The sequence below is a fragment of the Parus major genome, linkage group LGE22 (assembly GCF_001522545.3).
Source record: "Parus major isolate Abel linkage group LGE22, Parus_major1.1, whole genome shotgun sequence".
NCBI classification, from domain to species: Eukaryota; Metazoa; Chordata; class Aves; order Passeriformes; family Paridae; genus Parus; species Parus major.
The window spans coordinates 507,216-575,943 of record NC_031798.1 but is presented as its reverse complement, the minus strand read 5'-3'; the positions used below and the strand labels follow the sequence as shown (position 1 = coordinate 575,943).

General features: G+C 48.7%; 5 protein-coding genes and 1 pseudogene across 5 annotated transcripts; all 6 read left to right on the top strand.

The window, feature by feature from the left end:
- Positions 1 to 5,892: 5,892 nt before the first annotated feature.
- Positions 5,893 to 13,082, top strand: LOC107215695 (keratin, type II cytoskeletal 7-like). The gene is made up of 9 exons (XM_015652071.2): positions 5,893 to 6,438; positions 7,534 to 7,748; positions 8,790 to 8,850; positions 9,125 to 9,220; positions 10,007 to 10,171; positions 10,585 to 10,710; positions 11,287 to 11,507; positions 11,865 to 11,893; positions 12,007 to 13,082. Exons 1-9 carry the CDS (start codon positions 5,893 to 5,895, stop codon positions 12,417 to 12,419), a joined length of 1,872 nt encoding a protein of 623 aa, XP_015507557.1. The 3' UTR covers positions 12,420 to 13,082.
- A 4,190-nt stretch (positions 13,083 to 17,272) lies between these two features.
- LOC107215655 (keratin, type II cytoskeletal 5-like) lies at positions 17,273 to 21,613 on the top strand. Its single transcript, XM_019009156.1, has 9 exons — positions 17,273 to 17,522; positions 17,619 to 17,696; positions 17,739 to 18,049; positions 18,873 to 19,093; positions 19,920 to 19,980; positions 20,512 to 20,607; positions 20,713 to 20,877; positions 20,994 to 21,119; positions 21,389 to 21,613. Exons 1-9 carry the CDS (start codon positions 17,273 to 17,275, stop codon positions 21,611 to 21,613), a joined length of 1,533 nt encoding a protein of 510 aa, XP_018864701.1.
- Positions 21,614 to 28,472: 6,859 nt separating this feature from the next.
- LOC107215696 (keratin, type II cytoskeletal 6A-like) lies at positions 28,473 to 35,342 on the top strand. The gene is made up of 9 exons (XM_015652072.2): positions 28,473 to 29,124; positions 29,690 to 29,904; positions 31,532 to 31,592; positions 32,197 to 32,292; positions 32,543 to 32,707; positions 33,378 to 33,503; positions 33,708 to 33,928; positions 34,231 to 34,265; positions 34,438 to 35,342. Exons 1-9 carry the CDS (start codon positions 28,555 to 28,557, stop codon positions 34,746 to 34,748), a joined length of 1,800 nt encoding a protein of 599 aa, XP_015507558.1. The 5' UTR covers positions 28,473 to 28,554; the 3' UTR covers positions 34,749 to 35,342.
- A 6,923-nt stretch (positions 35,343 to 42,265) lies between these two features.
- On the top strand, positions 42,266 to 46,899 carry LOC107215660 (keratin, type II cytoskeletal 6A-like). Its single transcript, XM_015652010.3, has 9 exons — positions 42,266 to 42,826; positions 43,758 to 43,972; positions 44,481 to 44,541; positions 44,735 to 44,830; positions 45,074 to 45,238; positions 45,415 to 45,540; positions 45,771 to 45,991; positions 46,234 to 46,265; positions 46,372 to 46,899. The coding sequence occupies exons 1-9, from the start codon at positions 42,332 to 42,334 to the stop codon at positions 46,566 to 46,568; spliced, it is 1,608 nt and encodes a 535-aa protein (XP_015507496.1). The 5' UTR covers positions 42,266 to 42,331; the 3' UTR covers positions 46,569 to 46,899.
- A 4,237-nt stretch (positions 46,900 to 51,136) lies between these two features.
- LOC107215679 (keratin, type II cytoskeletal 6A-like) lies at positions 51,137 to 54,731 on the top strand. The gene is made up of 9 exons (XM_015652043.1): positions 51,137 to 51,616; positions 51,978 to 52,192; positions 52,478 to 52,538; positions 52,648 to 52,743; positions 52,991 to 53,155; positions 53,408 to 53,533; positions 53,912 to 54,132; positions 54,369 to 54,403; positions 54,523 to 54,731. Exons 1-9 carry the CDS (start codon positions 51,137 to 51,139, stop codon positions 54,729 to 54,731), a joined length of 1,608 nt encoding a protein of 535 aa, XP_015507529.1.
- A 2,096-nt stretch (positions 54,732 to 56,827) lies between these two features.
- LOC107215654 lies at positions 56,828 to 63,029 on the top strand (annotated as a pseudogene).
- The last annotated feature ends 5,699 nt before the right edge of the window (positions 63,030 to 68,728 follow it).

Sequence of the window (68,728 nt, the reverse complement as noted above, 5' to 3'; positions counted from 1 at the left end):
AGGTGCCACGACTGTCACTTTGCCCTATCTCCAGGAACATGTGGTTTTGTGGCAATCCAGGGTGCTAATCTCTGGAAATGAAGGTTCCAACCCTGCAGGCTTTGCTGAGCCAGGGAAATGGAGTGTGGAGCCCAGTGTTCCATCCGGCTGCTCCAAAGCACTGGGGCTTTAGGGAACATTGGAGCAGATGTTCCTGAGTATTAGACCTGAAATAGAGGTGGTTGTCAACTCCTCCAGGACAAATCCTGCCTTTATCTCCACTTCTTTCCGTGGAAAAACCATCACACACAGCACACACACTGAGCTGCCACTGCTGGGCTGACACACCAAGGTTTTCTTCGTGTTGGTGACAAAATGAATCACAAAAGTGACTCCAACTATTCATCAAGGTAATAGGTACATCCTCCAGAAGCTCAGCCTTCTGTCATCTCCTTAATCTGTGTGTCCATCTGGGAATTTTAATGAATAGGTGCTCACCACACCATTGTTATTTCTCCTGCTTCGAATTTGTCCCTTTATTTTGCTGAGGCAGCTGTGGACAGATAAGAACTTCTGCTCTAGGATCGCCCTTCCTAGGCCCTGCTGACTCCTGTCTTCAGGCTGTCCTGCAATGATTGATTTAGAAAACAATCTTTTCCTTGATGATCCCAAGCTCCTCATCGGCTCTTCATGGTCTCTCTCTTCAACTTGGTGCCTGGTTTTTAGGCAGCTGAATTTAGGTAAAGGACTCCCATGCTGGAACTGTTTTTATTTATTGGTGATCTCACCTGCTGTGTTGTTTCTAGATGGGCTGTGAGTGGCTTTGCTCTCTAAACAATGTCTCTTCTTGTCCTTCCTCACTTTTAAATTCAGCACAGAGATTGTTTTGCTGATAAAATCTCAGCATTCTCTGCTCTGCTGCCAGCAAACAGCATGAAATGTTTGTGCATCACCTCCACATCACTTTTGCTTTAAAGAAAACTCTAAAACAAAAGTTTGCTAAATTAACTTTGTTACATCAAGCACCTGCTCACTGAGCAGCTCCTCCCTGTGTTACTGCAGACACTGGTGTGACACACAGACAGATTTCCAGACATATCAATGGGAACTAGTTGAAATTCTGAGGCTGAATTTCCCTCCTCCCACACTCTCCCCTTTCACATGCCAGAAGGCATCTCTGGAGTCCCCAGTTGGCTCTGTGCATGAAGAAACAAGTTTTCTGATTAAAACCATCTGTACCATAGAAGAGATGAGACAACTATCCTGTGAAGCAGCACACCCTTATTTCCCACCTCCAGATTTGATGCACTCCCCATGGGAGATTTTTTGCCAACCTTTCCCCAAAAAACTCTTCCAGTGGACACCTTGTGCCCTTGGGGTGGGCTCTTTTTCCACAGGGTGACTCCCTCCGGTGCTCCTTCCTGGCTGCTCTGCTTTCATCTTGACACCACCACTCTGATCCCACCCCATTCCTTAGAGCCCCTGTGGTCCCTCAGCTGACACAAAGTTGTCTGGATGATGTCAAAATGCCTTACAAATTCCTGTGCAAAGGAGGAATGTTACAAAGAAAGGGGTGGACTTGTGATGGTTGGTACAAACCCTCTTTGTCCCTTGCATATGTTCCTCATATGAGACATCATCTTGAGGAAGAACATTTTATAGAACCATGGAATATCCTGAGTTGGAAAGGACACACCCAAATCATCAGTCCAGCTCGTGTCCCTGTACAAGACATGCCAAAAAATCTCAAAAGTCATGTACCTGACAGTGCTGTCCAAGGGCTCCTGGAGCTCTGGCAGCCTTGGGCCCATGACCATTCCCTAGGGAACTTGTTTAGTGTCTGACAACCCTCTGCAGACAGAACCTTTCCCCAGTATCCAACCTAGTCCTCCTGACACAGCTCCAGCTGTTCCCTGGGTCCTGTCCCTGCTCACAGAGAGCAGAGATTGGAGCTGCCTCCTGAGATGAAGATGCAGACCCTGTCCCTCAGTCTCCTCCAGGCTGACTTCATGTGGCCCCTCCAGACCCTTCTCCACCCCCATGTCCCTCCTTTAGACCCTCTCAAATCTTTAGGTCTTCCTCACATTGTGGCACCCAAACCTGCCCCCCAAATAGAGGTGAGGCTCCCTCAGCCCAGAGCAAGGACAATCCCCCTCCCTGGCCTGGCTGGGCTAGGCCTGGTGCCCTCAGGAGGTGTTGTCCCTCCTGGCTCCCAGGGCACACAGGTGGATCCTATTAGCTCATTTTTTTCTCCAAGCAGACTGTCACAACATCCCAACACTGGTGACGGGACCACACAGGTCACCCACAGTCCAGCAGAAGGAAGGGAGAAGTTTTGGGAAGGTCATACCTGAGAACACCTCAAATGCAAGCAGAACATATGGGCAGGAATCATGAAACAGCCTGGAGGGAACGTCAGGAATTATCTTTTCCATCTCCTTGCCCCAAAGCAGCATAAATGGATGGGGATAACTCAGGGTGAGGGTGAAGAGCAGCTGTGGAGAAATGTTACTGGTTCCCAGTTTCAGACCACAACCTATACCCCACTCCCCACTAATCCCTGTCTGCTTTGATGTGGGAGCCAAATCAAGCTGCATTTAAGAGATGGGTAACAGCCACCTTTGGAGAGCAGGACCAGCAAAACCAGTGGGAGGTGTCCCAGGGGCCTCATTAACCCTTTTAATGGTGACTTTGTGTCCCTTCCGCAGGGAGCCACAAAAACTGCCCAGCCTGCAGGGAGGGAGGGAGTGCACCACTACCACCAGGCCCTGACAGCCCCGCTTTTTGAGGAGAGAGTCTTAAAAAGTGCTTTTCTCACTGGGACAAAGCAGACTCGGGAGGCTGTTGGATGTTTTTTTCCTGTCAGAATCCCAACAAGAGGTTGGAAAAACCCCCAGGCTCTCCCTGTCTGCAGGGGTAGCTTTGCAGGTCCCAGTTTAGTAGGTGCTTAACCAGAATGAATTTATCTGGGCACATGTAAATCTCAAAGGTGTTAAAGTCTCATGAAAGCCACCACAGCTCAAGGAATGTTTATGGCCAAGCAGCTCAGGGGTTTCCCCTGTAAACCTGGATGGAAGCTGTAGGTTTAGATCAAAGATGAATCCCTGAGAGAAGCGGTTTCGTATCCTCCTTGGAAAGAGGAAGGTTGGTCCCTCTCTGCCAACACCATCTCACCCACAACCAGCCAGGACAAAATGTGGACATGTGAAAAGAAGTCAAGGAAGATGACCTGTGCATGAAAGCCATTGAAACCCTTCTCCCAGGAAGCCCAAATCCCATCGGAATCCTTCCTGCTTTGAAGTTGGTGGAACCTCCACCACGTGACTCCGAACCGGCTTTGTGAAAGCTCAGCAGCTGCAAACCACAGGCACTGCCCTGGACTAACTTCCTCTGATGTGCTAGGCTGGGCACCTGGAAAAGCCACTTCTTAGGGACAGCAGCAGGAGCAAGAGGTTGAAGATCAGGTTTGCTGTGGAGGAACAGCCCGACTACTCTTCATACACAAGAAGATCACAGGGCTTGCAGCTGGTGGAGGGTGATTGTCCCATGAGCAGCATTTTCCCAGTTTTCCAAAAAAAAACCCAGGGATCTGGAGTCTCTGCAGCCCTGAAATGTGTGCCACCCATGTGGCACAAGGCAGTCCATGGTGGCTGAGTAGAGATACAGGGGATAACTGGGACCTGACCCCAGCCAGATGCAGATTTCTCACAGCTGGAAAAGCTGGAAAGTTGTTGTCCTCTGGGGAAAAGGGCAGTGTGTTTCTTGGCATGAAGAGGAGATGCAGTCTCTCTGTGGTCCTGCTGGGCAGCAGAGCTCAGAGCAGTGGCTGCTCCTGATCCCGCAGCTATGCAGGGCTGGGCCACATAGAAAGCAGGACTGGAGCATAGCTTCTCCCTGTTTTTGGCTTGCCTGTGGTTGTACCAACCTAAGAAAGTTCATGAAGGTCATGTCTGGACCTCCCTAAGGGCTCAATGATGCTTTGTCCTATCTGTGAACGCCCTGTCCCCAGGCAGTGCTCCACATTTGGCTTCAGACCACACATCCAGAGTCTTCTTCAGGGATTGGCTCAAAATAAAACTAATTTCCAAAATATTTCTTCTCTTTTCACTTGCATGCAAGAGGTCCTGGTGCTTGGGTTACCTCAAAGTGACACAAAGGATGCGGTGCCAAAAAGCTCATTTGATTTCTCCAACTATCTGCGAATGAGAGCAATCTGGGATGGTGAAAGGTGTTTCTGGCCACAACATGGGGTTGGAATGAGTTTTATGGTGCCTTCCAACACAAACCAGTCCATGATTTCATGATTCTGTGGAAGTATACCTCACTGCAAGATGTGCATCCCAATGTACTCAGACCAACATAACTATACTGGAACTACTATGTGATTATAATTAAACATAGTATTTATTTTCATTTCAACCCATTATCAGACCTGTTTAAAAAAAGGAAAGACCCTTCGAGGAAATATTTTAAATATCCTGATTCCTTTTCCTGACATTTAATTCAGGACATTGCATTTCACATTGAAAATGGCACTGAGTCCACCTAGAACCCCAGTAAAGATGTAAAGATTTCTCAGGGCAAGCTCTTCAATCCTTTGTGTGTCTGTGATTAGACCCCCTTTCTAAGGCAAAAAGTAGCTTTATTTGTTTCCAAGCAAATTCAGAAATATTTTCAAGAATTTTAATTAAGAAGGTGTGATGTCTTCTCGTTACCAGATACTACTGGAGGGATTTAATGTCAAAAAGATGTGTCAAGGGATGACCAGGCAAAACCTTCACTCCAGCTGATATTTTTCAACTTGTTTGTAACACTTCCCTTCTTTGCTACTTCTCCTGTTCCCGTGAATCTGCTGTGTGCCTCAGTCCCATCACACCCATGTTTCAAATTTAGCGCCTTCCCAGGGCACACAACTCAGTAATAAATCACTGTCATTTCCCAGAAATGTCTTATCCTCAATTTCAGGTATTCTAAGGGGCAGTGGAAGTCCCCTTGGGCCCAGCACAGGTTACCCAGAGAAGCTGTGGTTGCTCCTTCCCTGGAAGTGACCAAGGCCAAGTTGGATGAAGCTTAGAACAACCTGGGATAGAGGAAGGTGTCCCTGCTCATGGCAGAGAGTGGAATAAGATGAGCTTTAAGGTCCCTTCCAAGCCAAATCATTCCATGACTCCACGATCCTGTGAACTCTCCGTTTCCCAGAGCATCCTCCCCATGACCAAACTCATCCTCAGCACCATCTGAAATGGTTCCTGTTCCATCAGTACGGAAACCACCAACCCCATCCTGCTGGTCAGCATCCGAATTCTCTCCAAGAGCCACAGCCATCCCCACAAGAAGAAGGAATAAATGCTTACAAGAATGCTCCCAACAACGTCAGTGCTGAGCCGGGATGGATCCGCCTTCCCTCTCCCTGTCACCAGCGGTCATTGCTCAAGAGCTCGCCTGGAGCTGGCCAAGGACCCTGAAAGGGGCGGCATCCCCACGACATTTTGCAGGAGGTCCTGAAACATAATTAAACGCTGTGGCGAAACCAAACCGTAAACAAGCCATGAATAAAAACCCCTTGAATTATTTTGCTAAACTATAATTACACAATAAGGAAGCAGATTAATTAAGTAAAATATAAGTCCTGAAACTGAAGCTTGCAAGCAAAGCAGTTTATTTTAATTTCCACATTATTTCATATGAGATAGAAGTGTTTGCTGTGGGTTTAAAATGTTGGAAGCCATTCCTTGCTGCCAGGCAGACCAAACCCAGTGGATAAATTAAATTTTTGCATCTGAGGCACCTCCTGAAAAGTATATAAGGAGAAGGGCTCTGCCTCAGAGGAGTTAAAGGAGATCTCCTTCTTCCAGTAGCTGCTCCTCTCTTGCTCCTCTGCATCGCTGTCACTGCCTGCCCAACCCAGCCACCATGAGCCGACAGTGCTACACCTCTGGCTCCATCCTGGGAAGACGAGGATTTTCCTCAGCGTCCGCCGTCTGCGGCCTGGGCAGGGCCAACAGCAGCTCAGCCTCCGTGTGCCAGCCCGTGGGACGGAGGTGTGGGATCGGTGGCTTCAGCAGCCGCAGTGTCTGTGATCTGGGCAGAGGGCAAAGAATTTCCTTCGGTGGGAGCTGCCGCAGTGGCGTCTACGGCGGTGCCAGCGTTGGGCGCTGCGGCGTTGCTTATGGCGGGGGCCGCTTTGGCACCGTTGTGGGCTTTGGGAACTGTGCGAGCTTTGGGGGTCTGGGCAGCTACAGAGGCCTCGGGGATGGTGTGGCCATGGGGGGCTACGGCAGTGGCATCAACATTGGCCTCGGCGGAGGGAGGTCCGAGGGGATTCGCGGCGTCAGCATCCACCCAGAGCTCCTCAAGCCCCTGTGCGTAGGCGTGGATCCTGAGGAGTGCCAAGTGCGGACCCACGAGAAGGAGCAGATCAAGAATCTCAACAACCAGTTTGCCTGTTTCATTGACAAGGTGAGACCCCACTTTCTCTGCCCCGTGTCCCTCAGCTCCAAAGGGTGCATGTCCCCAGAGACAACATGGGGAGCTATTTCTCTTGGTGCCTTGGTATTTTAACATTTCTGATGAACCATGGTGGTCCTGGCCTGGAGACCCTCTGGATTTAAGCCTTGAACCAAGGCAGTACTACCAATGTTGTACCTTTGGATGGTCAACAACCTGCTAAAGAGCTCCAGGGGATGTACTAAATCCAAACATGTGAGTGATGAGATGAAGACACAGAAGGACAGAAAATTTATTTCAAGTGTATAATCTGATATTGCTCTCACAAATCTATAAACTCCTGCATTCTTGAAATAGTATGTGTTTCATGAGGGTGATGTGGAAGGATAAATTTAACTAAAAATGGGAGGAACTATTTTAATTTCTCTGTCCCTTCACTCTGTGAACAAAATTATTTCGAGATTTCCTAAAAGGATGTAATTTATCATTATTTTCTTGCCTACATTTAAGGGTTTTCATGACTGTTTAGAGACCTGTTATGGGAAAGAATTTTTCAGACAGCAAAGAAAATCTGCTCTGTCTGATCTGAGCTGATCTCGATTTTCCTGGAGAGTTGCTCTCTGCAACTGGAAAAACTAAATCCACTCGGGAGCAGCAACTCCTGCTTCTTCCCATTTGTAAAATGACTTATTCATGACCCATCAAGCTCCTAGAGAGCCCTTTAATCTAGAAGTGGAAAGACATGATAAGTATCCACAACTGGAGTTTAAATCAGATACATCCAAATGAAGTCCTGGATGGAGCTTTTAGTGCTGAGCAAGACTTGTTACTACCCTGGGCCCATCAGAAGGCCGAGGATCTGGTTCTGGAGGAGGAGGGGAGGTGGCTTGGCTGCAACACAGAGTGAAGGCACCGATGTTGCTCAGCCTGAGATTCGAGTCCTGAGTAGGACCAGTTTAGCTCAGAGAAGATGCTGGTCCTACTCAAGCCCCTGAGACAGCAGCACCTGACCATTTGCAATTCTGATTTGATTTCCACTCTTCCGTTTGGGAAGTGCAGAAATCCTGGGACAGGAGAGTCTGACTCTCCCATCTCTTCCCTGCCCAGGTGCGGCTGCTGGAGCAGCAGAACAAAGTGCTGACCACCAAGTGGGAGCTGCTGCAGCAGTATGTGCTCCCAGCATCCCGGAGAAACTTGGAGCCTGTGTTTGAGAACTTCATCTGCAACCTGAGGAAGCAGTTGGAGTGTGTGATGGGGGAGCGTGAGCGGCTGGAGAACGAGGAGCGGTGCCTGCGGGATCTGGTTCAGGAGTTCAAGTGCAAGTAAGTTACACACAGGGAAGCTGCAGACTTAGATGTTGCTGGCCTGGGTGGTGTTCCTGAGTGTGAATCTAAGGAAATTGCATTGGTTGGATCAACAAACTGGGACACAGGGCAAGTCACCACTGCGCAAATTTCCTGCACTGGGCATCCAGTGCTGCACTGGAGATGCTGCTGATGGACTGGGAGATGTTTTCAAGCCCAGTTTCCTTAGGGAGCAGGATAGGAAACTACTTTGCCTCCTGCACACCCTGGTGGTTTGACATATCAAACCTCCCTTATCACCTGTGCCTGCATCTTCCCCAATGCCATCCATTCCCACAAAACAAACAAAACACTCAGCCAATTTTCTCCACCCCACTCTTTACCCACATCATGTTGGGATTCATTCTCTCTTTCCAGAGGGAATATGAGAATTGTTTACTTTTTTTTAATTTAAGGTGTAGATACTTCTTAATATCTCCCTGTGTGCCCTGCTAAGCCACAAACCAGGTCACTGGATCAACCTTCACCAGAGTTCATCATCTCAGGTGTTTTTTCTTGCTGAGCCACCGCCGAGCAGGTCCAACTCACAGAATCAGCATCTTGTGAAAGTTCTTGCAGGTCCCAATTACTGAGTCATTATGCCCTGACTCTGCTCCTCACTGCACCCCGGAGTTTCACAGGTTGCTCAAGCTCCTGACCTTCCCCTGAGGCATTTTGGCCACAGTCGCCCCATAAACACTCTGAGCAGAGTCCTAGATGCTCTGGAAAAACATGTCACAAAGCAGAAGGGCTGGAAGCAGCAATCCAACCCTCCAGCTTTGCATTTCTGGTGGTTTGGCTGGATTTTCTGTCCTCTGACTCCAGCCACCCAAACCACTGACATGGCTAAAACTGCTGAGTAAAGCCCAGTGAAGGGGTAAGAAACAGCAACAAAGCAAAAATAATGATAAAAAATGAGGTGCAAAGTGAAATCTCATTTCCCATGGTCTGCACTGGATGGTTGGGTGATGGAAATGTGGACCCCAGGGCTCAGCATTCCCCTACTCCACTTTCCTGCAGGTATGAAGATGAGATCAACAAGCGCACAGCAGCAGAGAATGAGTTTGTGGTACTCAAGAAGGTGAGTCAGGACCAGCTGAGGGTAGACAAACACCAGGTGTGAGGTCAGTGGGAAAAGTGGGGAGTCCTGACACCACGACACAGCCTGATGCCCCAAAAATCAGGCAACCCAAGGAATCTGAAGGGCCTCTCTGAGGTTTTCATCACATGCAGCCCAAACCCACATCCTGCTAAGGGGTGGAAATAGTAGGGTTTCCTCCAAATCCAAAGAAAACCTGGTATTTGTCACAGTCATTCCTTCACCTCTTTTCACCAAATTTCTGGTATCTCTCCAGGATGTGGATTGTCTCTACCTGACCAAGGAGGAGCTGGAGGTGAGGGTGGGTCTCCTGCGGCAGCAGCTAGAGTTCCTGAAGTGCATCTACGCTGAGGTAAGAGCTCCTGGCCCAATCTGCTCCCTGGGGTGAGGCATCACCTCCTGCTCTCCCCACCCAAGTCTTACACCTAGAGTACAGGAAAAGGTGTCTTTTCTGAAAATCCTGGAATTGCAGCCCAGAACTCTATGTCTTTTAGATGTATTTGATACCTCTAAATCTACATCTACCTACTTTGGGAAGGCAAAGGGGTTCTTGGTTGTCTCCTATATTGCTGCCCACAAGGGGAGAGATCTTTTGCATGAAAACCTCTCAAAGTCTAATCCAAACCACCCCTGGGTTGCCCAAATACTTCTAGCACTTGTTTTTTTTTACATTAGTCAAAATATTTTTATGCAAATAACACTTCTGTCTAAAATTCCAAAAGTTTTTAACAGGGTTTTTTTGACAGGTGTGTAAAAACAGAAGTTTTTACACAGGGGACACTTTGCATTGACACCTTTTTGAGCTAAACACCCTCAGTGGGGGTCAGTGGAGCCCAAAGAACTCACACCCAAAGGATTCCCAGTCCAGAAAAGCACTGGCACAGCCAGTAATGCAGGAGTGGGTTGCTCCACCAGGATTGCCTGCTCTTCCTTAGGGAACTGCACGCAGCCATCCCATGTTCTACCACAGAAACAGGTCCCACCTGCCAGGTCTTGCTGGACATGAGTTGCCCAACTGGAGAACCCCATGTTGGGAGTTTAGGGGAGAACCTCCTCCAACCAGACCCTCCTTGCTGGGGCTGCTGCTGGCCTGGCTGGGGCTGGTTGAGGGAATTGAACTAATGCTCTGGTCCTGCAGGAGAGGGCTCAGCTGGACTGTCAGCTGTGTGACACCTCTGTCATCGTGCAAATGGACAACAGCCGGGACCTGGACATGGAGGGCATCATCAAAAGTGTGGAGTGCTGCTACGAGGAGATTGCCCAGAAAAGCAAGGCTGAGGTGGAGGCTTTCTACCAAACCAGGGTGAGTTCTCCATGAATTTCCATGACAGACCATTTCTGAGACCATTCCTGTCCTCCATGATGCAACTTTAATGCACCTCACATTGTGTATTAGCTTCAGTTTGCTTAAGAAAGTTGTACCAAAAAAAACCCAAACCCAAACCAACCTTAAAAGTGTGGTTTGAGACATTTTGATATAGGCAGAGCAGATCAGTGTCCAGAGGTATCCCCTTCATGCACCCTGACCTCCAAGATCAGCAAGTCCAGGACTCACCTGAGACTCTCATCTTGTCCAGGTTGAGGCCATGTCTGGGTGGTGCCCTGGGGACACCAACCTTGGTGCAGCTCCAGAGATTTCCATCTTCCCAGGAAGGTAGGGGGCCCTGGGAAGGGGCGATTTGGGTGCACTGACATCATTCTCTTCCTGTGCAACAGCTGGAGGAACTCCACAGCAGCCGAGGCAAGTTCTGTGATGACCTGAGGAACAACCAGAGCGAGATTGCTGAGCTCAACAGGATGATCCAGAAGCTGCAGTGTGAGTCAGACAACGTGAAGAAACAGGTAGGACCAAGGGATGGATCCATATGGGAGGGCAGCTCCTCCATCAGAGGGCATTGTCCTACCAGCTCCTACTCTGTGGAGCTGAAAAGAACTCCCTACCCCAGATTAGATCTATCTTAACTTCTAATCTGATGTTCATGCACACAAAAAAGCAGATTTATTTTTCACTTGGCAAATAAGAAGTGTGTTGGTTTGCAGGTACCAGAATCAGTGTTTGCTCTGGGGTCCCACCAGGATACAGCCAACATCCCACCAGGTTGCAGCCAACAGATCCCATCCCATTCATCCCAAATAGCTTGGCCACCACAAATCCAACCTATATCTTGGCTCTCTGGCACTTCATGGCTGAGAAATAAGGGGTCATATGAGCAATGCTGTGGAGATACCCCTTAATATTACCCTTGGCTGCCCTCTTGCCCATAGAAATTATGCCTGGAAGTGTTCAAGGCCAGGTTGGATGTGGCTTGAAGCAGCTTGGGCTAGTGGAAGGTGTCCCTGCCCATGGCAGGAGATGGGACTGGGTGGGCTTCACTTTACTGAAGCTTTGTGGGAATGTCCTCTTGTGGCTGCCCCCAGATCTCAGCCCTGCAGACAGCCATCTGTGATGCCGAGCAACGGGGAGACTGCGCCCTCAAGGATGCCCGACAGAAGCTGATTGATCTGCAGACAGCTCTGCAGCAGGCCAAGGACAAGATGGCCTGTCTGCTCAGGGACTACCAGGAGCTGCTCAATGTCAAGCTGGCCCTGGACATTGAGATTGCCACTTACAGGACACTGCTGGAGGGAGAAGAGAGCAGGTAGGAGCAGCCCTGGAAGCACCTTGTAAGGATGTTAAGCAAAAGACAACAGGAGGAGAAAGAAATGCTGCACTCAGGGCTGCAGAGGGGAGCAGGGTCCCTTTTCCCTCCCACTGGATGCAGAGGGAATCACACTGTCATCCAAAAAGAGGATGGAATATTAGTATGACCGTGGAATTAGGGATCCAACCCTGCAATGCTTTGGTGGGCAATTTGAGCAAGCATCTCTCAGCAGGTGCACCTAAAGAGCCAAAGGACATGTCAGGTTTCTAAGGGGGCAGTGGCTGGGCTCCATTTGCTGTGAATTTGAGGAGTATGTCCCTAAATACATCTCTGAGACGTTTCTTTCCTTGACAGGATATGCACCGGCAACCCCGTGAGCGTAGGTGAGTTAATGAACCCCCGCTTAATTTCCTTACAACCTTTAAAGCTTGTTACGCTCCTTTTAAGCCGGGTTTTCGCTGCTCTGGGCGTGACCGAGCCTGTTTTTCTCCTGCAGCCGTGGTCAGCGGCGGGGGCACGGTCGGGGAGTGCAGATCCTTGTCTGGAATCGGAGGCAAATGCACCGTCAAGAGCGGAGGGGCCGGCGCGGGGCTGGGCATGGTCTCGTCCTTCGGCAACGCCGGGTTCAGCACACGGAGCGTGGATTGTGTCCCCAAGGTCGGGGCAGGATTCGGGGCCAGAAGCGCGGTTGGCTGCGTGGGGAGGGAAGTACTCACGGGGGTGGATGGGGTTCAGTGCGCCCCCGGGATGGGCAACCTGGGCAACCTGGGCAACCTGGGCAACCTGGGCAATGTGGTGTGCGCGGGGGTGGAGCAGTGCGGGGCCGGGCCCGTGCTCATCCCCGGGCCCCCGGGGGTCTGTGGGAACAGGTTCAGCACAGCCGTACGCGTGGTCAGGACGAGCCGGTAGAGACCAGTGAGGCCTGACACGGCAGATTTTATAATAATCAGCATTTCTGCAATAAAACAGTATTCCCCCTCCCTCTGGCAGCCACAGGGATCACACAACCATGCGCTAGGACATCGCTCTGCCTAAACCCTTTGCCAAACAAAACCCACCCTCTCCCTGATGTCTTTCTTGGGGGAAACCCTCCCCTGCCCCCCTCAGCCAGGTGAGATTTTCATTTCAGGGAGCATTCCTGTCTCCACACATCATCCTGGCTTTTCAGTCGCCCTGCCCTGCTTGACCCCTTTCCAGCAGGGACTTTCTTTCCCTAATGCAGCTATTGCAAAAGGATGAAAAATTTGGTCATCCCAACTTCAGAGAGAGAAGCCACAATTTAATCGTCCAAGACAAAGCTGCAGCTGTAATTTAACATCTTTAATGACAGCAGAAAATCCAATTTTTCCTGTTTACAAGAGTGTTGGGAATGCTTATGTAAATTGGCCCAGGTTGCTACACTGCGTTTGGTAGAGCAGATTTTAATTACACCCCAACGAGCACCTTATATTTCTGTAGTTAAATGCATGCGTTGTTTGTCCTGTGTGCAATAGACGGAGTTAAAGCTTTTAATGTAAGTGAACAGAGTTATTATCCTTCGCTTACTTCAGACTTTCAGCTGTACCTTCAATAAACTCCATGCATAATTCATACTGCACTGCCTGGGCTTTATTTCCCTACCTGCTATTGCAAATCATAGAAATTTCCTCAAACCTGAATCTCCCAATGGGTGGAGTTTGGAGCTTCAAGAAGTTTTTGTCTGCTCTCCTTCCTGAAGTACCTTTGCATACCTTTATTCCATCCACTGATTACTGTGGCCACAAGGAAGTCTGGAAAGCAGGCTACTTAAACCATCTGTGGGACATGCAGTTTGCTTGGGATCTCTCACAGCATCTGGGATCTCTGGAGACAGAACAAAAAGGCAGCCAGACCCTTGTTTAAAGAAATCAGTGAGAACCGGCTCAGGGAGTAACAGGAAAATAATCCCACACCACACCCATGAAGCCCTCTCACAAGAGGAGGTTGATTTTAGAAGAAAGAGGAAAATTCAGTTTCCCAAAATGTAGCACCTGGGGCTTCTTCCCAATCCTCACCTTCCTTAAAATATGTGAACTCACACAAAGAGGAGGGTCTGGAGATGTGGCTGGACATGTCCCTCCATCATCCCTTCCAGGGAGGAAAAACCCCCTCTCTCTCTCTCTCATGCACACACAATTTTAGGAAACTGGGATTTAGGAGGAATCACACAGTCCTCCCCTTTTTCTGTATGAGTGTCACAGAATCATGGAATATCCTGGGTGGGAAGGGACCCACAAGGATCAGTGAATCCCACTCCTGGCCCTGCACAGGACACCCCAAAAATCCCACCAGATGCTTGAGTGTTATCCCAATGCTTCTGGAGTTCTGCAGGGCTCCCAGTTCTCCTGGACGGTCACCCACTGGTCTCTACAACTTGGGAGGATATTGCCATGGTGACAACTCAACCCAGCTGGATGCACAGTGGCAATCACGGGAAAACCAACCAGCCCTGCTGCTCCTCCCTTCCCACAGCTCCCCATGGCACAGCCAACAGCCCCTGAGCCATCTCTGCATCACCGTTGGAGAAATCCCCATGTCTTTGTCCAGCCTGGAACAGCACAGGGTGTGGACAGTTTCATCTGCCCATGAAAGGCTCACCAAAAACCAGGGGCTGTAATTTATTCCCCCATGTCCCACTCCACTTCCAAGACTTCCCTGCTGACTCATGGCTTCTTTCCCTCAACCTCTTCAGGGCTGGAAAATGAGCTCAGCCCCCATCCAAGACTTGGTCTGTCCTCGCTGGCAGGGTGGGGATGAACCCACCACAGTATGAGTTCCAGCCTCTGCTGTTCTCCCAGCATCAGGCATTCCAGCTCCCCTCCTGGTATATTGGATGTGATCAACAGGAAGCAGAGCACTAATTCTATTTTAATAAATGCCACAGTGGCTGAGGGGTGGTGAAAGCCAAGTGGGTCAGCTTTTGGTGAGAAAGCAAAACTCACCCCACTAAAGATGTTTTTGGAAATGTTGTCTTCATCTTTTCTGCTCCATGAACAGAACTCGGGCTCCATCTCATTTCTATGTAAATACCAAGCAGGAACACCCCAAACAAGAAGCTTCCAGTGCCCCAACAGCTCATAATTTATGTTGATCATCTCCCTGCAAAGCAATACCTGAACACCAAACACCAGGCAAACACCCCAGGGGATAAAAGCAGTTTGGCAGCTCTTGTACTTCTGGGAGAAAACCTTTAATCATCCCTGTCCTCAACTTCCAACTATTGCAAAACCCACGTTTGCTGCTGCTTGCGTGAAGATGTTCATGTAGATCAGGGTATTTTGGAGAGAAAAAAGCCGGGAATGTGGGTTTGGGGTGGATGGAGGTCAAATCCTGCACAGTGTCAGTCTTGATAGACCCGTTTGTAAATTGATAGTCTAAAACTATGGATTCATGGAATGGTTGGGTTACAAGGGATCTTATAAACCATCTCATTCCACCCCCTGCCATGGCCAGGGACACCTCCCACTATCCCAGGCTGCTCCGAGCCCTGTCCAGCCTGGTCTTGGACACTTGGAGGGATGGGGCAGCCACAGCTTCTCTGGGAAATCCATTCTAGGGCCTCTGCACCCTCATAGAAGGAATTTCTTCCATATACTTAACTTCAACTTTCCCCTCTTTCAGCTTGAATCCAGAGCCTGGCAGAGTTGATCCAAACAGACAGATGAAAATGCCACATTTGCCTCTGTGTTTGGAGCCCAAACCCTAGGCTCCTCCACACCACCAGCCACCCCAAGAAAGAAAGGGAGTGTTTTTCAGGTGGCTTTTGCATCGCTCACATACCCGGTGGATAACAAGCCAAGGGGAGAACAGTATGGGAGCCTAAAGTGACAATTCCTTCTTTCTTCTTGGCAGCCCCACCTTTAATCCCATTACATTCACTCAGCTCTAATATCTGATCTGAACCCGTTTTTCAGCTTCAGGACAAGTTGCCTTTACTGGGGTCAAGGAACCATGAAGACAAAATCTAATTTTCCCATCACACCCTGGCTTTGAATTTTATGCAAATCATCAAGGCAATGGATGTTTATGAATTTCAAATGACATTCCAGATTCATACCCACATTTTCCAAAAAGAAACAAGCTGACCTGCACCATGTGGGAATAATTTCTCACTGCAAAGGGAAATTCTCTTTCAGTGCCCCAACTCTCCCATTTGAGCCTGCCTGACAGCATTTCTCCAGGGATAATAAGATATTTGGTCTTCTGTATTCGTAGCACCTGTTTAATTGTTCTTCCAGAGATGCCAGTGGAATTTTAGCTCCTTAATGGTTTTGTAGCACTGGGACACAGGGATGTGTTTTGAAGGGCAAGTAGAGTCCTGTTTAAGGTCCAGTCCTGCAGAGTGCAGGCCAAGCCACCAGGGCAGCCCCATGCCAAAAACCAGCTGAGCTCTGACATGCAAGGGATAAAATACTCTCAACACTGCAGTTCCACAAAGTCTGACATGCCAGAAAATGTCACCACACCCTGTTGAATTTGATAATTTTTTCCCAAGGACTCCAGGAAGTAAAATAAGGAGAATTTGTGGGAGTATTTTTCATCCTGGTTAAATCTGCTTTTGGAGTGTTTTGGATGGAAGGTTCAAAGGTCTTTAAAAGAAATCTGAGCTAGAGAGAGCCAGAAACTCAGGACTGACAACATCCTAAAGTGGGAAAATGGCGTCATTCCACAGAGCTGGCCAGAGAGTTTTTCAGAAAATCTGCCCCTTTTTTTAAAAAATGGTTTTTAGGTCAAGATGAAAATACATCAATCACATCATCAGCTAGCTGGAGATAACACAGCCTCTGCGTGGAATGGAGTTGTACTCTGGAAATGCAAACATCCAAAGGAAAAGCCTAGAACACTTGCCATAGGCTAAATAATGAATATAAATGGGAATAATTTGAGGTGATATTTACATATGGAAAGGGGAAAGAGGAAAACTTGATCAGGACCTCTTTGTCAAGTCATCCCAAAGAGATGTCCCTGCCCAGGGAGTAGGAACAGCAGACTGGATAAATTAGAAACTCAAAAGGGATGTCAGGTTTCATGAACATCAAGCTGCCTTCTTCCTTCAGGTGAAGAAACCCCACTAATTATTTTTGTTCAGATTCAAACGTTTTGTTTTCACCATCTTTCACTTTGGAGTTAGTCCAGAGGACTCTTCACTGATCTCTGTGTTGATGTGCTTCATCTTTTAAGTAGAATTGGGAATGCAAGACATTATTTCTGGCTTTATAATATTTTTAAATTATTTTCTTTCACAGTGAGGGAATTATAGAATATGGAATCCCAGAATGGTTTGGGTTGGAAGGAATCTCAAAGACCATCTCATTCCATCCCCCCACCTCCATGAGCAGGGACACCTTGCATTAACCCAGGTTGCTCCAAGTCCCTCCCAGCCTGGCCTTGGACACTTCCAGGGTTAGGCAAAATAATACAAAATAAAAGAACCCATCTCTGTGAGGAGACAGAAGTTTTGCATCAGGCTGAGCTCTCCCTGCCAGAGATCTGGGTGTTAGATAACTCTTCCGGCTGAGTGGATCCAGCCCCAGGAGGTGTGTTTGGGTGCAATCAGGATTTAACAAGTCTCAGTGAGACAGCTGCCTCCTGGCATGTCAAAACCATGAAGGCACTAAATTGATCACTGGACTTCCATGCAACCAAGCCCAGATCCCTAAGGTATAAAAAGGGTACCCATATTCCCTTTCCTCAGGGAGCTGTGGAGTCTCTCTGGCTGTGCAGGGCCCTTCTCTGCTGTTGTGATGAACCGAACGCTCAGCATGAGGGCAGGAGGTGGAGGCCGATCCTACAGTGCTGCCTCAGCCATAATTCCAAGCAGCAACAGGGCTGGCTTTAGCTCTGTGTCTGTGGCACGATCGGGAGGAGGAGGAGGTGGCTTTGGGAGGCTCATTGGAGGAGGTGGCAGCAGAAGTTCTGGCAGTGGTGGAGGTTTTGGCAGCAGGAGCCTTTACAACCTTGGTGGTAGCAAGAGGATTTCCATTGGGGTTGGAAGCAGCTTCCGAGCTGCTTTTGGAGGTGGAGCTACAGGTGGCTCTGCTCTGGGAGGTGGCAGTGGAGTGGGTGGCTGTGGGTTTGGCAGTGGTGGAGCTGGTGGTGGGCTTGGGCTGGGGCTTGGGCTGGGGCTTGGTGGTGGAGGAGGCGGATTTGGTGGTGGTGGAGCTGGTGGTGGGCTTGGGCTGGGGCTTGGACTGGGGCTTGGTGGTGCAGGTGGTGGATTTGGCTTTGGTGGTGGTGCTGGTGGGCTTGGCTATAGTGGTGGGCATGGGAGTGGCGGAGGGTTTGGCTTTGGTGGACTGGGGGGGCTGGGAGGATTCCCTGCAGGGCTGGGTGGTGGCAGGAACCCAGTGGGATTTTCTGGTGGCCCATCTGGAGTGGGTACAATTCAAGAAGTGACTGTGAACCAGAGTCTCCTGGCACCACTGAACCTGGAGATAGATCCAAACATCCAACAGGTGCGGAAAGATGAGAAGGAGCAAATCAAGACCCTCAACAACAAATTTGCTTCTTTCATTGACAAGGTGAGACTTTGTTGGGTGCTGTGCATCTGTGGTAGAGGGGGAGTGAGGATCTAGTAAGTACAAAAATATGATTTCAGAGATCTCCAGTCCTTCACTCATTTCTTCCCTGCATGTCTTCGTTAATTCCCTCAAACAATAACACCCTTGTGAATGTTTACAGGGGAGAAAACAAAACAAGAAAATTGTAGTAATGTGACTAGATCCAGGTTTTGTGCCTGAGAAATAACACAGATTAGTTGAAATGGAGTAAGTCAGTTTTGGGTCTAGGTCTACTGGCTCAACCCAGCTCTCTCTCTGGGCAATGTGCAACAGCAGATGTGTTGGTCTTTGTTGTTTATTGCCTGCAAGATAAAATCATTTTTGTACTGACTCAATTGACTCAACCACTCAAGTCCATCCTTGGCTTTTAATTGGATAAATATGTTGTATGAATGAGCAAAAGGAAAGGCAATTAAGTCTTTTAGCGTTAGTATTCAGACCATGGCTTTAATGAAGAAAGATAAATATCTTACAAAGAAAGAAATACCATAGGGTGTGAAAGAAGAACTTTACTGTCTGGTGAAGAAAGAGCTGAACTTCTTACTATCACTCTCTGGCTTCCTAAATTAAATTGCCTCTGAAGAGAACTGTCCACTGAGGGTGGATTTGCTCAGTTATAGGTTGGGCTAACACAGCCCTGGATAATCCAGTGGATATTCCCAGCTTGGAAACTCTTAGTTTGGGAATCCTTGGCTCCTGCCATGTATCACTCACAGTTATTGAATATTGGCTGTCATCTCACAGGTATCTTCTGTCTAAGTCTCTTCTGCTTCCCAATACTCAGGTTCGCTTCCTGGAGCAGCAGAACAAGGTGCTGGAGACCAAATGGACTCTTCTGCAGGAGCAGGGCCAAAAAAACAACTCTGGCAAGAACAACCTGGACCCACTTTTCGAGGCCTATATCAACAACCTGCGGCGGCAGTTGGCCAACCTGCTCAATGAGCGGGGACGAATGGATGGGGAGCTGAAGAACATGCAGGACCTCGTGGAGGACTTCAAGAACAAGTGAGTGTGAAAGAGGGTGTAAATTGTTCAGCTGAATATTGAGCAGCAAGAGTTTTCACCCTGAGGGTGACCAGATACTGAACAGTCTCCCCAGGGAATGGCCCTATGGCTACCAGAGCTCCAGGAGTGTTTGGACAATGCTCTCAGGCACAGGGTGGGATTGGTGGGGTGTCCTGTGCAGGGCCAGGAGTTGGATTCAATGATCCTCATGGGTCTCTTCCAACTCAGCTGAATTTATGATTCCATAATTTTATAATTCTAGGATTCTATGATTCTATAATTCTACTTATCTATGATTCTATAATTATATAGTTCTGAGATTCTATGATTCATCTCAAAAATTTTGATTTCTGAAAGTCAAACATCCAGTCAGAAGTATTAATGGAAATTTCTCCAGGAAAGGGGAAAAAGTGTCTCTGGTTTGTGGTCCGACCCATAACATAGAGCATCACTAATCACTTCCAAGACTTCTTGCTCAGAGGTATCTCTCCCTGCAGGACCCATTTTCCTCAACAGCACCAAAAAGGGTCCATCAACATTTTTCCCATCAAAAACTGGAGATTCTGCCAAGACACAGCACCTTGAAATGGCTCTTGAAAAGGAAAATCCTCTAAACCAGCTTTACCTTCCTTGTTCTATCTGCATTAAGTCAAAAATGTCCTTTCCACCTTTAGAGAAATGAGAACTCACACTTTCGAGCTGGACAGCTCCCAGGAGGCTGATCTGGAGATGCCACCCACAGTTCAGACCATCTTGCAGTCCTACCTGGGCACCTGTTCTGCTTCCTGAGGTCTGATCCAGCACCTCTTTCCCTTTATCCCTGCAGATACGAAGAGGAAATCAACCGGCGCACGGCAGCAGAGAATGAATTTGTGGTTCTCAAGAAGGTGGGTGAGACAGGAGGTGCTGCAGATACTGAGCCAACCCCAACCATATCATGGACTGGGAATATCCCGAGGGATGGGAGATCTCATGGACCTGCATCCTCATCCTTTAGAAGGGCTTTAAATCATCATTTGATCATGGTATTGTGGGAAAGGAATGGAGTGGCTTGTAGGAGGGAAGCAAAATCTCCTCCCACTCCTGTCCCACAACACACAGAGGTTCAAAACAAGCCATGTAGAGACAAAGGGGATCAGTCATGCTGGGAATCCCAGGTACCAAGGCCAAAGAGCCAGTACCTCCCTCCTAATCCACTTTCAAATTACACACAAATTACACAAATTTTCCAGGGCACGAGATGCCCTCTTGGTGCTCTTTCAGCCAGATGTGCCAAGCACAGCTTCTCTACCAGGCAGCAGGGAAAGGGACAGCCTCATCTCCAGGCTTGGCCATTCCTTAGCTGTGCCAAAGGACTTCTTCCTGGCTGAGAAGAGGATCCAGGTGCCACAGGTGTCCCCACAACTGCTCTTTTCCAGGATGTGGATGCTGCTTACATGAACAAGGTGGAGCTGGAGGCCAAGGTGGACGCCCTGAGTGATGAGCTCAACTTCCTTCGAGCCCTCTATGAGGCGGTACAGACAAATCCCTGATTCCTGTCCTGCTGTTGTCCTTGGCTGGGGCTGCTACCACTCTGAGGGTTGGGAGAGGTAAGTGCAGTTCCCATGTGCTACCCACAGGAGCTGGCTCAGCTCAGCGCCCAAGTGTCCGACACCGCCGTCATCCTGTCCATGGACAACAACCGGGACCTGGACCTGAGCAGCATCATTGCAGAGGTCAAAGCTCAGTACGAGGACATCGCCAACCGGAGCCGGGCCGAGGCCGAGGCCTGGTACCAAACCAAGGTGAGCTGACCCGTCATTTCCACAGGAAATCCCTGCTCTCCTTAAGAGGGGCTGTTTGAACCATGTCTTGTCCAGCCAGACACCTCAGACAGTTCACGTTACATCTTCCTCCTCAGTTTGAGGAGCTGCAGGCCACAGCTGGGAAACACGGTGATGACCTGCGCAACACAAAGGGTGAGATCTCAGAGCTCAACCGGCTCATCCAAAGGATCCGCTCCGAGATAGAGAATACAAGGAACCAGGTAGGAATGGCAAAAGGAGCTAACAGAGCCCCATTCTATTGTCCATCAACACTGCAGCTCAGCTTTGCTGATCAGGGGCTTTTCCAGCCTCACTGAAGATGTTGAAATCCCTCCTGGAAAGGACTTCACACTGTAAAATTTAACTATTAAGTCCTTGCCAGCCTGGCATTTCGACTCCAGCCATGTTAGCTCAGCTGGTACATTTTCCATGAACATCCCAGTTCACCCAAAGGGAAGAGCAGCTTTCCAAGCCCCCCCATCCCTTGCAGTGTGCCACCCTGCAGACGGCCATCGGAGACTCTGAGGAGCGTGGGGAGATGGCCCTCAAGGACGCCAAGGCAAAGATGATTGAGCTGGAGGATGCCCTGCAGAAAGCCAAGGCTGATATGGCTCGGCAGCTCCGGGAATACCAGGAGCTCATGAATGTCAAGCTGGCCCTGGACATTGAGATCGCGACCTACAGGAAGCTGCTGGAGGGCGAGGAGAGCAGGTAGGAGCAAAATCCTTGTGAGGATAATAGTGACTATCACTCTTCCCATCAGAGGTTGGTCCCTCTGCCTGTCTCCATAATTTTGTTCCAATCTCTTCTTAACCCGCAACAGGCTCAGCGGGGAGGGACTGAACCCCATCAGCTATTGTAAGTATCACAGTTCTGGACCCCAAAGTCTGGCTTTGGGAGAAAGGCCTGGGAGAAACCTTGGGAAAAGGGAAGTTTGGCCCCACATAAGACTTTTGGAGCCCTTCACTGTCATTAGGGGCTTGTGCAGGGGGTGGAAGTTGGGTTTAAGTCCTGTGGGTCAAGGTTCTGATAATGATGATGATGCTTCCTGGAACTGGGTGACTCCCCAGAGAAGCTGTGGCTGCCCCATCCCTGGAAGTGCCCAGGGCCAGGTTGGATGGGGCTTGGAGCAATCTGGGATAATGGAAGGAGTCCCTGCCCATGGCAGGGGCCGGGATGGGATGACTTTTATGGCCCCTTCCAGCCCAGCCCATCCCATGATTCCATGACTGCCATGCGGATGTTCAATCTTTTGGTTGTTTTTCCTTGCAGCAGTCATCAGCTCCAGCTCCAACATTGCTGGTGGAGCTGGCTTAGGAGGAGGATTTGGTGGACTGAGCCTGAGTGGAGGAGGAGGTGGAAGTGGTTTTGGCCTCGGAGGAGGTGGTGGGAACAGCTTTGGTCTTGGAGGAGGTGCTGAAAGTGGCTTTGGCCTTGGAGGAGTTGGTGGGAGCAGCTTCAGTCTTGGAGCTGGCAGTGGAGGAGGAGGAGGCTACAGCTTTGGAAGCGGAGGAGGACTTGGACTTGGGGCTGGAGGTGGTCATGGAGGTGGATTTGGAGGAGGGAGTGGTCTGGGCACTGGTGGCAGCTACAGCCATGCCGGAGGTGGCAGCAGCGCCCTGAGCACCAGCGGAGGGAATTTCAGCTCTGGAAGTGCAAAAGGCACCAACCCAGGTGTGAAAATCGTCTCCAAAACCTCCTCCAGCAAAAAGAGCATAAAAAGCCAAAGCCTGAAGAATGCCACAGAGTCTGAGTGAAGCCAAGCCCAGACCCTCCCATGGTTCCTCTGTTCCTCCTGCCCACCATTCTCCCCCAACCTCCACCCCTCCAGCTGCCCCTGCCCTGCTCCTGCTCCATAGTTCTCACACATTTGGATCTCAGGTCAACAAAAGCAGTGGAACACACAGTTACAAAAGCTCTCCAAGTCCCTGGAACAGGAGTTAAAGGAAAACATGGGCCTAAGTGATTGTTCTGAATGGGGAATTGGTTTGGTTTTCCATTTGTTTGTTTTTAATAAGACCAAGCAGTTTGTGATTGTGGCCACCCACAGCTATCAGCTAAAACAGAGCAAGTAGCAGGAAAAGTTTAACCTCAATTCTGGCCCCCAGAAGCCCAGGGATGGGCTGGAAATGTGTGTTCAACTCACTCTGCTTTGCCTTCATGGTTGGAATGAGCCCAACTCACTCCTTCACAAGAGAAGTTCATCTGCATCAGAGGTCTGGGTTATTTTTCTGCTATCTAGAAGTACCCCTGGAGGCTACTCTAAGATCCCAGACAATGGCTTGTAATGTCCCTCTTAAAATATCCTTCATTCTGAGTCACTCTGGTGAGGTGGAAAATCTCTCTTTCTTCCATTCACAGCCAAGTTTTGAAATATATGATTCTTCCAGATATTTCCAAGTTTTGCTGCTGAGTCAGCTCAGACACTTGAGCCTGATCAGAGATTTGGATTCTAATGTTCAAGCAGCAGCCTGAGCTCCCTCCACCCACAGATGAGAATTCAATGTGTCACAAGCTTATCAATAAGCTTTTCTACAATCACTCTCCCATTCCTGTCCTTTCTCTTCTTAAATGAGTTTGCCCGCAGCAGCCCTAACACATAATCTCGGGAGTGTTTTTTGTCAGAGGACTCACCAGTGATTGGTCCAAAACCTATAAAAAAGGTCTTATTTTCTAAATTATAGGATTTTAAAATTCTAAATAATGTCTGATACAATGAGTACTTCAAAAGCAAGACCAGTGCTTGCTGTTAAATGGGGTTTCTCTCCTGTCCCATACAAGGTTTTGCTGGAATGTCCTCAAGAATTCCCAAACCCTCCAGCATTCCAAGTCTTTCCCCACAGCCTTAGTCGCAGCAGGTGGAGAAAGTCTGAGACTGTGAAAATCACCCTGGAAAAGCTGCCTGAAGGGTCATGTCCACACAGCTCATGGGGGAATTCCAGCACCTCCTCTCTGTGTGGTTTTCTCTGCCAAAAGAAAGACCTTTGAGAAACTGGGAAGTGCAGCAGGTTCCAGACCAGTGTGTGAGAAATGACACAGTTGAGAACAGGATTCCTAAGGAACTCCAGTGTCCCAAATCTATTTTGCCCTTTTCTGATGGAATTTACCCCTTTAGCCTTCCACAGTGTCTTTTTATTTTTGGAAAGTACCATTAAAAAAGAAAATTGCAGCTTTTTATACTTCTGTAATAGTGATGTGACGCCATGTTTCCCTTCCTCTCACTATTTGGAACATGTCCAATAAAACCAGATTGTAACTTATTTGTTCTTTTTGTTTATATTTTTATTCTAAACCAGAACCAGCAGTACAAAATACTCACAACCTTCATCAGAATGAGCTGGATGTGTATTTGTTTTACTTCCAGGAAAAAGCTTTGAAATTCTGATTAAATTAAAATGAAAATCTTGAAATCAGTAGTCCCAAAATTAATTGAAGAATTGGAGAAAACTGAAGGAGGAAGAGGAGGAAAAGAAGGAGGCTGGAGATGTATCCATAAGTGACAAGAAAATTAATCACCATTCATTTCTTAACTTATTTGGGTTAATCCAAAAGCTTTTCTTCGATAGAAGGGAAGGTTTGGGGGATAGAAGGGAAGGTTTGGGGCAGCCAGAAAAAAACCTCATGATTTAATTTTTGCTTTCTTAAAAAGCCAGAGCAAACTCAAGTGGCTCTTGAGGAGGCTTTATCTGGAAGATCTGGGCTGGGGATGGGTGTTGGAGCACAACAACAGCGTTGATCCAAATATTTCAGTCAGTCATTGCAAAAGGAGAATAAAACCAAGAAAAAGTGGAGAAAAAGCCCTCAGCCAAACATTATTGCAAAGCCCTTATTGACTTTCAAAGGCTCAGATGCTTTGCTCTGCCCTGACCTTGCAACATCCTGGTCCTGCATAACTCCGGGCAGAACTTGGAGCAGGAAGATGGGAAGGAGCAGGAACACACATGCCAGCGTGTCCTGGCAAGTTCAAAGGAGGCACTTCAGCAAAACCTCGCTCAAACCCAGCTGCACCAAAACACAGCAATATCTCATCCTCTTTGCCTAGGAAATCAAAGGAACTTCAGGGAAACACTAAAACCAAGGGCAAAACTGGACTCAGAATCCCAGAATCCCAGGATAGTTGGGGCTGGAAAGGCCCTCTGGAGCTCATACAGTCCAACCTCCTGCCAAAGCACAGACACCTGGAGCAGGTAACACTGGAGGGTGTCCAGGTGGGCTTTGAATATCTCCAGAGAGGGACAATCTATGCCCTCCCAGAGGGCAGCTCTTCCAGGACTCTGCCACCTCTACGGAACAAAGTTCTTCCTCATGTTGAGGTGGAATTTCTTGTGTTCTAGTTTTATGGCTATGACTTCTCCCTGCCCAGGAGGTGGTGAAATCAGCATCCCTAAAGGTGTGCAGGGAATGACTGGATGTGACACTCAGTGCTCTGGGTTGGTGACAAGGTGGGAATTGGGCACAGATTGGACTCGATGATCCTAGAGGACTTTTCCTACCTCAGGAATTCTGGGATCCTTGTCCTGTCACTGGGCACCACAGAACAGTTTGACATCATCCTCTTGACACCCCTTGGAGATGTTCACATGGATTGATGAGAGACCTTCTCAAATGAGATTATTTTTTATGGATATTTGGATATTCCTATGATTGTTGGGATTCCCTCTCAGTCCCCTCTTCTCCAGACTGACCACACCCAGCTCCTGCCATTTCTCCTCATTAAAGAGATGCTCCAGACCTCTCGTCACCTTTGTGGCTTCCATTGGACCCTCTCCAGGAGCTCCTTGTCCTTCTGGAACTGTAGAGTTTAGAGTAGAACACAACACTCCAGTTGTGGCCCCACCAGGACCAAGTAGAGGGGCAGGATGTTTTCCCTGACCTGCTGGACACGCTCTTCCCGAGGCATCCCAGGGAATTCCCATGGGGAATTCCATTACTTCTGGCTGCAGGGACCCTGGCTCATGGTCAACCTGTCACCCACCAAGACTCCTCAGTCCCTGCTGTCCAGAGGATGTTGCAAACAGGCCAAAAAAACAGTGAAAGCTAAAAAAAACCTCTGAGTCATCTTGATTTCTGATCTCGCCAAAATTGTACAGGTTGGGTGCGAGGATTTAACACAGCTCATGACAACCCAGCCTTAACCAACCTGGAGAGTTTTTAGCATCTTTTTTCCAGTCCCTTCTGAAAAAAGAGCAAATTGAGCTCAGAGGCAGCTGAGCTCCTGCAGACAGGAGCCCTGTTCCTCCTTCCCTTCTCTGCAGTGTTCTCACCCCCCAGGCAACCCCCCATGACATGCCCTGCCTCTCCACAGGGAAGTGTCCCACCTGAGAGGCCAGCACACTCTCCCTGAAACCCTGAACACCTGTCAGTGGGACACTGCATGTGAGTGACACAAACCAAGAAAGGAAAGTGTGAGGGACTGAGAGATTCCACAAGAATTTTCCTTGTTTTGGTGCCTAAACCATCATTTACTTTGCTCTTCCAAATCCTTTGTAATATTCCACTTAATTGTCATTGTCTGCAGCAACAGGCTTTCCTAGAAGAGCTGGGGAAGTAATGACTCCCTTCCACATGAATTCTTTCCTTGTGCTTTAATTAAAACCTGTGCTCCTGTTCCCAGGTGTGACTTTGCATAAGTGATTTGGGAGTCAAAGGCAAGTTCCCTGCCTGGACCCCATCCACAGGCTCCTGGCACAGTTGTGCCAGTTCACATGGGTAGGCATAGGAAAGCAAATCTCCATGGATCTGCCATGCTTGGAAGAGAGTTTATTTATTTTCAGTATCACTGTGTTTATTTTTAGTGCCCAGAGGTCTCATGGCTGAGGTTCCTGCCACTGTGAAATAGGGGGTCGCTGGGTATGGATGGAGCGAGGGGTGAAGTTTTCCCAGGAAAAACGCTGCATTTCCAGGGTGCAGGATATTCCCACATCTCTACTACTGGGGTGAGAGCACCCCCTTGCTACAGCCCAGCCGCCTCCCCACCCGCGGGAGGGCTCTTGGATCAGCCCATCCAGGGATTGGCTCCAATCGCACCCGTGGTGACTCACTATTGGAATCAGGAGTGCTCAAAGGAGATGGGAGTTGGGAGCGCTGCTGTTTTCTCATTGCAAGGAGACAAAACCCAACCAAACCAAACCAAACCCAACCAAACACCTCCTGCTCAGGTTCTTTCAAGTTCCCAGACAGAAAAAAAAGCAGTGGTTGGAAACACATCAACACAAACAAGCTCTGAAATGCAGCCAATCCCCTTAAACTCCTCCTTTTGGATTGAGCTCCTGCACTTTTTGCTCACGTAGATGAATTTGGGAATTTTTTTGGTTCAGCTGCTCAGGGTCTCATCTCTCTGTCTTTCACTATTACTTCACCTGGCCAAGGTGGGCAACCCTGGCCAGTAGGCAGAATCCAGTTCAGAACAGTATTCAGGGAGGTATTTTGAGTGGGAACGAGGGGATTTCTTCTCCTGTATCTCATGTCCAGCTCTTCGTGGACCCAAGAGAAGGATCCCCAGCTCTCACGTCTTTACACAACCCAGACTCATTGTGGGGGTTAAAACTCCTGCACAAGGGTTCACCCAGGAGCAACATCAAGAGGCACAAGCTATTTTTGAAAGTTTTTCCAATTGTGTGATCTCAGTGAAGTGAAGGAGGGGGTGGGAAGGAAAGTGGGTAAATTCCCCTCCACAAAACATCTTGGAGAGCCAGCAATGACATGGAAACTGTTGGATAAATATAAAGCAGGGGGGCAGAAAAAGCGATAAAAATACCACTTCACAGGGAGCTTTTGAACCCTGAGCCTGACAAGGAGATACTACAGAAGCACAATCATTTCAAGCAGCTTTTTAATAGTATAAGTCTCTATTAAGGAAAATACTATTTAGGCTATTTTGATGTAATTTTGGAAAAGGCATTTACTTGCCATCTCTCAAAGTCATGTTAACTAATTCCTCAGTTTCCCCTGGAACAAGAGGAGATGATTTTTGGTAAGATCCTAGAAAATACTGCCATGACACAACTTCCACTCAGCTCATCTCTTCAAGCCCATGAACATTTAGATCCAGAACGAAAAAAAAAAAACAAAAAAAAATCACAGTATCAGCACTGATCATTAAAACCACCTTCAGACCAAACTTTCCTGAGCCAACAACAGGACACGCATGGCCAGTCACAGAGCTGGAAATCTTGGAAAAGCCCCTATTTTTCTTTCCTTTGCAATGTGTTAAACCTTAAAATGCAACTTGCAAAATCTTTGCTCAAGCGAGCGAGTCCTTGGCTCGCCTGAGGGAAAGCAGCTCCCAGGGTCTCGGGAATCATGTTGCATCCTGCCCCTGAGTGTAGACCTTGTCCCATTCAATTCTAATTCCATGACTCAGAGCGGTAGCTTTGGTGAAGGGGGGAGCTCCCTCTCGCCGTTACTTTCCTGCCTGCAAACAATGCATTTTTCAGCACCTCGCCGTAGCCGAGGTGTGTTTGACAAGGCAAGTCGCTGCAAGGCACGTCAAGTTCTGAATTCCCGTGCCAAGTTTTCCAAGCAGATAAAAGAGGAGGCTCCCAAGCTCTCCCATTACAGGGGTTTCTGTCTCCATTGCCCTCTGCTCTTTTCCTGCTGCGCAGCCTTTTTTTGTTTTCCTCTCTCCTACTCTTTGTCTTCCCAACTGAACCAGCCATGAGCCGGATCTCTTTCAGATCATCTACTGGAGGGGGCATGAGGGGCTTTAGCTCAGGCTCTGCTATTGTAGGAGGTGGTAGCAGTGGGACCAGAAGCAGTTTTAGCTCTGTCTCTGTCTCCAGAGTTGGAGGAGGAAGAGCTGGAGGTGGAGGAGGCTTTGGAGCTGGCGGTGGCTTCGGCAGCAGAAGTCTCTATAACTTAGGTGGAAGCAAAAGAATTTCCTACAGCTCGGTCGGTGGAGGTCTACGGAGTGGAGCCGGGGGCGGCTACGGCTTTGGTCTTGGCTATGGTGGTGGAGCAGGCACTGGCTTTGGCTTAGGAGGAGCTGGTAGTGGTGGTGGCTACGGGCTGGGAAGTGGATTTGGGCTGGGAGGGCCCGGATTTGGTGGCCGAGGAGGCCCTGGGTTCCCTGTTTGCCCACCTGGTGGCATCCATGAAGTGACTGTCAACCAGAGCCTCCTGGCACCTCTCAAACTGGATATTGATCCGGAAATCCAGAAGGTGCGAACACAGGAGAGGGAGCAGATCAAGACCCTCAACAACAAATTTGCCTCCTTCATCGACAAGGTGAGAGTTTGATCTGAACCATTAAACCATGCACGTTATCAGTTGCCTCAGGAAAAAACTTCAGGAAGAAACTTCATTTGGATTTAGGGACTTGCCTGAACTGATCCCAGCCAACAAACAGCATGGGCTTGGCTGAAAACTAAGAACTGTTTTATGTTTCCTCTTAGCAAGGATGAGTTTTTCAGCACCTTTATATTATTGACAAAGTAATTCTCTCTTCCCTGTAAAAACCATCCCAGGGAGGATGGATCTTCTCCTCTACAATGGAATAGAACCTGTTTAAACCAGTAAGATGGGCCGAACATCTACTGGGGGGAGAAACATTAAAGTTACAAGTACCGATGTTTGGCCTGATTAAAACTTGTGAAAAAATCTTGCTAAATATCTCCAGAAGCTTCTAATACTTTTGAGAATCCAATGCCCTAAACTGGGACACTCCTGATAATTCCCCTCTTATTGTCCCAACATGTCTAGACCTTTTCTGTTGGTAATCCCACCTTTTCCTTGCAGTTGTGAGCTTTTTTGTGTGTTGTTCACACATGCCCCTGGTTTTGTTCCTCCCCAGGTACGCTTTTTGGAGCAGCAGAACAAGGTGCTGGAGACCAAGTGGACCCTTCTCCAAGAGCAGGGTCACACTGTTACCAGGAAGTCCCTGGAGCCCATTTTCGAAGCCTACATCAACAACCTCCGGCGGCAGCTGGACAGCCTGATGGGAGAGAGGGGCCGGCTGGACTCTGAGCTCCGGAGCATGCAGGACATGGTAGAAGACTTCAAGAACAAGTAAGGAATTGCGTTCTGCAGCGTAAGTCATTCCAGCTAGGAAAACCCTGGCTGGTGCTCATTCCTGCTGGTGCACACATGGTGTTTGATCCAGGTTCCTCTTCCCAGCATAAAACATCTTCCCAGAATTGTGTCTTGTTATTTTACATTTATCATGAGTAAGGTCAATGTTTAGCACAGAATTCCTGGGTAACTGCTCCAGCATAACAGAGGTCATAGTCTGATCCCTGGAGTCTCCTGAAATAATATACCTGGAAACAGAAAACTTAGTAAATTGTGAGGATAATAAACAAGCAAAACCAGAATCAAACATAGCCAATAAAATTTCAGCTCCAAAAATCCCCCATTTCCCATTCTGTGAAGGAAATTCCAGCCTTTCTAGAGAGCCCAGATGACCTGGGAGTGCTCAGGCTCACTCAGCTCCCATCACCTGGAAGCTGATCAGCCCTCTGCAAAAAAATTTCCCTGGGGAGGGAATTAACCCCCTGCTGAGACATGGGATCCAGTGGAAGGAGGCTGGATTGTTCTCAGTACGCATCAGTCAGCACCTGCTGCCTGGAGGGGATTTGGGGGGGGGATTTTTAGGTGAAGCCATTGACTTTTATTAGGCTGAGAACAACCTGTCCCTTCTTCAACCAGCCCTGGCCTACTGCAAATTTGAGAATTACCCTGGAGGGCTGGAATATGTTAATATTAGGTGGTTAAACATGGGAAGAGACAGATTTTTGGGAGAGGGGCTGGGAAGGAGACACTTAGATCGAACAGGAGGGACTGGTAGAGCTTCTGCTGTGGTTTTGGGTGCATTTGAGGTCTTGAAATGCGTTCTAGGCTCTTAGAAATATTGCCAGGCCCCGAACAATGAATTCTACAGTCTGGATTTCAGAGCTATCTCCTGAGACAGAGAACACATTCTATTTCAAGTCTAGAGTTTGTTGGCAGTCCACTAGCTAATTTCCACTTCTTCCCTTGTCCACTCAGAGATCTGGCTGCAAGGAAAACTCTGCCAGTATTGGTGAGAGGACTGGCATGAACCTGCCTTTGAAAGGCAGGTCTTTGTCTCAAGAGCCTGCATGTTTAGTCTACTTTCTAGCTAAGCCCTGCCCTGATTATCTGATGACAGGATGTTGCTCAGAGCCATAAAAAGTTCCACAGAACCACTGTCAGAGCTGTAATGATCCTCTCTTGCACAACCATGGAGTTTTTTGTTTTAATTAAATGCTGCAGTGGGTTCTTCAGAGCCATTAATTTTATTACAATATCAAATATCAATGACTGCTTTATTATACATTTGTAGGCATTGCAGTGCAGCTTTGTTGAAAGTCTTTTGCATAACTTTGCTTGGAGCAAAGGTCACCGGGAATGGTTGCTCCTGCTTCCTGCCAAAACAGGCTCTGAATCTGCACATTTATGTATGAGCTTGACTTTATGGGCAATGATTAAAATATATTAATTTAACTGGGACTACTCACACCACAGAGTTCAAAGACAGTAATATTTGCTCTGTGTCTGCTCTGGATAAACATGTGGGAGTACGGAATATATCCATGAGCCACAACTGATGATTTGGGAATGGGGTGCTCCCACCTCTTCATTCCACCTAAACCCCCTCACTCTTTTATCCTGGCAGATATGAAGATGAGATCAACCGGCGCACAGGTGCTGAGAATGAGTTTGTGGTCCTCAAGAAGGTGAGTTGGGAATTTTGAGCCAGGAAATGGAATTAACTCGCCTTGCAGAGTTCATGCAAAGCTTGTAGGAGTTGGGGTGCTACACTCTCATGGCTGGGTCAGGCTGTGAGATCAGCACAACCTGGGCTGGATCCTCCTGAGGCCAGGAATGGGCCCAACCTTCTCTGTGCCGATAGAGCTGCCCTGTTTTCTGGTCTCTTGTGTCTCAGCTCAGCTCAGTCTCTGGTCACATCCTTGTGAGTCACAGCTTTGCCTTCTGCCCAAAAACCTGGTTCTGGCTCACAGTCAATGTCCAACATTACCTAAGAATTACCTTGATCACATGGACATAAAAATGAGCCTAAGGAACTGCTGGCAGTGGCACAGGCTTCCCAGCGAAGCTGTTGCTGCCCCATCCCTGGAAGAGTCCAAGGCAATATGGTCTGTGGAAGGCATCTCTGCCCACAGGAGGGGTGGGAGTTGGATGAGCTTTCAGGTCCCTTCCAACCCAAATCATTCCATGATTCTATGAATAATAGACCCAGAAGCAGACATGGTCCCATTGGTGTCCTGAAGCCCCTTTGGGTTCTGATTTCATCAGAAACGATTGGTATCTTCTCTTTAGGATGTGGATGGTGCTTACATGAACAAGGTTGAGCTCCAGGGCAAGGCTGATGCACTGGCAGAAGAAATCAACTTCCTGAGAACTCTGTATGAGGCGGTGAGTGGCTCCTGGAGACCACCCCCAAGGTCCTGCCCCATAGACCCCACACCCAGGGCTCAATGGGAGCAGAGGAGATGGTGGTCCCAGCCTTTTGGAAATGATAATGCAGAAATAAGTTACAAAATGGAGATGGAGCAGGGGAAATGCAAGAAAACAGCTTGGCGGGGAGGATCTCCAGATCACCTCATCTCTGTGGTTTCCATCATGGACACCAGACTATTAACTTCACTTTCTGCAACTTCTACAGGAGTTGTCCCAGATGCAGCAGCAAGTGTCCGATACCTCCGTGGTGCTGTCCATGGACAACAACCGGAACCTAGACCTCAACAGCATCATCGCCGAGGTCAAGGCTCAGTACGAGGACATCGCCAACCGGAGCCGGGCCGAGGCCGAGGCTTGGTACCAGAATAAGGTGGGTAACTCAGGTGACAGACTGATTTCCATGGTCAGAATAGATCAGAAATTATTTCCCATAACCTGAGGCGAGACAGGGACAAAATGCTCAAAAGTTTTGACCTTGGACTCACAGAGTCACTGATAGAACTGGCCTTAAATACTTCCCTGTTACCGCTGAAGATGAATAGATCACGTGGACACAGGTCGAGGTGTGGTGAAAGAAAGAGCAGGGTTTATTTTTCCACCCAGGATTTATAGGCTTGTGACCACGGCCAGGGATTGGATGGTCAGGATAACACTTTCTCACTGCACTGGCCATGAGAGATGCCCATCACAAGACGTGTATCAGAAAGAATGTACACATATCTATGTTTACAGTTACTGTCCTGGGAAAGTCCTTAGAAAACCATGTCAGCAAGCTCAGAAGCTGAGTTTTCATGGCGACACTTCCCCTTCCAGGTTCTTGTAGGTCACAATGCCCAGGTCTCCTGTGTCATCAGGTACTGTTTTCCCAGCACATATTGAGACCTAAAGACAAGTAGTGTTATTCCATGGGCAGATTTCAGAGGAATCTTGTCTCCCACCCCTTAACCCTCACCCAGACCTGCACTTTGTTCCCTTAAGTCCCTTCACCCTTCTCTGAGCTCCCAGTGCTCACCAGTGCTCTCCTCCTTTCCCTGCACCAGTACGAGGAGCTCCAGGTCTCTGCTGGGAGACACGGGGATGACCTGAGGAACACCAAGATTGAGATTTCAGAGATCAACCGGATGGTCCAGAGGCTGCGAAATGAGATTGACAGCGTGAAGAAACAGGTAGGAGGGGGATACTCTTGCAGAGCAGGAGGAGGTGGGTGGGAGGTGATGGTGGTCAGGCACAGCAGGAAGAGCTAGGTTCCATCAGGAGCTCTCAGTGCCATCCTGGGAGCCACCAGCCAGTGTCCACAACCCCTCAGCAACACTCAGGAGAATGGCTTGAGGAGCCCAAATGAAACAATTGCCTGTTCTCCCCACTCTCAGTGTGCCAACCTCCAAGCTGCCATTGCCGAGGCCGAGGAGCGTGGGGAGATGGCCCTCAAGGATGCCAAGGCCAAGCTGACCGAGCTGGAGGATGCCCTGCAGAAAGCCAAGGCTGACCTGGCTCGGCAGCTCCGGGAATACCAGGAGCTCATGAATGTCAAGCTGGCCCTGGACATTGAGATCGCGACCTACAGGAAGCTGCTGGAGGGCGAGGAGAGCAGGTGAGGACACGTAGATTTGCTGTGTGCTGACCAGGGACCATCTCCTTGGTGTCAAATACTCTTCCCAAGGGTCTGGAGCACCAGGGCAGACAGAGGGATGCTTGAAATTGTAAACTTTGTAGGCAAAGTTTTTTTTCTCCAGCTCTTGGCCCCTGATACTGATAAAAATTATCACTGTCACCTTTCACCTGTAATACAAACACACCCCACCCCACTGAAGGCCATGCAGGCCTAATTAGATGGTCCCATGGACAAGGTTTTGGCAATTATTGATTATTGCTCATTTTCCCCTTTCCCAACAGGCTTGCTGGAGAAGGAGTTGGAGCTGTCAGTGTCTGTGAGTATCACCTCCCTTCCACCTTTTCATATTCCCGTCCTTCCACCTCTTTTTATCTGCCCCCTTTCCACCTCTTCCCACCCACCCTTCACCTAGGGGGTGACACTGCAGGTCTCCCCCACCTGGGGGGTCCAGCTGTCCCCTCACATGGGTGTTCCTGGTTCATTCTCAGCCGTGGTCAGCAGCTCCAGTGGGATGGGCTACAGCGGCGGGAACTGCCTGGGCCTGGGCGGAGGGCTCGGCATGGGCAGTGGCGGCGGCAGCAGCAGCTACACCATGAACAGCAGCGGCTTCGGAGGTGGCAGCGGAGGCTTTGGCGGCAGTGGAGGCTTTGGAGGAGGCAGTGGAGGTTTCTCTGGGGGGCTCAGCTATGGTGGAAGCAGCTCCTTCAGCTCTGGGAGCAGCCGGGGTATCAGCTCCAGCACGGGAGGCAGTGTCAGGATTGTTTCCAAGACCACCACCAGCAAAAAGACCATCAGATAAGGCTGGCAAGCACATGACCATCAGCAATGCTGGCCTCCTGCCCTGCAGATCATGGTGTAAATAGCTGCGCTAGAGCCTCTCCTTCCTCCATCTTTCACCTCTGGGGCAGTGGGGGGGACCAGGACCCCTCCATGAGAATCTGGAGCACCTTTGGCAGAAGCGCAGGTTGTAACAGGTAACTGGCTGGGTATGGACCCCACGGTGCCCCTCTGTCAGCAAGCCCTTGGTCTCTCTTCAAAGTCAGCCTTTAAAGGGAAAGGGAAGCACTAATGTGGAACAGGGAAAAGCATTTCATTCATCCCATTCCAAGGGTGAATCACAACCTTGTGGAACCACAGTCCCAGGTCCTCAGCAGTGAAAACACCTCCAAGAGGCTCTAAAAGCCTCTGCTCCCCAACACGTTACAACCTCCAAAGGTTTTGTCTGCAATTAAAGATTTCTTCCAGCCCCTTCTGTTTTCTCCAGCACTTGTGGGAAAGGTTTTTGCTTTGTGTGTATAAGATTTCTAACTACTCATCCTCATGGCTGCAGCCTCCTCACTTCCATGCCTAACCTACTGTAAGGTCCAATAAAAGAGCATTTGTCATTTTTAAACTCTGTTGGGTTTTGGCTTTTCTTCCCTTCTCCTGCTGTGGGTATTGGTCTGTGCCGTGTCCCTGCTGCACTGGGCATGACCTGAGGGCAGTTCCTGAGACAGGATTGGCTCCTTGAGGAAACAAAACTCAGTTTTAGGACTTGGGCTCTAGGACAAGTTGGGACAAATGGAAAGGAGGGTGGGATGAGCAACCTGGTCTGTGGAAGGAGCCCCTGCCCATGGCATGTGGGTGGAACTGGATGGACTTTAAGGTTCCTTCCAACCCAAAGTATCCCATGATTCTATGGATGGAGAACTGAGGCATAGGAAGGAAAAGCTGCCTCAGATCTGAGCCAAAAGCTGGATGAATCCCACTGTGGTGGTTACCTGCCCTTCCTGCCTGTCACTGAAGGACGAAGGAAGTATAGGGAAGTGGGGAAAAGTAAGATGATTCCCAAAGGTTTATTTGGTTTTCATGGGCTGGCTCGTGCAGGGCACGGCTCAGCCATTAGTTTGTACAAGCTGGAGTAAATGGTACATCAGAGTAGCCCACCTCTGGCATCAGCACAGCAAGACTGGAACACAGCAGGAAGGGGGTGGAGGAGGTGGACATTGCCCTGATTGGGAAGAGCAGCTGCAGGGGCAGGAACAGGGCAAGGCACCCAAAATCTGCACACACACACAGTTTGCACACTGAGGTTTCCCGAGACACACAAATATCCTATGAAACATCCTGGCTGCTCCTCTGCAAGGGCAGTTTCGGGGTCTCATTTGGAGTGAACCCGAGGTCTTCCAAGGTGCCCCCAGCACTTCAGTCTCCTAAATCCCACCAAGCTGGCCAGGAGCTTTCCATGACCTGCCTGGTTTCAGCTGAGATCCCATACCAATCCTGGGCCCACAGGTGTCTCCTGATCCCGCTCCCTGACAGCACCAGGTGTGGATCCTGGCAGGAATGGGGCAGCACCACACAAGGTGGGAATCCAGCCCCAACGGCAGGACAAGAACCACAGGCAAGTAAAGAGCCAGGGCAGAAGAGGGGCAGATGAGGAAGGATCCACACTTTGGGAATGCTGGTCCCAAGAGGAGATGGTCAGCGTCCATCAACCCATCCCTCAATCCCTGCAACCTCCAGCTGGGTGTGGAGAGGAGAGGGGGCGTTAGCTGGGTCTGGCAGAAAAAGCCCCTCGTGCAACATTCCAGAGCAGCTTTCCGGGGAAAAGCCTTTGAGCTCCCACAGCAATGAGATCTCCTCATCCATCACCTGGTGCAGGTATGAGAGTCCCAGCCAAGCCAACCTAGCATCTCCAGCAGGTGGGGACCCAGAGCAGGGAAAGCAATGGTCCCGCCCAATGGTCCTATGGTGGGATGGACATCCCGAGGCTCCACTCCAGCGCCTGGAAAGGGCCATGGAACAATGTCTTGGGAAAGCTGGGGCAGCCCCTTTGCACCACAGGAGGTTTTATGGGGGGTGAATGGTTCAGCTCCATTCAATGAAGAGTTTTACCCACTTTTCAAGCATCTAGCCTTGTTTCTTAGACTGATTTGAGGGAATGGGGATGAGCTCCCACAGCCGAGGTGGGGGCTGGAGGCAGAGCAGCCAAATTTGTTGGGGTTTATTACTGAAAATGTCAAATCTGATGGTTTTTGATTTTTAACCCAAGTTGCACAAACACATTGGACCATTGGCCACATCAACACATGAATCCACCACCAATGAACCCTCTATGAAACATCTTTGCCAAATCCTTACCCATCCCCATGGCCCCAGAATAGCTCCTGAGTCTCCATGAGCCAGTGCTGGGTCTGTCACCTGCAGGTGAGGGTGAGGATACAGCCAAAAAAGCCCCGAGCAGCTCTGTTGTTTTCTCCTTCCAGTGAAGTGTTCTAAGAGTCCATCCTGGCACATCTTTGTGAGTTTTCAGTGTAGATGCAAAAAGCTGTATTCAACCTCCATCCTCCTGATTTGCAGAGACCTGGAAAATTTAACACACTCAAGTCAAACATGACGTGTGATTTTAGCTGCCGCCAAAACACAGGGTGAAACATTTTCTGAAACCCAACATTTAATTTCAATGTTTCCTATGGGAATGATCCTGTCCAAAAACTGAACCAACTTCCCTTAACAATTCCAAAATGAAACCTGGCAGGTTTTTTTTTTACTTAAAAGCAGAATTTCCATCAAAGAAAATTATTTTAATTTGCTAATTGTTTATTTGCACAGGCTGTGAATGAAACAAGACACAAAATGCCTGCAGGGAAGGCAACACATGATGCAGAAAATCCAGAGTGGAACAATATTCCCACCTGGCATCTGCTCGCTTGGAGCAATATTCTGCTGCCCAAAGCAGTTGGTGGTCAGGAATGGAACCAATCCCTCAGGACAGAAAAGTGGCAAATAAACATGAGGTCCCCTGGAATTGCTGCCCTGTGATTGGATCCAATTTCCAGGACACATGGATAATCCTTGTTTATCTTCCCAGCTCCCCGTGCCAATCCAGCTTTGTTTTAACAGAGAGAAATTAAACTCCTATGGATCTTTGGAAGGAAAGCCAAGCCAGGAGCAGGATGGAGCTGAGGGATGTGGAATGTGCACAGAGCTCACCAAAACTGTGGGACTCCCCAAAAACACCATGTCCAGGGCTCTGTGCTCTTTACTGGGAGAAAAGACACATCCCAGGGCCAGAAGAAAGGATGGGATAAGACAAATACCCTGTGACCACCTTCAGCCTTTGGAGTTCATGTTTTCAGGCAGGGTCACAGCCCCAGCAGCCCAGCCTGGAGCAGGGGATACCCCAAAGGCATTACAAGGAGATGTGGAGGACCCAGGTTCCTTAAGGTGCCACCACCCAGGCACCAGAACAGGAGAAAGGAGGTACCAGACCCCTCCAGAAGTCTGAGGGTCCTTCAAGATGCAACAAACTCCAGAGAGAGCAAGCCCTCCCAGGTGTGTGCAAGGCAGCAGTGATGGAGGTGAAGCTCTTCACAAAGCCTGGACTGGACAAGAGTCTCCATGCTGGCACAGAAAACAATTATCTGGGGAAAGCAGGTCACACCTACACTTCAAAGTCACCCAGGAGCTGGAGCTGACTGGCCTCCAGACACTGCTGGGAACAGGCTCAAAGGACCCAGCACAGGGCAACACCTATGGGAAAACTTTTTGAGGAGCTCATCCTAATTCATCCCTTCAGGAAATGGGATTCATGGACTCTCGTCTCCCACCCAGGAGGTCTCAGAGGGGCCTGGCCCCACAGCACAGGGATGCTGTGAGTTCAGTGATCTCCTGTGGAAAAACCTCACTCTTGCTGGTCTTCATTAATATGGGATGAAATTGTAAATTATGCCCGAAATGAGTCGGGTTTGAATTTAGTTTGGAAGCCCAAGATTAACCCAAAGGCTTTAATTTAAACAGTTAACCTAAATTACAGTCTTGACTTTGCTGATAATTAAACTGAGATTAGGTAGCATAGGTGAACCAACTCAAGGTACTTTGACATGCTCTTGTTTTACAAATATGGTTATTTTTGCAAACAAAACACAGAGAGGAACATCCAAAAATTTCAGTCTGAGAAGTTGCATCAGATGAAGGATTCCAAAGTGGATTCTGGACAGGAGTGGTGAAGCAGAGAGATGGAAAGGAGGTGAAGAAAAGCTATTGGAGGCATCCCTTTTCACTAAACCACAGAAAAATGGCTCAGATTTCTCACTAAAGGGGCTGGAATTGCATTTATTGCCCTGACAGAGGCAGAACTCCCTATTCTCAAAGGAGAGGTTTTTACCTTGACAGTAGCATGGTGCCAGATGCAAATTCAGCCAAGACTTTACTCCCAGGTTTACAGCATTTGTAACATGTTCTCCTGCCTCTTGCTCTGGCCTTGCAGAGACCTTTTCATCATGGTGAGAGAGACCAATTCATCCTGGTGGGAAGAAACGACGAGGGGGAGGGAAGTGAGCTCCAGAACCCGCCCAGCCTCTCTCACACCGGGGGAGCTCTGGCCCAGAGGGACCTGCCCAGACACAGCTGCTGAGGTAGGACCAGGAGGAAGAGCTCCCGAGCAGTGGGTAAGCTCCAGCACCATCCTCTGGAACCTCTGTATTAGGAGGCTCCTGTAGCAGAGCAGCAAATTGATTCCATGTCTGGAGCTGCAGGATCATGGGAGACACTCTCCCAGGAGCTACCTGGAAACCCTGTGTTTCATCAACAGAGCAGGGTGGGGACCCCCCTTTCCATCAGCTCATATCCCAAACCTGTAGCTACAGCTCCTTGTGCTCCCAGTTCTGCCTTTTGTAATTACCTCTGAAATTCCTTCTGGATGAGTGACAACCACATTACCTCCACCCTGGCAGAATGTGGAATGGAAAGAAATTAATTCCTTCTCAGTTGCTTGGAGGATCTGCATTATTACTACTGTTATTAACTATGGGCTCCAACGCACTTGGTAGATTCCTTAGCCAAAAAAAGACAAGTTTCAGATGTAAAGGGAGCCTTTGTAAAAAGGAAAGCACTGACACATCCCACTGGGAGAACTGGGGGGGCTCTGCCCTGCACACCCGAACTCCCCACATTGTGCATCTCCCTAGGGAGGGAGGATCTGCTCTTTGGTGCTGATCTCTACTGGAAAAATTGGAATAAAACTCCTTTCAGGTACTCAGAGTTAGGGCAGATGGAGAGAGCTGAGAGAGCAACTCCCAAAGGAACCATGGGCTAGCAACTTCCAGCTGCTTTTGAGTATCTTACAGTCATGGAGTTGTTTGGGTGGGAAAGGACTTCAAAGCCTATTCCATTCCTGCCATGGGCAGGGACACCCTCCGCTATCCCAGGCTGCTCCAACCTGGTCTTGGACACTTCCAGGGATGGGGAAGCTACAGGTTCTCTGGGCAACCTGTGCCAGGGCCTTGCCATGCTCACAGGGAGGAATTTCTTCCCAATATCCAACCCAATTTTCTCCTCTTTCAGTTAGAAATCTTTCTGCCTGGGACAGAAATCCAGCATGTGGGAATGAATCTCATGACCTCAAGTCCTGATATCTGTATGTTGGTGGGAAAAACCTCCAGGCTGATCAATAATCTTTTAAAAAATGCCCTTTGGACACAGACTTTGCTTACAATCTGTTTGCTTCCAGGTCCCAGGGGTGCAGAGTCAGACCCAGTGACACAGACTCATTCTGCAAAACTTGCAGAATTCAGCTCTTCCTTGCAATAAAAGCTCAGTCTGACAATAAACACAAAACCAACCTGACAAACCTTGTCTAAGAATAACACTGAATTTAAAACCTCCATTGCAAACATTGTCCCTCAGACAGCTGGGAAACAATGGGGACACAAAGGATTTCTGGGAGTTTCCTGCACTTGGCTACATCACCAGGCAAGGGCAGATGGAAGCACAACTGCCCCCACCATGGTGATTCCTCATTATTCCATTGATTGATTCCTCATTATTCCATTGATTCCTCATTATTCCATTCTTCCCGTGCTGCTGCAGCAGCTGCTCTGGCCTGCAGCCAGCACAAGGGGAAGCTGCTCAGGGTTATACATTTAGAATTTCAGTCTTTTGTATAAATAAATTAAATACAAATCCTATTTTCCTGATCAACACAAAACACCACAAGCACTTTTGTCCCTTAAAATGAATTGTTTTTTACATTTTTATCTTTTATTATTAGTCAAACCACCTGTTAAATGCAAAGGGGTGTGCTGCTACCTGTGGTGGGAAAGGAAAGACCCAGGATGTCCTAGAGTGTCCTGTGGATCTGGGCAGAGGGAATCCTGTAGAGCACTTTCCAGTGGATTTCAGCAGGCAGGATCACACTTCCAGATGTGCTGAAGTTGATTAAATACTTGAGAAATGACATTGTGTTTAATGTGTGCATTGGGAACAGCCCTGGAGCATTCCATTTCCACCAGTGGAGTCAAAGCAGTTCCCATTCCCACAATCTTTCCTCCTATGTATTTATTTCTTAGTTGTTTGCTTGTTTGTTTTCATCCTGCTAAAATAAAGTCCAAACCCTCAAACCCCAGGTAGCAGCACGTGTTTGTGACAGAGCTCAGTGGCAGCTGTAAAATCCACACAGGAACAAAAAGATCTTGTCAAAATATTCCATTTTTATTCACATAAACATATTCTTTAAGACAGTGGAATAAGCCTGGAGAAGCAGGATTTCCAGCAAGATTTCCAGAGGGACCTGAGCTTCTTAGGGATGGGGAGCAAAACTGTATCTGCTGATTTCTGCGGTGGCTCAGAGGGGACTGCGTGTCCACAGAATCACAGGAGGGTTTGGGTTGGAAGGGACCTTTAAGATCATCTAGTCTGATGGACAGGGACACCTGCCATAGACCAGGTTGCTCCAAGTACCATTAAACCTGGCCTTGGACACTTCCAGGGATGGGGAGTCCACAACCTCTCTGGGCAAATTTCACAAGAATCGTATCACAGAGATATCCCAAAACCCCAGGATAAAACAATTGACTGCAGGGCTGGCTGAGGAACTGGCACTGGTCCCGCTCCTAAAGCAAAAGGATTTAAACTTTCCCAAGCCCTGCTTGTGAACAAAAGAAGGGGCGAAAGCAATCCCGAGGGATGAAGTTTTCCAATGACAGAGGTGTTGACTGACAGGCACTTGAGCGATGTTTTGCTGCCAGTGCCCAACGTGACTCATCAGCACTTTCCAGCTTTGAAATGGGGACGAGTCTGGCTGTCTACAAAGACCGGCGACAGTTATTCCCAAACAATTCCCTGTTGCTGAGAACCTGGGCTGTATTATTTTAGCAGGGCGTGTGTGCAGAGTGAGTTCACTCTCCAGAATGCTGTTGGACATGCCAAGCCTAATTCATCAGAAAGATGATCCACCTCATCCAACCCATCCCAGGCTCATACATGCATAAAAGGGCTCTCCCCAGCCCTTGTGAGCACAGGTTCACCTCTCTCCTTCCCCTCCTACTCCTTGCTCCAGGCCAGCACCTTTGCTCCTTTATTCTAGCTTCAGCATCTGCCTCAATCCAAAAAGCGCCAGCAATGTCTCGCCAGTCCACTGTGAGGATTCAGAGGGGGAGAAGTGGCTTCAGTGCTGCTTCAGCCGTGGTCCCCAACACCTGCCGGACCAGCTTCAGCTCCTGCTCCATCACCCGCCTGGGCAGCTGCAATGCTGGCAGTGGCTTTGCCAGGGTTGGGGGTGGCTTTGGAAGCAAAAGCCTCTACAATGTTGGTGGTTGCAAGAAGATCTCCGTGGCTGGAAGGGGTGGCAGCTTCTATGGCTCTGCAGGGTTTGGTGGTGGCGCCGGGAGCATGTACGGGGGCGGCTTTGGTGTTCCAGCCAATCTTGGCTATGGATATGGGGCCTTTGGGGGTGGCCCTGGATTCCCAGCTGGGGGCATCCACGAAGTCTCCATCAATCAGAGCCTCCTGAAACCGCTCAACTTGGAGATTGACCCCAACATCCAAAGGATCCGAAAAGAGGAGAAGGAACAAATCAAAACCCTCAACAACAAATTTGCCTCCTTCATTGACAAGGTGAGGTCTGAGCTTTCCTAAATATATGATTTTTTTGACAGGGACAGTTTTCTTTTCTGCTTGATGAAGGCAAAAGCTGATCAAGGAGGAACAGAAGTGAGGAATGGGACTGGAAGATGCCCTGGAAGCTCCAGGGAATGGCACCTGTTTCATAGCGGTTGCCATGAATTAATCATCCAGTGTTTGAGTTCCTCCTCATTTGCTGCTCCACATATCACAGGCTGTGGGGAAAGAAATCTCCAGAGGACAATCCCACCCTTTTGGAGACTTTAGGCTCCTCCAGTGAGCATTTCAGGAGCCTTGGGAACAGCTCTGTAGATGATTAAATGAATTCCAGAAACCCACCTAAAATTACCAAGAAATTGGCACAAGGGAGAAGCAGCTTCTCAATTCTTGAATTCCCTCAAAGGCACTTAAATCTGTTACCAAAATGTTTGGATTTTTAGTTCAAAATATCAAAATCTGATCCAAATCTGTCTCTCCACCATATTTCACTGATGCACAAGAACATCTGCTCAGCTCCTGCTCTGATCAAACTGCTCCTCCTTGGTTTCAAGGAAAATGCTGAAATATTTTTGACATTTAGTGAGGTAGGGGAGCTCTACTGAAGGGAAGGAGGAGCAGCACCTTAACAGTGATATTTTAATTAGAGAGCAAGCCCTGTTTTGCTCCTTATCTGATTTTGCTCACATTTTTAACACAAAATCCCTGTACCTGGTCTCAATTTAAACAATGAATGGGAAGCCAGAAAATCAAGGGTTGTTCCAGAGTTTGCAACACTGAACAGGGTCCTTGCAGTCAAATTTCCCAACAGATGAGAATTTGGCTCTGAAAACCAGCTGGAAGGAACACACTGAGACCCTCCCATTTTGCAGGGAAATTCTCTCCAGTCTGTTCTTTCAAAGCCTCTTCAGGATATTTCTCCTTCCAGGTCCGATTCCTTGAGCAACAAAACAAAGTGCTGGAAACCAAGTGGAGTTTGCTGCAGGAGCAGGGAATGAAAACAGTGAGGAACAATCTGGAGCCGCTTTTCGAGACCTACATCAACAACCTACGGGTGCAACTGAACTCATTGCTGAGCGACAAGGGGAGGCTGGAGGGAGAACTTGTCAACACCCAGTACCTGGTCGAGGACTTCAAGAAGAAGTAAGTCTTGAGCTAATGCTCTACTCACCTGGGCAGGTGCAGCCTTTCTCCTCTCAACATTGTTAAACCAAATGGGCAATCCAGGAGAGTCTGGGATCCTGGAATTCCCAGCAATGACATTTTCTCAAGGAGAAATTTTCTCAATAACCGAGTAACAGATCCAAGAACACCAACATTTAGGGAATACTTTGGAGCATGATCAAAGACTTACTAACTAAATTACCTACTGAGAGGGAAAAATTACACAGTAGGTCTGAAAGTTTCAGGGCAGCACACTTCATTTGTTTAAAACAGCAGAAGGAGGATGACTAATGGCCAAAAAAAAGTAAAAAATAATGGATTTGTTAAAATTATTTTGAGGTACTTGTTTTAACTGGTTCATCTCCTGGTCTCTCGCTGAAGGAAAAGAGCATTGTATGCAAAATGCTCTGAAGGAAATTCATTCCAGGAAACTCAAATCTCCCTGTTACCTGCCCAAACAATTACTCCCTGTGCTATCCTTCTTTAGGTATGAAGATGAGATCAACAGAAGGACCATTGCAGAGAATGAATTTGTGACTCTCAAGAAGGTGAGAGCAAATTCCAGGACACTGTGAGATGGCTCACTGTAGAGCTCTGATCACCCACTCAGTCACAAATCCACTCATTACAATTCCAACCCCTTTAGTTTTCTTATGTTTTCCTTCCTGGACTGTTATCATAATGTGTGGTCCTAATTTACTGATAGGGGTGTAAACCACCTGAAAATCTCTCATCCCCCAGGATGTAGATGCTTCCTACATGAACAAGGTGGAACTCCAAGCCAGGGCAGATGCACTGAGTGAAGAAATTAATTTCCTGAGAGCACTTTATGAAGCAGTGAGTACAACCAGCTTCAAAACATCTGGGCCCTCGGTGAAGAGCTTCTCTCCCTCCATTCCTCTGAGAGCCTCTAATTCCTTCCCCCGGGAGATGCTAAATCCTTCCCCACTGCAGAGTTGCACCAACACCTGAGCTGTCCAGATAACAATCTGTAACAACCTCTCCCAGGTCTGCAGCTCACCTGGAAGGGTGAAAAGGCATCTCCCAAGGGAATTACCTCATTCCCCGTGCTCTTTGCAGGAGCTGTCCCAGATGCAGACCCAGATCTCTGACACCTCTGTGGTTCTCACCATGGACAACAACAGGAACCTGGACCTGGACAGCATCATCTCTGAGGTCAAGGCCCAGTACGAGGACATTGCCAACCGGAGCCGCGCTGAGGCTGAGTCCTGGTATCAGACCAAGGTGAAGGATCTGAGGTTTCCATTACATCTCTTTATCTTGTCTGGAACAGATAAAGACTGACTCTTCCGAAAAAACCTTCCCAGCTGCTGATCTGGGCTTGAGGAGGGATTTTCAGGCCCCTGGTAACTCCAAAAATGGTGTATTTTTCCTTGACTGGTTGTTCCTCTCTGTGACAGTACGAGGAGCTGCAGGCCACAGCTGGCAGGCATGGGGACGACCTCCGGAACACCAAGCAGGAGATCTCAGAGCTCAACCGCCACGTCCAGCGGCTCCGATCTGAGATTGACAGCGTGAAAAAACAGGTAAAGGGCAGCAAACCCCACTTTTAACCAATTTACCTCCAGACTTGCAGGGAGAGGAAGAACAAGGTTGGAGCAACCTGGGCAGTTCAGCTCAGTTTGACTCTTTTTCATTCAAAAAGAAAACTGTCACTAAAGCTGGTGGAGCTGATGGCGCTGGGATAAAGCCTTGTGATTGCAAGAACAACCTGAGTCTGGGGTGGGGACTTTGAGTAGACCTTTGTGTTCCGTAGTGTGCAAACCTGAAAGCTGCCATTGCCGAGGCCGAGGAGCGCGGGGAGCTGACCCTCAAGGATGCCAGAGCCAAACTGGCCGAGCTGGAGGACGCTTTGCAACAGGCCAAGGCTGACCTGGCTCGGCAGCTCCGGGAATACCAGGAGCTCATGAATGTCAAGCTGGCCCTGGACATTGAGATCGCAACCTACAGGAAGCTGCTGGAGGGCGAGGAGTGCAGGTGGGTGGGAAACATCTAGCCCTGGGACTGGGAATGGCACAGGAGAAGCTCAGCATTTCTGAAATGCCAAACAGGGGGCACAGACCAGGGAGATTGTCCCAGATAACGCAAAAAACAAAAATCTGCAAATTGTGCTGTGATCTTATTTTTCTCCCCAAAGGCCTCTGGGAAATGTACCTTATTGTCCCCTCCCAATATCAACAGATTTCTAATCCTCTTCCTTGTGTTCCATCCCTGAACAGGCTGGCTGGAGATGGGGTCCCAGTGAATATCTGTAAGTTTCTAAAATATAAAAATTACCTTATTTAAAAATTCCTGTGTCTCTGCACCAAGAAGCCAATGCCCAGAGATACTAAAACATTTCCTTCTCCTCCTTGCAGCCGTCACCAGAACAACAGTGGGAACAGGATACGGAGGAGGGAGCAACCTCAGCATGGGAGGGGGGATCTGCAATTTGGGGAACAGCTTCAACTGTGGGAGCATTCCCGGGATGAGCAGCACCACCCTCGGAGCCGGCAGCAGCTCTAGCATGAAGTTTGTCTCCAGCTCCTCCACCAGAAGAAGTTACAGGAGCTAAAATTCTCCTTCCAGTCACCACCATGCACCACAAAGCACCGAAACTGCTCCTTTACTGGGGCATGGTGGGGTCAAGCACAACCAGGGCCACCTGCACCCCAAGTCCTGTCCTACAGGAGCCCTACTTTATGAACTCTCTCTCAGCTGTTTTGTCTCGCACACATCCTGTTGGGCTCAGCCCTGGAACCTGAGTCTCACTGGGTTAAATTTGCAGCTTGCTTGCTCCAGCTCAGCAATTTTTTGGCCGGATTTTGTATATAAAATATGTCCCATGACTGTTTGTCTCTCTTCACTTTCTGGGGTTTGTCTAATAAAAATGCACATGTAATTTATTCTATTTTGTGGTCCTTTTAATTAAAGAGGTGCAAGAGCAAATGCAAACACAGGTAACAAGAACTTTCCCTCAGGTCCTGACCAAGCTCAGATTTTTGCTCCTCACTCAAATTTACTCAGAATTTCACTCAGAATTTCATTGTCAGCAGCCAGAACATCCCAGTGCAGCAGAGCCTCAAAGCGAGGCTTAGTGTTGATTTCAGCATTCCCTCCCCACTGTTCAGGGAAAACACCTGGAAGCCAAACACCAAGACACGCCAAGGCAGGAGTTAGGCATAGGGGAAAAGGTCTGAGTTTAATTGCAGCTCCCAGCCCATCAAGCATCCAAGAGCCTGGATCCTGGGGGTGGGATCCCAGTGCCAGATGTCTGATGTACTTACACAAACCTCAAACAAGAGGGAATTAATTCCCAGGGGAGCCAGAGCAACCCCCCTGGCCTTGATAGGTGAATCATCTATCCCAAACCCCTGGTCTCACCCACACCTTGGAGCCAGCAGTGCCAACATCTGCCTGAAAGGGTTGAGAGCCCTCCCTGGCTAAGGTGCTCAGTTTGGGTCCTGGTGCTGGTGTTCCCTCTAACCATACAGAGGGGCAGGATCAGGTCCACAATTGGGTCAACAGGAATTATGATCCAGATATGGTCCTACACTCAATTAAATGTCACTGACCCAGTAGCTATAAAAAAGCTATAAATAAATCCCAAGAAAGGGATTTATTTCACTGCTGAGAAGTGAAAGTCTTCAAGATCCAGCATTTCTTTGGGTTTTTAGGATATGTTGGAGACAAGGTCTTGTTTTGAGAAGGTAAGAGAAAAACCAGAGGAGGCATAGGGATTTCAGATGTGGTTCTGACTAATTGGGAGAAATTAATGGAGAAGAAAAAGCAGATAAACATCTGCAGTGACAGATCTCACTGCTGGAAGGTCACTAGAATGAACAGATGTGAACGGAAAAAACATCCCAACCCTCACTCCCTGGATTTTAAGAGGTTCAAGTAATGAATAGAGAAGCCCTCTTAGGAAAATATTCACAGATTTGGGGAAATAGAAGGGAATTGGCAGCGCTAGAATGACAGACTGGATTCAGGGTTTCCTTCAGGACCAGTAGCTTCCCATCATTTTCTAGGATGCCCTGTGTGTCCCTGAGGAAATCTCCTTCCTGAAATCTTGCAGACTTGGTTGTGGATCTGCTGTGGGTCCCCACTCCTGCTCCACCACCACTCTCAGCAGCCTCCAGGGAAGGAGCAATATCCTCCCTCAGAACAGCAGCATGGACCAGGTCAGCCAATGCCTTTCCTTCTGCTGCTGTCCAAACACACCCTCTCTAATGAGAGGATTTGGGATCATAAAATCCCAGAACCCTTGAGGTTGGAAAAGCCCTCCCAGGCCATTGAATCCAACCTGTGCACAATCCCCATCTTGCAACCCAGCCCAGAGCACCAAGTGCCTTGTCCAGTTCTTCCTTGGACACCTCCAGAAGGGAGACTCCACCACCTCCCTGGGCAGCCCCTTCCAATGCCCATGGAGAAATTCCTCCTGATGTTCAACCTAAGTTCCATTGGCACAGCCTGAGGCAGCTTCCTCTTGTCCTGTTTTCTTTTGGATCAGAGCCTGACTTTCCCCTGGCTGCCCCCTCCTGTCAGGGAATTCCCCAAAACCTCCTTTTCTCCAGGCTGATCCATCCCAGCTCCTTCAGGAGCTCTCCAGACCTTTCCCTGGTGCTCCAACCCCTTCCCCAGTTCCATTCCCATCTCTGGACATGCTCCAGCCCCTAACGTTGTGAAAGGTCAATACATGGGGCATTAGCAGGAGTCTTGGAGCACCAGACACCAAAAATCAGCTGGGGAGTGGGAAGGATGTGGAGGGAATGGTATGAACAGTGTTCTCAGACCTTTTCTTTCTGTGAAAACTCTCCACATTCCACACAAGCATCAGGGTTGGAAGAGACCTTCCAGCATGACCTAGTCCAGCTGCCAGCCCAGCACCACCATGACCACCCTAAACCATGTCCCCAAATGTGCCAAATCACCCTGATTTGGACTGACAACAGATGGTGAAATATCAGAACCTGCCCCAGAAGGGAATTTCCATCATCTGTGACACCAACACTTGGTCCCACGTCCAACAGGGATATCAGAACATGCCACCCACTGCATCCACACCTGGGTCATAGCATAGAGAGCAAAGCCTTTCATCCAGCCTGGGAAATGCCAGGGACAGAATATTTGTTCTTCCCAGGCATCACACTTCTGGATACCTAACAAACCTACAGCTGTCCTTGCTCAAGAGTAAGGCCCTGGTCACCAGGCTGTCACCTCCTGCATCCTGACAGATTGCAGCCATGACCTGGGGCTGGTATTTCAGTAGGAGAAGATGATCCCCATTAATTCTAGCCCAGCCAAGATTAAAGCCTTAGTCATAATGACATGGATGGTGCTGGCACTCAGAGGCCTGGATTTGCAGTGTGTGGAGGGAGCTGATTGCAGGTTGGTGCCCATAAGGATTTTACAGAGTTCCTTAGGACAGCCTGAGGCTCAGTCACAGGAGCTCCTCTCTCTTAAAAACAGTTGTTTGTTGTAACACAAAGGAGCTGAAACACTCCCAAGACAGTTATTGTCATTCCATGGTGAGTAATGCAAACGCAACAAGAAGAGAGAAAGAAAAATAGAAATAAAAATAAAAAAGCTTGGATGAAAGGCAAAAAGATATGATGGGAAACTGCCCATTTTCCCCCTGAGACGTTCTGATCACACTCACTTTTCTGTCTGGCTGCCACATGTACCAGGACAAACTCTTGAAAGATGCACCTGCAAACACCTGCGGCATATCCCGGTGCCTGGACATGGATGGGGAAAGCCATGGATTCCCAGGAATGCTCTGTGGGAGGGCTGCACCTCCTCCAAGGAGTGGGTGCTCAGCTTGGACACTCACAGCAGAGACAAATTGTGACAAACCCCAGAGGCTGCAGGAGCTGGGAAAAGCATGCCCACCCCTGGGCATCCAGACAAGGCACTGGGAGAGACTTGGGAGCATATTGCCTGCTCTAGGATAATTCCCTGTGTGCCAGAGCTGAGACACCATGTCCTTCACCAGGGAAATGACCTGCTTGGCTTTCCCTGGAAGCCACAGGGGGTAGGAGTGAAGAGAGGTGTCTGTGAGCAATGTCATAAGCACTGAACTTCCTGGTGAGTAACGGATATCAGAGGGGAAAGACAACAGGCATGGGGAGGGGAGCCTGGTAACACCATGCAGAGACAAGGTCATCCCATGAGTCAGGAAACAGATCAAAAATCTTCGCAGGCGAAGCCCTGAGAAATTGCCGAGTCAACATTTGTGGCATCACAGATGATGGAAATTCCCTTCTGGGGCAGGTTCTGATATTTCACCATCTGTTGTCAGTCCAAATCAGGGTGATTTGGCACATTTGGGGACATGGTTTAGGGTGGTCATGGTGGTGCTGGGCTGGCAGCTGGACTAGGTCATGCTGGAAGGTCTCTTCCAACCCTGATGCTTGTGTGGAATGTGGAGAGTTTTCACAGAAAGAAAAGGTCTGAGAACACTGTTCATACCATTCCCTCCACATCCTTCCCACTCCCCAGCTGATTTTTGGTGTCTGGTGCTCCAAGACTTCTCCATCACCACCCTGGCCCTCCCTCCATCACCTCTTTCCCTGTCCTGTACCAGTTCTGCTTTATAGAACTCTCATTTGGGCACAAGAACAAGGGAACAGTTTCCATCAGGTTGGTGCTGATGCACCTCTGGAGTTTGCTCAAAACAATAAGCCATGATCAGAGACTTTCCAGAGCCCAGACCCTGCACCAGGAACCAATGTTCCAAAATCAACCAAATTAACCTTACACAACCCGGGTTGATTCATCCATAGACTGGAGATGAGTGAGCACTTACCCAACAAGGAACCATCTCATGCAGCAGTGGAAGGAGGGAGTGGGAAAGGGGTGGCTGCAAACAGGAGCTGAGCAGCCACTATCAGGGTTTTCTCAGGTATTTCAACACCAAAATAATGCAACCCCTGCACTTTTTTGAAAGCTCCATAGGTGCTTATGGTGAACTCACTGTGGGTGTGCCAGGCCCAGTTAATCAGAAGGATGAGCCTCACACCGGTGATGTCCCCTCCTCAGGAGGGTATAAAAGGCCAGTCCCAGGCAGGAGGAGCACAACTTCATCTCCAGCCACTTCCTCTCATTACTTTTTTCCTTGGATCACTCCTGGCAGCTGCCATGTCTCGCCAGTGCACCGTGAGGAGCCAGGGCAGAAGCAACTTCAGCGCTGCTTCTGCCTTCATCCCAAACACCAGCAGCTCCAGCCTGCACCCTGCATCCCAAGCTGGAAGCTGCAGGACCACCACTGGCTGTGGAAGGTTCACTGGAGGGTTTGGAAGCAGGAGCCTCCACAGCCTTGGTGGATGCCAGAGGATCTCTGTGACTGGAAGAGGTGGTGGCTTCTATGGACCTGCAGGTTTTGGTGCCGGCACTGGGATCTCCTGTGGGTTTGGTGGGGCAGTTGTTGGGCCCTTTGGGTTTGGTGGTGACCCTAGATTCCCTGGTGTCCCATTTGGGGGCATCCATGAAGTGTCAGTCAACCAGAGCCTTCTGAAGCCACTCAACCTGGAGATTGACTCCAACATCCAGAGTATCCGTAAGGATGAGAAGGATCAGATTCAAACCCTCAACAATAAATTTGCCTCCTTCATAGACAAGGTGAGACCTGAGATTCCTGGTTATGCTGTGGGGATTCTTTGGTGGGGAAGTACAAACAATGATATCTTTAGCCACAATTTTGCTGCTCCTGTTCTAACATCCCAGCAGCCTGGGAACACATCCTGAGGGTTTCCAGCTTTGAGATCATTTACATCTTCTGGGAATGCTGAGGTGAGACCAGAAAACAGAAACAAAGTGGTGGTACTGGATGTAAGGAAGCAGAGTCAGGAAAGAAAGCAGGAGTGTTTAAATTACCAGCTGTGCCCAAAGGGCTGAGACCTTCCATCTTCCAGCAAGTGATTCCTTGCAGAATGTCCCTCACATCTCCAAGGAAAATCTTAAAACGCCTTTCTCTCTCCAGGTCCGATTCCTTGAACAACAAAACAAGGTCCTGGAGACCAAGTGGGCCCTTCTGCAAGAACAGGGAAACAAAACAGTGAGAAAGGACATTGAGCCCCTCTTTGAGACTTACCTGAATAACCTCAGGAGGCACCTGAGCAGTCTAATGACAGACAGGGAGAACCTGGGAGGGGAGCTGAGCAAGATGCAGAGCCTCGCTGAGGACTTCAAGAACAAGTGAGTCTGTTTATGGTCTGCCTGGGCCTGGGTGGGCTGCAACAGATGCAGAAAACAAGAGAAAAAAGCTTTTTTGCTGATTTAATCTTCTGAGAAAGGCCTGAGTTTAACACAAGATATGGCTGAAAAGTCACGGGCAGAAAATTACAGGGCAAAAAGAATAAAAAAATGACAGGGCAAAGGCACAGAACTGTACATACAGAAAAAAAAATTTAGAGGCTGGTCCTGAAAACATGAAATAATATTAAAACAAGCTTAGACCACCCCTCCACCTCCATTCCACAGATACGAAGAGGAGCTCAACAAGCGCATGGCCGTTGAGAGCAAGTTTGTGACCCTGAAGAAGGTGGGTGCCCACCCACATGGCCTCCCAGGCCTGCAAGAAACCCCTTCTCCAGCTTTTCCTCTGCTTCTCTGAAACTCACCTCATTCTGGTGATGTGTTTCCTCTCCTAGGAGGTGGACACTGCCTACTTGGACAAGACAGAGCTGCAGTCCAGGCTGGATTCCCTCACAGAGGAGATCAACTTCCTCAGAGCTCTCTATGAAGCTGTGAGCACCAGAACTTATAACCTTGTCCCAGTCCTTGTCTTCCTTTCCCATTTCAGAGCCTCAGAGCTGATTATTTTCCCCTCTGTTGCACTAAATAATTCAATGACTTTTCCATTTCATATTTCTGCATGAAGCTGTCATGGTAAAATCCTTTTGTTTGCTCAGCACTCCCCTCTAACCCTGGGGCTTTCCATCCTCCAAGCAACATTTGTGTCACAACTCTCAGGAGTATTTGCTGCTTTTGCAGGAGCTGTCTCAGATGCAGACCCAGATCTCTGACACTTCTATCATCCTGACCATGGACAACAACCGGAGCCTTGACATGGACAGCATCATTGCCGAGGTGAAGGCGCAGTACGAGGACATCGCCAACCGGAGCCGCGCTGAGGCTGAGTCCTGGTACCAGTCCAAGGTAAGCGTCTGGGAAGGCTTTCTGCAATGGGAAAACCACCCTCCCATCCCCAAATTCCTCTGGGGAGGTGGGTGCAACTGTGGTTCTGAAACACAGAATGTCTTCAGATTTAACAACCTTATGAAATTCAGAAGTCTTAATTTGGGATTGGGAACACACACACATTTTGCAGCACAAACACCCCCAAACCCACACTGTTGAGCTCCAAATCCAGCTTATTTTCCTTTGACTGGTTGTTCCTCTCTGTGACAGTACGAGGAGCTGCAGGCCACAGCTGGCAGGCATGGGGACGACCTCCGGAACACCAAGCAGGAGATCTCAGAGCTCAACCGCCACGTCCAGCGGCTCCGATCTGAGATTGACAGCGTGAAAAAACAGGTAAAGGGTATCGCCAATGCATCAAATGTAACTCTGGGTTCTCCAGGGAATAAAAATAAATTCATCCAAGGGATTTCTGCTGGATCAGGAATGAACATGACAGGATTTATAGCAGAGCAGTGACACCACCAAGAGTTACTCAGTGAAATATCAATGACCACAAGGAGACTCTTAGAGTTGTGGAGGTAAATCCAGATTGTGACCTGGCTCAGAACATGGATTAGTTCAATGGATTGAATTCAATTCATGGATCAGTGATAGTTAAGATCACACATATTGATGTTAACCCAAACATCAGACCTGGGATTGGGACCTCAGGATACAAAGAGCTGGATTATGCTCTCAATAAGAAATGAAAACCTGTATTTTCCCCTGCAGGTAACTGGATTGCAGACAGCCATCGCTGATGCTGAACAGCGTGGGGAGGTGACCCTCAAAGATGCCAGGGCCAAACTGGAAGAACTGGAGACAGCCCTGCAGAAAGCCAAGGCTGACCTGGCTCGGCAGCTCCGGGAATACCAGGAGCTCATGAATGTCAAGATGGCCCTGGACATTGAGATCGCGACCTACAGGAAGCTGCTGGAGGGTGAGGAGTGCAGGTGGGTGAGATTTTGTATCCAACTTTTCAGAGGTGCAATGGAGTTGCAGACCCTGCTCAGGTTTCAGCCCACATTCAGTGAGTACCTGTGAAGAGGAGTTGTTTGGGAACAACAGCCTTTCATACAAACTTCTCACCTTTCAAGAATATTCCAAGGAAATTTTCCTGTCATTGTGAGCAAGTCCTGCTCACAGGTTCCTCTTGAACTCTTACCGGTTCTCTTTTGCTCCCTGACAGGCTCTCTGGAGAAGGTGCTGGTTCAGTGAACATCTGTAAGTAACTTTTAGAGACATTTGGCACTTTCTAGATTTACCTCCCACCCTTGCTCATAGCCCATCCCACACATATCCTGCCTGTGGATTCCTCTCACAAGGGTGTTTTCCTCTGGCAGCCATGACCAGAACAACTTCAGGAAGAGGATATGGAAGCGGGAAGTGCCTGAGCTTCAGTGGTGGGGCTGGAGGTGGAGTCTGTGCTGGAACAGGAATAGGCTCCATCTCGGGAAGTGGACATGGCACAGGTGGCTCATGCATGGTCAGAGACAGCAGCTCCAGCTTCAAGTCCATCTCCACCAGCTCTTCCACCAGGAGATGTTACTGAGGAACTGACTCCAGGCCCAAGTGCCACAAGCATTGATGCTCCTCTTGGCTCCAATCCTCACCCAGCTTCTTCAAAAGATTTGAAAATCAAACCCATATAAAAGAAGCTGTGCTCCCATTTGTCCTTTGACCCTCAACATCCCTCATTTCCCAGTGTTTGGCTAATAAAAGGCACTGAATTAATTTTGTTGCATCCTCTTTTTAATTCCAATTATTTTATCCTATCTTGTGACAAAGGCTGGTTGGTACAGCAGAGTAACTTTACTGCTTTGAAGGTTAAAAAAATCACATGCAAACTGAGACATCTCCTTCCTCTCCAACTCCATGAACCTCATCTCCAGCAGGAATAGAACATTTGGATGTTCCATTTCCATGAGGATTGGAAGATATCTACCCTTCCTACTTGGCACAAGAGAAAGTATCTTAATTCCTACATTAAGAGATCTCAGCCTTTTTTGCCACAGTGGTCATGCTCAAACCTCTGTAATTGAATGGGATGAGTCATGGAGAGATATAAACCTGGTTTTCCCAAGAAAATGAGTGCTGTAGCTTATCTGTTCTGCACACATCTGCAGGGACTGATAAAACACCTTCACTGCCATTACCACAATTAGAAATGGAACACACTCGTTAAACGCCCAAAGTAACCTTCTTTGGGAGAAATAATGTCTCCAGAGGAGGTTGTGAGACAGTGAAAGACCCTCAGGGCACTGGAAAGGAAGTGGCATGTTCTCTTAGCACCTGCCCATCTTTCCTCTCCAGTCCACATCCCACTGGCAGCAGCAGAGCTGGAGGTTGATTTGTTATTTGAGCACTGTCCAGCATCAAAGCTCAGTTGAGAGCTACATGGATGGGGAAGGGTCTGCAGGGGCCACACAAGGAACAGCTGAGTGTTGGTTTGTCCACCTTTGAAAAGAGACTGAGGTGAGACACCCTGGGGGCTGAAGCTTCATCCTGAGGGGCAGCTCCGATCTCTGGGGACCAGAGACCCAGAGAATGGATGGAGCTGTGTCAGGGGAGGTTTAGGTTGGCTATCAGGAAAGGTTCTTCCTCAGAGGGTGCTGGGGCACTGAAAAGGCTCCCCAGGGAATGGTCACAGCCCCAAGGCTGCCAGAGCTCTAGAAGCATTTGGACAATGCTCTTCAGTACAGGATGGGATTTTGAGGTGTCTGTGCAGGGCCAGGGGTTGGACTTGATGGTCTCTGTGGGTGCCTTCTAGCCCAGAGCATTCTGTGACTCCTCTGATGAGCAAGACTTTCACACCTCAGGCTGTTTTCTCTCAGGGGACCCTGGACTTTCAGAATTCTCATAATTACACATTTTGACTCAAAGCACCTGGGCTCCCAGAAAGGCACTGATGCCTCCCAAAACCCTACCTTTACCAGCAGCACCTCAGTGCAGGTGAAGTTCTGCCTGCAAAGCTCAGAAGTGCAGACCAAGACAGGACCTTCTTGTCTGGATCAGCACAGGTTGTCATTACCCCACAATGGCTGGAAATCTGGGGGCAGACTCAGGTTTTTTCTTTAGCAAAACACATCAAACTGGCATTTTCCTCATCTCTGGATTCCCTCTTGTGGCAGCTTCAGTCCCATCAGCTTTAAACTAAACAGGAACCACATTAACCAAAAGCTAAAATCAAGCCCAAAGGCAACTTGTGGATGGAAATGCATTTTTTTTTTTTTGCCCCACCAGTAATCTCCTCTTAGAAAAACATCTTAGAAAACAGGGGTAAGAAAGCTTAATGAGCTGTCGCTGGAGCTCATGGCATTAGAGTGGGTGGGGGTGGCTGGATGCCAGACACCAAACCTAGGAGCTCACTCCCTTGAGCTGTGGTCAAGCCCAGCTCTCCAAAAGCATAAAAGGCTGAGGGGACTCCTGATCCCAGCTCCCAAAGATTCCTGCTGCTCTTCCATCTCACTTCATTGTCCTCGTTCAGTGTTGGGTCTCTTGGAGTTGGGTGCTGCTCCTGCCGTGATGCCCATCCAGTGCAGCACTCTCAGCTCCGTGTCTGTATCCCACAGCCCTGCTGGAAGCGTGGGAAGGACCAACAGAGCTTTCAGCAGGAGAAGCCTTCACAGCCTTGGGGTGAGCACAAGGATGGCCATGAGTGGAGGGCTCAGGGCTGCCAGACCAGGATACAGCCACAGGGCAGGAGGCAGGGCTAGAGGAGCAGGGATTGGATGTGACCCTGGAGGGATCCAAGAGGTCATGGTCAGCCAGTGCCTCTTGGTGCCCCTGAACCTGGAGATTGACCCCAACATGCAGCAGGTATGGCAGGAGGAGAAGGGTCAGATCAAAACCCTCAACAACGAATTTTCCTCCTTTAATCAACAAGGTGAGACATGTTCTGCTCCTCCAGCTCCAGCATTACCTGGAGATGGAATCAGGCAGTTCTCAATGTTAAAAATTTAATTCTAAATCATTAAAGCAGAGTTAAGGATTTTGTGCAGGACTTTGTTCCATATCCATTTGTCCATCTGTCCATACAGATCTTTTTGACAACCTGGAAGTGGAACAAATTTCTCCAGGTCTCCTTGCAGAGAATATTTCTCCTGGCTCCCAAATCTTCCCACCAATGATCTTCTGGTGACATGCCCATCAAATCACGCTTTAAATTACAGAAAATATTTACAACCCCTGCCATATTAAACCTCCATTTCATGAAAACCAATGAAAGTTTTGAGTAGAGGATCCTGAATTATCTGTATTGTTGTGATGGGTTTCAGGTGCAGTTCCTGGAGCAACAAAGCAAAGTTCTGGAGACCAAATGAAGCCTTTTGAAAGACCAGAAGATTGTGAAGAATAGCCTGGAGATCACATTTGAGTCGTACACCAGCAGCACGAGGCAGCAGCTGGAGACTCTGGGAGGAAAGAGGCTGCAGTCAGCTCTGAGCCCAAGGCCATGCAGGACATGGTAGAGGACTTCAAGGTCAGTAGGCAACACCCATAGAAAGATCTGTCCAGTTTTCCTTTACTCTGTTCTTCCCACATCAGTGAAAAGGCCAAAGACAGCCCAAAAAATCTCAGAATCGTGGAAAGGTTTGAATGGGAAGGGACATTAAAGATCATCTCATCCCACCCCTTGCCTTGGGCAGGGACACCTCTCACTTTCCCAGGCTGCTCCAAGCCCCATCCAACCTGGCCTTGGACACCCCAGGTTTCCATGAGAAATCCATTCCAGGGCCTCCCCACCTTCACAGGGAGGAATTTCTCCCCAATATCTCACCTAAAACTCTCCTCTTTTAGTTTAAAGCTAAATGAGAATTCATTCAATGTATTGGATAATTTGAGCACTTTGGAAAGTGAGGAGTTTCCTTCTGCCCCATGGAAAGTTGCCAGAATTCTGGGTGAGACTTTCAGCTCAACAACTCTTCGGGCTGTTAGGAGCAGGAACTTTGAACTTTGGGAAAACATCCATCCAGTATTTGTGTCTGCTCCCATGACCATCAGGGATCTGCTGGGAATGGATGTGGAAAAATGAGGAGCTTAAATTGTCAGTGTGGAACCAGAAAAATTAAAGGTGGGAGTGAAGTGCTCATCCCAGCTCCCAACAAGGCCATGTGCATCCTGCTTGGACCCTCTGCTCTCCTTTCACAGGAGATCACATGCCTGACACTATGTGCCAGCTTTTCCCACCAGGAAAAGTTCCCTCCAGCCCCAAAGCAGCATTGAAACATCTTTGACTGCCCTGGAGAAAGAAATCTGCATGCACATGAAACCCTTGGACAGTCAAAGGTCACGTCAGAGATGCAGTTTAGACTTCACAGCTCTCCTTGTGTCTGACAAAGTAGCAATTATTCCTTTGGGATCAGCGGATTCTGGGGCGAAGCTCAATGACATCACACACATTGCTAGGCAGGGACCATCCTCTTGCATCCACACCTACAGAAGGACATCAGGCTCCTGCCCCACTTCCTAGGAGTTTGTCCTTCCCACCTCTATCTATCTTAAACTTTTTGGGTTCCAAATTTTCTTTCTAATATGGGAAGTGGAATGACATGATCTTTAAGGTCCCTTCAAACTCAAACCTCTGATTCCTCTGGACCAAACATTAATCTAGCAACAGAAGAAAAACAGATATTAAATTTTTTCTTCTACATGGCCAAGAGCTTTGAGACCCACAAATGAATGCAAAAACGGGGCTCTGCTTAATGGAAATTATTTTCAGGGACAGATATTCCTGATGGGAATAAATCCTCCCCCATGAAAGCGCCAGGAGACGCCCATGGTTTATTACCTGCACGGACTCCTTCCTTTGAACTCCTCTCTTTCATCTCCCCCATTTAAGCATTCCATAGGAGCTGGGCATCAGTCCAGGCTCCCACTGGGTTTTGACCTATCCCAAGAGCATGGCCTTGGCTCTCCCTGCGCTAGCCACCCTCGCCCTACTCCGCGGCCATCCCGCGGGAGCTGCATAGCAGATCCCGGCTCTCCTGACTAACCAGGTGTGGCGATGAGCTCATTCCCGGCTCCACCCAGAACATTTTAGGAGCACAGGGCTCCCATTCACGGGATAAAAGGTGCCTTTAATAAGGGCCTGCAGCTTTTCTAGACGGCCCCTCCCATCTCCAGGATGCTGCCTTTTCTATCATTACCAGTGACATATGACGCTGCTCTTGGCCGCACCAGAGCTCCAGGCTGGCTCTATGGTGCCACTCCAGCACGGGCATTCGCCAGGAGCGGGGAACTGCAGGGGAAAGGCGATCCCACTGCAGAACCTTCAGAGCACCGAATCCTGCCGGGCTCTGCCAAATCAGGCATCGTGGGTGGTGGCAAAAAGAAAGGAGGAGACTCACTCGGCTGAACTTCCCAGGAACAGGTTTATTCAAGAGAGGGGATGAACACAAAGATCTGGGCTGGGAGAATTCAGGACTGAAGAGAGCCCCGAGCACCTCTGTGCTCTGGGTTTTATCTCAGGGGCGGGGACAGTCCAGGGTCCAATGGGAGCTGACGGAGGGAGGGGTAAGGGGAGGAGGTTACAATGTCAGGGACCGATGGGGATACAAAGAAGGCGGGAATACAACATAACAACCAGTAGTGCTTTAAGGAAGGGATGATATGCATGGAAGGAGCTGAAAGGAGAGGTGGGGTTTACAGTGATGGATGGGGAGATGGGGCAGGGTAAAGGTGATTGACGGGGAACATTCAGGAAAACTGGGAGGGGTTTACATAACAGACAAATGGAACCAACCAAAGCAGTAAACAGGGGAGAACCAGGAACATACCAAACAAATGAAATACTAACAATTTTAGCAGAACTGAATAAATGAACTACAACAGACATAGAAGTAGAAACAATAAAGCTCCATCAAGGACTCTGTTCTGCTGCTCCCTCCAAAAATCTGTGGAGACCCTTTGGTCTCTCCTCGTGTGAAGAGGGGGTTTGCACAGGCCCCTGGAGGAGGCTGTGAAGGGATTCTGAGCTCTCCCTCCCCACAGGTGTGAGGAGGAGATCAACAAGCACAGGACAGCAGAGAACAACTTTGTCACGTTCAAGAAGGTGAGGAGGCACCACCACCAAAGCAGGGACAGCTTTGGAAAGGCAAACCAAATAACCCTTTGTATGCAGCAATGCCAGGCCCTGAGCACCGGGAACAGGTGGAGTCATCCCAGGAAGCAGAAACACCCAGTTGTGCCAGTGGGACAGTGCTGGTCTGTAATTCCTCCTTGTTTCAGGTCCCTCATCCCAAACTCAGGAGTGTCCCACAGACCAGCACAGATTCCACAGATCCCACTGATCTGGTCTCCCAGATCAGCTCTGGGTCAGCTCTCATCCCTTCACCAGATGCTCTGCCAGTCCTCAGCATTTCTGTGTCCAATCCCAGCATCCACAGCCCCTGGTCCCACCTGCAGAAGACACAATAAGAAGTTTACGCTATTTCAAGTATTGTACAAAATATCTGTCTGGGCACTGGCAGGAAAAGAGAATTTCAGTGGTGTGACATTGTTTGGATCCATGGACATCCTCCCTCCTCCCCTCCCAAAAAAAAGGTGGAGGTGAGAAATCAGTTTACTCTTGGCTCTTTTAAAAGATGTAGAGGTCAAGAAATCCTCCATTTATGGTTTAATATGAAATTTCAGTTCTTAATTTAATCTGAAACTCCAAAGGTTTGTGTTAGATACAAAGACTTTGCCCAAGGGCTCAGAGAAGGTCTGGTTCAACCTCCATTGCCCCCATTCCAGGATGCGGATGCTGCCGATGTGAACAAGGTGAATCTGGGGACCAAGGTGGATGCCCTGACAGATGAGATTAACTTCCTGTGAGCCCTCTACAAAGCACTAAGAGTATCCCAAAATTCCCAGTCTGCTACTCCCCCATTTTCCCAGTCTCCAGAGGCTCAAAGAGCCCAAGAGCTGGTCAGTGCTGCAGCTCCCCCCCAAGTCTCTTCTACACCTTAGCTCAGGACAAACAAACAGCGAAACATTTGGGACAGAAAATGAATTTGTTTATAGCAGCTGTCCCAGATGCAGACCCAGATCTCCAACACTTCCACAGTCCTGGCCATGGACAACAACAGGAATCCAGACATGGACAGCATCACCACTGATGTCAAGGCAAAGCACAAGGACATTGCCAACCAGAGCTGCTCTGAGGCCAAGTCCTGGTACCAGAAGAAGGTGAAGAAGCGAAAACAAACAGGGAGATTTTTGTTTAGCATTTTGCAAAGGCTGATTTATACTGGAGAAAGCAAGCAGCAAGGACAGGGGAAAAGGGTGTAAAATGAAGTGGATTTGGAGAGGAGTTCAAATAGTCCCTTGGAGATGTTTGACAGTTGGACTTGATGATCTTAAAGGTCTTTTCCAACCTTAATGATTCCATGATTCTTCACAATTCTATGTGAAATTGTTGCTTTGATAATGAGAGATGGAGGAGCAGAAGGAGACCCCTCCTGCAGGCACCCCATACCTTGGCAAGGGCTTGGGGACTCTGGTGGGCCCCAGGAGGACCTCATGGTATTGAGAGACCGCCAGTTTATTCACCACCCTTCACAGAAGTAAATGTGAATGCCGTTTATTTCTATCTTTAGCACACCTTTTATAGGGTTCTACAGGGTCTGTGGGCAGAGCAAGCTACTACTGGCTAACACACACAGGTTTACATATTTTCTCCTACACACAAGGATATTGTTTTGCTTTACTCTCTCTTCTGCAGGAAGGTTTCAAGGACTTTAGCCTTTAATATCACGACTTATTTCAAAGGCTGGTTTGTGCATACAGGCCTTTACTAATATATAAAATATATCAACACCATGGGGCCACGTCTCAAGGGATCTCAGTGGGTGACCTCGAGCCTGGCAGGGGAGGACTGCAGGGCCCCCAGTACCCTGAGGGGGTGCCAGAAAGGGCTTCTCTGAGGTCCTGATGGATGTGCTTGCCTACGGACACCAATTCCCTATGGGAATGGGACTGAGAGCTCAGAAGGACAGAGAAGGGGGAAGCTCAAGGAGATGAGCATGGAAAGTCCTGGTCAAGAGAGGATCAGAGCAGGGTCAGTCTCTGCCTGTCCCCCATGGCACCTCCCTGCCCACCCAGTATGAGGAGCTGCAGCTCTCAGCCAGCTGGCATGGGGATGGCCTCCAGAATACCAGGGTGGAGGTCTCAGAGATGAACCACTTGGTCCAGCAGCTCCACTCAGACATGGATAGTGTGAAGAAATAGGTACAGGCACAGGACCTCCCCAAATGTGGGGTGCTCCTGTCTTCACCCCTGTCTGGAAGGGGCCTGGAAATCAGGAATTCCAGACCCATCACATGGTCACTGGACTTGCTCCCCGCAGGTGGCTGGGCTGCAGACAGCCATGGAGCACACATGGAGCAGCACAGGGACATTGCCCTCAGCATGCCAGAGCCAGGCTGGAGGAACTGGAGGATGCCCTGCAGAAAGCCAAGGCACACCTGGCCCAGCAGCTCCAGGATTACCAGGAGTTCATGAATGTCAAGCTGGCCCTGGATATCAAGATCACAGCCAACAGGAAGCTGCTGCAGGGTGAGAAGAGCAGGTGGGAACTCTCCATGCAAACCAAATCCAGGATTGTTCTCACCTTTGCCTTGCAAGGAGGTGAAAGTGCCACAGAATTTTGCAGAGAAAATTCATCCCCATCCGACACAGTTACAGGTGTCATTCCAAATCCTCTTGGATGCTCCCCATCAGACCCAGCCCCCCTTGGGTCTGTTTTCCAAGGTCCTTAGTGCAAAAATATTGCTTGAAATTATCCTTATACAGAGCCTTGACTTCTCCATCCTCTCTTTCTTCCAGGCTGGCTGGAGAAGGTGTTGGTGACATGAATATTTGTAAGTAATCCATCTCACAAACAATATATTAAGTGATTCCTTGATTGTACTTGGAACTGAGGGTAAGACAAGAAAGATGCAGTTTGTAGTTATTGGCACAAAAATTAATATAATTAGGTTTTGCTGTCTAATTTTCCCAGCCCTTTAGGTGGGACTAGGGAGGCCAAAGAACCTGAGGCACATTTTCCTCAACCAGATTTGAACCTGAAGGGATTTGTTCATTGAGATTGTCCCTTGGGAAACTCAGATGCCTCAGGCCAGGAAGAAAAGCCAGAGAATGTGTGAAACCTAGTCAGTGATAGACTGTCCAAGAAATAATTGAAATGTGTAAAACTAAAGCTTAAAATTCTTTTGTACTCTTCCAAACCCTGTGCCCCTGCTTTCCCATCGAAGCCATGGTCTCATCTGGGAACAGCTACCGAGGTGGGAACACACTGGGGCTGGGACCAAGTTTCAACAGGCTTGGAATGGGGGAATTTGGCTCTGGAGCAGGAAGCAGCTCCAGTGTAAGGTTTGTGTCAAAAAACACTATCCAGAAAAGCCACCTGAGCTGAGCCACTCAGCTGGAGCACAGGAGGGCAAGCAACACCTTCACCTGCCAGCACAAAGCCTGGAATCATCTCAAGATCCCTGCTTGTCTCTTAGCCATTGAGGGAAAATCTTCCCAACGCTATTTCTCAGCTTGGGAGCGGCTCCCTCTCCCAGTCCAAACAATTCCCCTGCATATCCCTCCCCCAGTTGGTGAGTGCAGCTTATCAGTGAATAATCAGCTGTCTCATTAACGAATCTCATTAACATCAGAGCTCAGTTAGCACCTTCCCAATGCCCCAGTGCCAATCCAGAGGAGGGACAAGAATCATGTTTACATCTGGAAATAGAGCCTGTTCCTTCACCTGCCCAGGAATCCAGGAGAGTTGAGCCCATGGTGGTGTTGCCTCCCACCTACTCCTTCCTCACTCCCCAGATTCTTAAGGAATTGAAAACAAAACATCTTCCCACAGGCAGTTTTGCCATTCCCCAATTCCTCTGGCATTGCTGGCTCCAAGGCTCTCCTGCTCTACCTACATCCCAAAATTCAGCCTTAATTTTCCACACATCAAAGGGCTCTCTCTAATGTCCAGTGAATTCTTTACTCACCCAGAAGGGATAGCTTTAAGTGCCCAAAGCCCACATATCACACAGGTGTCCCAGCTGAAAAGCGTTCCTCTTCTCAGAAGATGGAGACAGGTTAGAAACACAGGGAAGCAGGGGAAGAATTGTTAAACCCAAACCATAAATTTTACATATCTTGGAAAAACATCTCTGGTTTAACATATTCAGGTTTAGTTTTTTGTTTGGTTTGGGTTTTTTGGTGGGGTTTTTTTTGTTTGTTTGGGGGTTTTTTGTTGGTTTTTTTTTGTTTGTTTTTTTTTATGGGAAGGGGACGGAGGCAAAGAAAATGGTTGGGAAATTCTGTACCAAAATGTAACTAGCTCATTCCTCCCATTTTCTGCTCCTGCTGAACTTTTCATATGATTTTTATGAAATTTCTTCAATAAACTGCAATCAAACTACGAGTAGTGTCGGGTTTCTGTGCCACCATTAAACTCCTTTGCAAGTGTCATTTTAGAGTAACTTTAGATTTGGCCTCTTCACCAGCTGTTGCTCAGAGCCTTCCCATCTCCCACTCCTCCCTGTCTCTGTCCTGAGAGGAAGGGGAACACTGGAGCATTGGGAGAGATCCCAAGGCAGCACCTTGGGAAGTTTTCCACCTTTAACAGCCAACAGAGACCAGGAGGTGGGGCTAGTTTCACCTGGCCATAAACACCACCATCCCAACCACACAAAGAGCAGAAAGAATTTGGGGTCAAAAGTTGTTCCCCAGGAGCAACTCCCCCCCCAACCCCATGGACTGAGAGCATTTAGGCAGTCCCTGGAGATGCCAGAAGAGGGGGAATGCTCCAAGAGGTTTTTAAAACCAAGGAAGATGGATCCAAATGATCAGAACTAAACTTTTGGAAAGGCTCACTCCAGATGAAGGAAAGCAGTCGAGCTCTACATTCCATCCCCTCTCTGGAGCAGCTGGCAGAGCCACCAGGCCAGGGGTTACCAAGAATGGGATTCCAGGGCAGGGAGAAGCTCCCAAGCCAAGGTTTGGGCCAGGTCTGCCAGGCTGCAGGTGCTGAGATCAGCCCAGCTCCACAATTAAATACCTGGAGACAATGAGCCAACCCCACTCCTTCCACTTCCCAGGAGATGCCAACTTTCCCAGGGCCCAACCAGGGAAATGCTGAGCCCTCTGAGCTCCTTTTAGGATGGATCCCCAAAAAAGTGCTCAACTCCCAGAACTCCACACAGCTTCACCCTAAAAGATTGAGTGGCTTTTGGGATTGTGTGCAAGAACTCCTCCATGGAGCAGAACATGTTCCCAGGCCATGGGAATGTCAAAAAAAGAAAAAAATCACATAAAAGCACTTTTAGAAGAGGAATTTCCAGGGCTAAGCCTTATCCCACTGCAGCCAAAGGAATTAAGAGTGTTTACACCCACGGCACAGAGCCCTGTTGATATTCCAGCAAGGATGAGACTGAAAATTACCTATTTCATTTCTCCAGGAAAGATTTATATACCTTTCCTGCAGTTTTGTCACTCTGAACCCACCTCTTTCACTGAAGAATAAATACATGTACAGTCCAGACCCACAGGGATTTGGCCAACGATTCCAGCAGAAAGGAATGGCCAGGTCTGGTTTTCCTAGCAGCAATTCCCCATGGAAGACACTCCTGCAAGTGATGAGAGGTGTCATTTCATGGAACTGATCTTTGGGATGGCAAAGGCTGCACAAGGATCAGATCCCAGGTGCTCATGGGTGACTTCCATCAGCAGTTGCTGGGGTTGGGCACTTGGAGGTGGAAGAGGGGGATTAGATTAATGTTCCCGTTTAATCATGGAATATCCCGAGCTGGAAGGGACCCAAAGGATCATCAGGTCCAACTCTTGGCCCTGCCCAGGACAATCCCATGGATCCCACCATGTTCCTGCATTTAACGTAAATAATGAGGAGCAAAGTAGTGGTTTCTTCTTCCCCTTGCAGGTGTGAGGAGCAAACCCCACCCCGCAGGCCTGTGCACAGAAGGAGTTTGTTGTGCTCAGAGCTCTTTCAACCAAATATGACATTTATTCCAGGCTTTTAGGGAGAACAGCAGCCAATGTTGTCGGAAGGAAGGTGAGGCCTCTCTCTCTCCAGAGACTTTAGAGGGACCTAAAGGCCAATTTTTGGGCAGATTTTAATTTAAAAGGGTAGAATCCCACCTTAAGTGGATCAACTTTAGCTGAGTGTGTTCATGTAGGATTTTTAGAAACCCCAACTGGCCCAAACCCTTCCTCCTCTTCTCTGTCCAGTGACATCCGTCATCTTCCTGAGAGGAAGGGAAATGTGTCCTTGAAGAGAACAGCCCTGGGAATTTGAAATCTCATTTTCTGCTGCCATTAAACCCTCTTCCATTTCCCAAACCCTTTAAGTGCTCCAGGACACACGGATTGTGCCTCAGTGAGCAAAGATGAGCTGAAAGCCAAGGTGGAGTGCCTCATCCAAGGGCACTGGAGAGCCTCTGTAAAGTGTTCCTTTTGTCTTCCTCCTTGCCATGTCTCTTCAGGACTCTGTGGATATGGGCTCCCACAACCCATCACTAAATCCCAGAAATTTTTGGTATTCCAAGCATATATCAATTGATTGCTCTGGATTTCAAAGGTGTTATTCCTGCACTATTTGTGCAAGCTCCCAAGGAATCTGTTCCATCCTGATGGGAAAGAGAGATGCCAAGGGCTTCATTCTTCAGATTTCCAAATTTGTATTAAAGTGGCTTTTTAAAGGTCAATTTTCTCTGTCCACTTCTTGCTGCTGCTGAGTCACTTGTGTCCCCAGAAGCAAAGGATTGGCCTTAAAGCTCCAGATCTGGGACTGCAGCCCCAAAATCCCACCAAGGGTTTGATCAGTGACTCATCTCCTCTCTCTGTTTGTATTCCTCATGGTCCTGCTCTCCTCTATGTGAGAAACCAAGAGGAACCACTGGAATGACAGCAGTTCCTTGGACACAAAGACTGCAGTTGTGGAGGTGATCCTGAGACTGCCTGGTGACTCGGTGACTCTCGAGTGTGGCCCGGCTAGCTCCGTGATGATGTTTCTCTTCACTCGAGTTTCGAGCCAGCATATGTTTGTGGGGTTCACTGATTTCCTTCAAGAACCCAAGTCTATAGAGCGAGTAAAGAAATCAGGGGGGGACTCTCTTTCTGGTTTGCATTCCACAGTTTATTTCTGTGAAGGGGAATCCAAGAGACGAGAGACAAAGGATTTGGGGTCTGGGGGGTCTCTTTTAACAAGGTTTCTCGAAGGGAGGGAACATCAGAGAAAGAACCAATTATTTTCTCAGTTAGTACATCTTACAAACTTTCTACAAATCAAGGTTACACACACCAAGATAAGAAATAACAGACACCAACTTCTTCAAATGCCCACAAAGATGTAGGAGTATTCTCCACAGAGGGGCAGAGGGGGAGAGAGGGGGGGCTTGGTTTCCTGGCAACACAGGGGGGAAAGAAAGGGAAGAGAAGGTAAGCAAACCCTCTCAGCTTCCATAGCTCAGAGGCATTCTGGGACAGGAAAATAGAGTTACAAACTTCCGTGTTGGAAAGAAGGGTTCTCTTCTCCCAACCCCGTGTTTTCCTGGGCTAAAGAAACTTCAAGCAGCTGGAAATGCCAGCAGGGTCTTCTCTTTACTCTATCCGGCCTCTCGCCGTGAGGCTGAGGAGAGAAACTTCGCTAACCATGGTAACTTGACACCAGGTAAACAGTTAGGGGAAAGAAAAACTGGGGGGTAGAAATCACAACTAAAAGATAGGAAAAAATACATTTCAGGCTATCAATTACAACAGCCTGGAACAGGGAAACACCAAAGCCCAGGGAAGGATGACTCAGGACGCTGAGGTGTCCATTGCAATCCAAGGTTGTGGTTTTCCGAACCTTTTCCAGAGCATGGGAATAATAAAGGCAGTTTGATGAGAGTCAGATGAGCTGCACCTCTCAGGCTCAAGAGTAACCTGAACACCAAGTAAAGGGTCTGGTACAGCCAGTGACTGAGCTACCATCAATTGTAGCATCAGTGAGGACACAGCAGAGACCATCACCTCTGGAACTGCAGCAAATCCCACCGAGACCCCACCTCCCAGGCTGGGACACTTTCCAAAGCGTTTTCCAAAACACTTTACAGCATTTAATCCAGGCATTTGAGGACCCAAATGCCTCTCCAGTCAAAAGATCCTAAACCTCCAGGGTTTTCCCCAAATGGGAGACCTCCAATGAATGAAGATGAGGTTTTATGCAGCTTCAGATCTCATCCAGCTGCAGGCTCAGCCATGGCTTTGGCACCTTTGCCACTCCAGTCAAGGTGAACTGGAACATTCTCAGTCCTTGGAAGTGTCCAAGGTTGGATGGGGCTTGGAATAACCTGGGCTAGTGGAAGGTGTCCATAGCAGGGGTGAACCAGGATGAGTTTTAAGGTCCCTCCTAACCTAACTATTCCATGATTCCACAATTCTATTTGGCTGAACTCATTCAAAACATTTCAGATTTGGGTGAGGTTTCTTTGGAGTCCATTTGGTAACATTTCCAACATATATCCCCATTGCATTGGAGAAGCTGCAGCTTCACCCACTCCCCTTCCTCTTCTGGGT

Coding starts and splice junctions, on each gene's coding strand:
- LOC107215695 (XM_015652071.2), top strand. CDS start 5,893: ATGAGCCGACAGTGCTACACCTCTGGCTCCATCCTGGGAAGACGAGGA. Junction 9,221..10,006: donor TGAAGTGCATCTACGCTGAG/GTAAGAGCTCCT, acceptor CTGGTCCTGCAG/GAGAGGGCTCAGCTGGACTG. Junction 10,711..11,286: donor CAGACAACGTGAAGAAACAG/GTAGGACCAAGG, acceptor GGCTGCCCCCAG/ATCTCAGCCCTGCAGACAGC.
- LOC107215655 (XM_019009156.1), top strand. CDS start 17,273: ATGAACCGAACGCTCAGCATGAGGGCAGGAGGTGGAGGCCGATCCTAC. Junction 17,697..17,738: donor TGGTGGTGGTGGAGCTGGTG/GTGGGCTTGGGC, acceptor TTGGTGGTGCAG/GTGGTGGATTTGGCTTTGGT. Junction 18,050..18,872: donor TTGCTTCTTTCATTGACAAG/GTGAGACTTTGT, acceptor CCCAATACTCAG/GTTCGCTTCCTGGAGCAGCA.
- LOC107215696 (XM_015652072.2), top strand. CDS start 28,555: ATGAGCCGGATCTCTTTCAGATCATCTACTGGAGGGGGCATGAGGGGC. Junction 33,504..33,707: donor TTGACAGCGTGAAGAAACAG/GTAGGAGGGGGA, acceptor CCCCACTCTCAG/TGTGCCAACCTCCAAGCTGC. Junction 34,266..34,437: donor AGTTGGAGCTGTCAGTGTCT/GTGAGTATCACC, acceptor GTTCATTCTCAG/CCGTGGTCAGCAGCTCCAGT.
- LOC107215660 (XM_015652010.3), top strand. CDS start 42,332: ATGTCTCGCCAGTCCACTGTGAGGATTCAGAGGGGGAGAAGTGGCTTC. Junction 44,831..45,073: donor TGAGAGCACTTTATGAAGCA/GTGAGTACAACC, acceptor TGCTCTTTGCAG/GAGCTGTCCCAGATGCAGAC. Junction 45,239..45,414: donor AGTCCTGGTATCAGACCAAG/GTGAAGGATCTG, acceptor TCTCTGTGACAG/TACGAGGAGCTGCAGGCCAC.
- LOC107215679 (XM_015652043.1), top strand. CDS start 51,137: ATGTCTCGCCAGTGCACCGTGAGGAGCCAGGGCAGAAGCAACTTCAGC. Junction 52,539..52,647: donor AGTTTGTGACCCTGAAGAAG/GTGGGTGCCCAC, acceptor TTCCTCTCCTAG/GAGGTGGACACTGCCTACTT. Junction 54,133..54,368: donor CTGGAGGGTGAGGAGTGCAG/GTGGGTGAGATT, acceptor GCTCCCTGACAG/GCTCTCTGGAGAAGGTGCTG.